This window comes from Neofelis nebulosa, chromosome 10 (assembly GCF_028018385.1).
Source record: "Neofelis nebulosa isolate mNeoNeb1 chromosome 10, mNeoNeb1.pri, whole genome shotgun sequence".
NCBI classification, from domain to species: Eukaryota; Metazoa; Chordata; class Mammalia; order Carnivora; family Felidae; genus Neofelis; species Neofelis nebulosa.
This window is the reverse complement of record NC_080791.1, coordinates 61,209,300-61,281,388: the sequence shown is the minus strand read 5'-3', so window position 1 is coordinate 61,281,388 and position 72,089 is coordinate 61,209,300. Positions and strand designations below refer to the sequence as shown.

Here is a 72,089-nt window from a genome sequence, read left to right as displayed (position 1 = left end):
GAACCGGTTTTTGTGCAGAGAAGTAGGTAGAGGACTCCTTGGCGTATCTGTTTGGTCTTCACACTATAGATGATTGGATTGAGCACAGGTGGAACCAATAAGTAGATGTGAGCCATGAAGATATGTATCAGTGGGGAGGAGTGTTTGGCAAAACGGTGGACAATAGATAGCCCCATCATAGGCACATATAAAATGAGTGCAACACAGATGTGAGACGCACACGTGTTGAGAGCCTTAAGCCGCCCTTCACATGATGCAATTTTTAATATAGAGTGAAGGATGTACACATAAGACACAAAAATACCCAGAGAGTCCATTCCCCACAGCACAACGACAAGAAGCAACCCATATATAACATTAAACTTGGTGTCAGCACAGGCAAGGCGGATCATGTCCTGGTGCAGACAATATGAATGAGAAAGGATGTGAGAGTGGCAGAAAGGAAAGAAGGCCAGCCGAGCCAGAAGTGGAATCATGGCACAGGCACTCCTAAGCAGGGCTGCAATTCCAATTTTCATGATAAGTCTTGGGGTGAGAATGGTAGCATATCGTAGAGGGTGGCAGATAGCCACGTAGCGGTCAAAGGCCATGGCCAAGAGCACAGATGATTCCGTGAAGGAGAAAGTGTGAATGAAGAACATTTGGACCACACAGGTACTGAATTGGATTTCCCTGGAAATGGACCACAACACCCTGAAGAGTGATATCATGGTGGGCATGGACATGCCCATGTCGGTGAGGGAAAGCATGGCCAGAAAGTAGTACATGGGCTGATGGAGCCTGGGGTCTGTCCGAACAATATGCAGGATGGTGCAGTTACCCATAATTCCAACAAGGTACAGGAGACAGAATGGAATGGATATCCAGTGGTGAAATTCCTCATAGCCAGGGATACCTGAGAGATAGAATGTGGAGGACAGGGTATTACTGGAGTTAAAGGTTGCCATAGAGCTCGCTTTTAACCACAATCCACTTTCAGGATCACACTCCAGTGGGGAGGGCAATGATAAGATAAGCATCTGAGTCAGGAAAACAAAGCAAAACAAATAAAACTGCAGCGCTTTCCTGTAAGCACTCTTAAATTCATCCCTACATTTTGCTTTCTTCATTTCATTGCTGAGTAATGTTGGTTAAGTAAAATATATACTGTATAACAACTCTTTCCCTCCTGCCTCTCAGATGCAGACTCGTTGACATTCTCTTAAAATACAGACAATCTTCTAAAGACTACCTACAGCAGCACGCACACAACCTGTTCAGGATGACATCTTTCATTTTATATTTTTCTTCCAGAATTTTCTTGGCAAGAGCTATTGATGTTAATATTAATCTTTTTTTAATGACTCCTGCTATGATTTACACACAACGCCTTTTTCTGCCTAAGCTTCAGAGCTTTTTCAATAATAGTAGAATGGCACGCGAGATGTCTTTACAGAATTCAAGCAAGTATGGGTCAACAGTACTTATTACCATAAGCAGGTCTTACTAACATAACTGCAGTTATATAATTGAGGCCACAGGCCTTGTCTCAGACTAGATTCCCAAGAACTAAACATGGGTTAAACTGACTTAATTAAAATAATTTTTAATTTTAAAAGTTGTAATAATGAACTATGTAATTTTACATATAATGTTCTCATTGTAATAAAATATGTTATTTAAGCAAAGTATAACTGCTTCTGACTCTGATTTTTAATTTTTTTAAAAAAATTTTAATGTTTATTTATTATTGAGAGACAGAGGACCAGCAGGGAAGGGCAGAGGAAGAGGGAGACAGAATCTGAAGCAGGGTCCAGGGTCTGAGCTGTCAGCACAGAGCCCAATGTAGGGCTCGAACTCACGAACCGCGAGATCATGACCTGAGTCAAAGTCGGATGCTCAACCAACTGAGCCACCCAGGTGCCTCAACCTCTGACTCTGATTTTAAATATGCACAACAACCTTCTTTCTATTATGATTCAGATCTGATCAGTCATTTAGAGAGTGGTACCTTGTGAAAGAAAGAAAGAAAGAAAGAAAGAAAGAAAGAAAGAAAGAAAGAAAGAAAGAAAGAAAGAAAAAAAGAAAATAGAAAATAGATAGGATTTGTGGAAAGATAAAGTGGAAACTCATGCTTCAAGGCAAAAACAACACAAATAACTAAAAAACTATAGTGCTCAGAAAAAACTTCTGACCTTGATCCTAAATCTTTCCTACTAAGAACAAATGAGAAAATATATTTCCCCCAGCAGATTCCAGTATTTATGTGCTCAGGAAAAACATCTCTGAAGTAAGAAAGAGGAGCCACCTCTCAAAATCCCCATCAAGTGCCCATCAAGTGCCAAGAATCCCTGCTCACCAAAATGCTGTTTTGAGAATTTACAATCCATGAGACAGATTGCTTCCCCTTGTAAATGAATGAACTGGTATCTTCCTGTCTTGTAAAGTCTACTGTGGCCCTTTGGGAACTTCAAATCCCCTTCAATCTTCTCTAGTTCCATGCAGATAAACCCTGATTGTAGCAGATATTTGGCTGGAATGATAAATAATGATAATTTTCTAGGAAACAGAAGACCCATAATGTAGAAATCAAACAAGCAAGTTCCGGAGAAAAATTCAGTCTTTCTGACTAACTCATATAACAATTAAATAGTGTCCATGTATTGAATGACCTGGTGATTAAGGTCCTGCTCTCTTCCTCAATCTGCCTGGCTTATTACCACCACCAATCCCTGCTTCTCTTGCCTGGGGCTTGTCTGTATAAATGACATTGTCTGGCTCTAATGCTTGCTCGATTTTTCAGTTGAGCAAATGACTTATTTCCTTCTGTACCAAAGTAGCCTCATCTGTAAACTGAAGATAAAATCATTGACAGGATTGACTAAGATTAAAGGAGATATAGTAATCAGAATACTTAGCATAGATTCTTTATATATGGTGACCATAAAATAATGGTAATTTGATGAAGACAATATATGACAACAACAGTATTTCTTTGAAAAGTCACAGGACGTAGGAAGCTATGAGGAGATTCTGAAGTATCCTTCCAGAAAGGAAACACCCCAGAGCGGGCACCTCACAAAAGTGACCTAACCTGGTAACCTGAGGGGTGGGAATGATGCCAGTTTCATCTCCATCTCACCCAGTTGAAAATTCAGTCGAGCCATAACATAAATTACTTCATAACCTTTTTCTCCACCCCCAAAGTCTTTGGGTAATCATGATGGCTTTACTTCTATACTTTTCATTCTAATCAGTGTCAGTTGCGGAGAAAACAAAAAGTCAGAGCCCAGGATGAGATGGGAAGTCTCTCCAAGAACAAGAATGAGGTCTTTGGGACTACAGGGAGCCTGGAATCTGAGCAGCCATGTTACTGCTCTCAAGTTGCCACAACATATAATCACTACATTCCATATATTCACTAGTGTTTGCTCTGCGTGTTTTTCCACAGCTCCTTATATGCTGGCCTTGGTTCAATTTTTGTCCAATTCCTCTTGTTTCTGATCCTATATTTCAAATTCATTCACATGATCTTGTGATGTCTTCTACCATTTCCCAGAGAAGGAGAATGGATTTTGAGGAGTCAGATTATAAACTAAAAACCCAGAAAGAGCTACAATTTGGGGTTTAGACTCTGATTAATATTTTTTTCTTATTTTAAGTGTTTATTTAATTTTTTTAGAGAGAAAGTGCAAGCAGGGGAGCAGGAGAGAGAGAGAGAGAGAGAGAGAGAGACAGAGAGAGAATAGAGAATCCCAAGCAGGCTCTGTGCTGTCAGAACATAGTTTAGAATAGTGCTTGATCTCAGGAACCATGAAAAAAAAAAACCAACCTGAACCGAAATTAAGAGTCGGACACATAACCGACTGAGCCACCCAGGCACCCATAGACCTCTGAGTCATAATTAATGTCATATTAAAAACCACTGATACTTGGGATTGGAAGAGACCTTGAAGGTTATCTGGTACAATCCTAATCCCATTCTGGAATCCCTATTATGTTACACCAGAAAAATAATCCTTCACCCAGTATAAGCATCATATCCCACCCATGGACACAGAGACCACCTACCATAAAAATCTAGGGCATCCTGGGCACGTCCAGCCTGAAAAGTCTGAGTCTGGCTTGAATGCTATAGGAATGAACATGAACAATGAAGGTATTTTAGTGAAAATTATATCCTCTGATGAACTGAGAATGTCTCTCTTCTCCAACAGTGTCCTGGTCCTCCTTCCCACACTCTGGGAGTCCACCGTCCTCTCTTTTGTCTCTCAAGTGCCCCTCTGTAATTTCCTCTTACAGTCTCACTTTTATTTCCCCCAGGACTCACTCATGTACTTGGTAGAACAGTTCCACTTGTCATCAGAGACCATTCTAATTCTCAGAGGAAGAAGGATCAGTTCATAAGTCTCCTCCAGTCCTTCAAGATATGAGGCCCTGCAATAAATGCAAAACAGTATCTGTAACCCTGTCAGTGCCACCATTTTGGTTTGTTTTTCTCCACCACTCCAGCTGCAGCAGGATTGAGAGTTTGGGAATGCAGGGGCAAGAGGGCTATTGAGAGTCTCAAATACTATTGCATCAATGTCTAGAAGAAATGAGGTAGCACAACAGGAATTTTTCAGGAATTGATGACCTCAATATAAGTAATAGTTTTCCTAAAGAAAACATACTCGATTACTAAAGAAATTCACCATCCACTGATAGTCTATGGAAATAAGACATTATTTATACATTAACAGTTGCAAACCCTCACAATTCCATCTTCAAATGTCTTCTCCATGGATTGCCAGACAAATGATATGAAGTTACTGTGTTCACTGGATGGATGTTTCACAATTCTCCTTATACTTAATTTATTTGATATTAATTGAAATCACTTTGATATCATATAAATTTGATACAATCAAGGATCCCAAATTAAAAGATTTTTAATAGTCAATGTATCCATACTCCCTTGCCATATGGTCTATATATTACTCAGGTATACAATGGAAGGAAATAAGAACACAATTTTATTTTCCACTGCCCACATCTTTGACAATACTGGTCATAAGTTCAATTTTGAATGATTCACTATGATGGGGAGAATGTGATGGGCAGATATCCATATTCAAGCACTACCTAAATCACAAGCCTGAGAGTGGATATAAATATAAAAGTCAAAGTGGTTTCTGTGAGAAGGCCATGTTTTGTCTATTTCCCAGATCTTCCCTGCTCTGTGTTTTGATCATAGTGGATTGCCTCAATGGGTCCTTTCACTATCTGGGTTCTCATTTGACTTGGTCAGTGATGGGAGCTGGAAACAGGAATACAGAACATACAATTTAGATATTTACTCCCCTGGGTTCCTATCAACCCTTCATGATGGCTGTATCTCTCTACAGAAAGGACAAGTGTATATCAGGTGTCTTTCTCCACGCGATGCCTTTCCTGAGTTCAGGTAAACTCTTTTTCCTTTGCCACTTCAGGACTAGTGATGGTAGCAAACATCTCATCTGGAATACTATAAAATAAATATATATACAGATAGAGATACAAATAAAAATACAAATTTTCTTCATTTTCCTAAATATTGCCTATATATTTTTAATGACTCCTGACCTCTTTATCAAATTCTTGAAATTATTCAGTGTGAGGGTGGCATCTGTTTCCAAGAAAAACTTAATTAATACAAAGGAGTCATGTCTACCTCACATACATTTCTGTTACTCTCCATCTCTGTGTTGATCACCTTCACTACCACTCTCTGGGAGTTTATTACATGCCAAAGTTTTTATGTGTGTAAATTTTTTCTTCATTGTTTTCTTACAAGAAACATGATGTCCATTTTTTTATTAAAAGGGACAAAATGTTTTGTTTTGTTTTGTTTTTTCAAAATTGAGGGTCAACTTAGAGAAGCCAGCTACTTAAGTGGATAAGAGAAAACTTCAGATAGTTATTGCATGCTTAGTTTTCTTACATACTCCAGTTAGAAAAAGCTGGCACTGAGAAAAGATAAGAAGAGTGAATGAGACTAGGGAAGAAGAAGAAAAGAGGCCTCTTTCACAAAGAAAAGTTGAATCAATTCTTCAAGTGGCAATGTACATAGAGCAGAGTAGATGGGAATCATCTTCCCAGAGTAGATGGGAATTTCCCTGGAGCTTAGACTTTTGTTGTGGGAAATAAGACCACATGGTCAGAATGTAAAAAATAAGGTCTTTGTCATGTATCGACCTTAACTGCATGTATATATTTATTCTCTAGCATTCTGTTTTCTCTAGCATTCATCTGTGCCTTTGCTATAGAATCTGTTTTCCCATCTCATTTCATCTTTAAAGTGCATTTTTCAGATGTTTTGCTTTTAAAATCATTGGAAACTACAGTCTGTTGTTATTTTTTCATTGTTACTTGAAATAATTTTATTCCTTAAATAAAAAAATTTTAAACTATGGTTTGACAAAGTTTTTAATTTTTTCATTAATTGTTTTTATATTTTTTCTTCTTTTCAGGGAATCCTAGCCATAATATTGTATAAAAGGTGTTTATTTATGTTTTTCAGCTTCCCATTATTTAACCAAAGGGAGTTTTGGGGGGAATGATTTAAAATAGTATTTGTACAAACATTAGTTTAGATTTTCTTTGAACTGACATGCTAATTGCCTCAGATACATTCTGTTCTCCAATTGGAGTGTACACCTTTAAGCTTCAGTATTAAAAATGTGTTTCCTCTTATTTCTTAGGGAATTAGATGGGACAGCAAGAGTCTTGGGAAGTTTTTGGCATCTCTCTTACTCTAGTTTATATAAAGTTCTGAAGACATTTTGCTTACTAGGAATGTATGCTTAATGAAGGGATTTTGATATACTTTTTATCCTATTTCATCATAGGTATACAGCCCTTTAAGTGTGAAGTGTAGAGTGGTCTTGTGAAAACTATCTCAATTAATTCATTGCCCAAACTTTTTCTGACATTCATTCCAATAGAAGTAAAGGAAACAAAGAAATGCAAACTTCTTATTTATTCTACACCTAAATTGAAGCATCTATTTGATTATGATTTAGCTCAAAATCTAGAGAATAAGGTCTACTTTGCCTCAATGGAAAGAAAATGTACCTGGTTACCATTGCCCACTCTTTTACATATTACCTCTGTTATCTTTGAATAGTTAACTTCTGTAAGTCTTAGCTTTAATATGAAAAATTGGACTTCTCAAACCTGAATATCAAGTATCTCCATATTTTTTGAGTGAAATTAATTTCCTCTTACTAAATCTCCTTGTACCAGAATTTGGAGATGCTTTCAAGCTAGGAAGTAACGATAGAAACTCTTATATTTTTCTTATAGACACATGTAGAATTTAGTTTTTATTTTCATTTTTAATTAATGCATTTAAATTCAAATTAGTTAGCATACAGTGTAGTATTGGTTTCAGGAGTAGAACCCAGTGATTCATCATTTACATAGAACACCCAGTGCTCATCCCAACAAGTGCCCTTCTTAATGCCCATCACCCATTTAGTCTATCCCCCTCCAATTCCCCTCCAGCAACCCTCAATTTGTTCTCTGTATTTAAGAGTCTCTTATGGTTTGCCTCCCTCTCTGTTTTTATCTTATGTTTCCTTCCCTTCCCTTATGTTCATCTGTTGTGTTTCTTAAATTCCACATACGAGTGAAATCATATATTTGTCTTTCTCTGCCTCACTTATTTCACTTAGCATAATATACTCTAATTCCATCCATGTTGTTGCAAATGGCAGGATTCCATTCATTTTGATTGCCAAGTGGCATTCCATTGCATATATATACCATATGTTTATCCATTCATCAATTGATGGACATTTGGGCTCTTTCCATAATTTGGTTATTGTAGATAGCACCACTATAAACATTGGGGCACGTGTGCCCCTTCAAATCAGCATTTTTGTATCCTTTGGATAAAGACCTAGTGGTGCAATTGCTGGGTCATAGGATAATTCTATTTTTAATTTTTTGAGGAAACTCCATACTGTTTTCCAGAGTGTGCACCAGTATGAATTCCCAGCAACTGTGCAAAAGTGTTCCCCTTTCTCCTCATTCTTGCCAAAATTTGTTGTTTCCTGAGTTGTTAATTTTAGCCATTCTGACAGGTGTGAGGTTGCATTTCATTGTGGTTTTGATTTGTATTTCTCTGATGATGGGTGACGTTGAGCATCTTTTCATGTGTCTGTTAGCCATCTGGATGTCTTCTTTGGAAAAGTGTCTGCTCATGTCTTTTGTCCATTTTTTCACTGGATTTTTGTTTCTTGGGTACTGAGTTTGATAAGTTCTTTGTGGATTTGGGGTACTAACCCTTTATCTAATATGTCATTTGCAAATATCTTCTCCCATTCTGTAAGTTGCCTTTTAGTTTTGTTTATTTGTTTCCTTCCCTCTGAAGAAGATTTTTATCTTGAAGAGGTCCCCATAGTTCATTTTTGCTTTTATTTTCCTTACCTCCAGAGACATGTCTAATAAGAAGTTGCTGTGGCAAAGTCAAAGGAGTTGATGCCTGTTTTCTCCTATAGGATTTATATGGTTTCCTCTCTCACATTTAGGTCTTTCATTCACTTTGAATTTATTTTTGTGAGTGGTGTAAGAAAGTGGTCTGGTTTCATTCTTCTTTTTTTTTTTTTTTTTTTTTAATTATTTTTTTTTTAATTTTTTTTTTTTCAACATTTATTTATTTTTGGGACAGAGAGAGACAGAGCATGAAAGGGGGAGGGGCAGAGAGAGAGGGAGACACAGAATCGGAAACAGGCTCCAGGCTCCGAGCCATCAGCCCAGAGCCTGACGCGGGGCTCGAACTCACGGACTGCGAGATCGTGACCTGGCTGAAGTCGGACGCCCAACCGACTGCGCCACCCAGGCGCCCCTGGTTTCATTCTTCTGCAGAGACATGTAGAATTTATTAACTATCATGTACTTATTATGCACAAAATGTGCTCAAGAAATTCTAAACAAGTTATCTTTAGAATGCAGAAAATGGATGCAAAGGTCAAAATAATAGACAATCTTATCCCATTTAAGTGTGAGCAAGCCCAACCCTTTTGGGTGATAGTACCCTTAGGAAACCTTAGCGAATCTGCTTTGTCTTGATGCTATAAATGATTGAGTTAAGTACTGTTGGAACTAAGAGGTAAATAGTGGCCATGCTTATGTGGAAAAAGGGGGAGGAGTGCTTTGCAAAGCGATGCACTAAGGATAGCCCGATCATGGGCACATATAGAATGAATACAGCACAAATGTGGGAAGCACATGTATTGAGAGCTTTGAGCTTCCCTCCCTAGATGCAATGCCTAGCACAGAATGGAGGATGAATGCATAAGATAACAAGATTCCTAAAGAATCTACACCCCAATAAAATCCAACAACAAACAAGCCATATAAAATGTTGAATGAGATGTCATCAAAGGCCAACTGGATGACATCTTGATGCAAGCAGAAAGAGTGAGAGAGAACATGGGAGTGACAGAAGGAAAGTGTGGGAATACAAACAAGAATAACAGGGAGGACAACAGAACATCTGATTATAATGAAGACCCCTATGTAGACAGTGTGCTGTGGAGTGAGTTTGCTGGAATACCTCAAAGGATCACAAATGGCAACATGGAGGTCAAAAACCATGGCTAGAAGTACAGCTGATTCCATCAGGGAAAAAGTATGAATAAAATACATCTGGGATACACAAGCATTCACCTCAATCTTCCTAGCATCAAACCAGAAGATTTTTTAATACTGTGGGCAGGGTAGAGGTAGACAGGCCCATGTCAGTAAGGGACAGAATGGCCAGGAAGTAGTACATGGGCTTGTGGAGACTCTTGTCTATGTGGATGATGTGAAGGATTGTACAGTTGCCCACTATTCCAATCAAGTAGCACACATGAAAGGGGATGGAAATAAAATGATTAACGTTCTTGGAGCCAGGAATCCCAGTGAGGTGGAATGAAACAAACTGTTCCATACTGGAGGTAGAGCCTGTCATGAGTCTGTCCCAAGTAGCCACTTTCCTACCACAAAAGTGTGGGTTCCTAGAAGGAAGAAAAACACACAGTATGGAGAAGACAACTCATATTTCTACCTTAGTTTTTTTTCTTTTCTCTTATTGTTTTGTAGACACATTACCTATACAGTTTGAAAAATGGTTTTGAAAAATTACCCAAAGTCTTTTAATATATTACTTTTTAGTCTTTTAAATGGTTTATGGTCATTATGTTTTTTTCTGTCAATATTTTATTCTACTAATTCTGGATTTTGAGTCATTCACAGGATATTCTTCCCTCCTCTAAGTTTATAATGTATTGTCCTATCTTTTCTACTACTATTTTGATAAATTGGTTTGTTTTTATTTACTTGTAGATTCATCATTTACTTGCCATTTATTTTTGTGTATGTTATTAAGTATGTATATTTTCCAATACTCTGATCTCTCCATGTCAAGCATTAATTTTCCTCAGACAAGGACACTTTATAGAGAAGGAACATTGGAAGGGGTGCCTGGGTGGCTCAGTCCATTAAGCATCAGACTTTGGCTTAGGTCATGATCTCACAGTTGGTGAGTTCAAACCCTGTGTTGGGCTATGTGTTGATAGGTCAGAGCCTGGAGCCTGCTTCAGATTTTGTGTCTTCCCGTCTCTCAATGCCCCTCCCCTGCTTGTGCATGTTCTCTCTCTCTCAAAAGTAAATAAATAATTTTTTTTTTAAAAAAGAAGGAACATTGTAAAAAGTTTAGGTAATAAATGCATCATAAAAAATCCATTTTCCAATGGAAAAACCTAGAAGACTAATCAAATCATATCATAGGATATAATGGATACTTGAAAAACATTGCACATGTAGTGAGTATGGTTACCAATTTGAAAGGGAAATAAATGAGCCCTCAAACTGGTTTAAATGGGACCCAGAAGCCCACAAACATCCAAGGATAAATAGCACTTACCTCACTTATTCAATATGGGTGTTTGGAGTTTGGTTTCCATTTCACATTCCCCACCCAACGTTCATTTATGTGTACATATACTGCAATCAGACCAGAGTTTTACTTAAGTGAATTCTTATCATTTTTTTTGATTGATGTAATTGATTTGTGAGCTACATCAGCCTTGTTGATCCTGAAGCCTCCCTTTTGGTGTCACTGGAACTCAATTCTTTTTCTAATCCTCCTGTCTGTAGACACAGCATTGGGCCATCTTTAACAGATACAAGAAAAATATCAGCAATAACATTCTCATGATCCTAACTAATGAAGTTAGTACCCCCCACACCCTAAGACTTTGATCCAGTGGCTCATTATAATTGCAAATATCTGGTGCCATTCTCCTAGTTTTCTTATTTTTGCTTCCTTGCTCATTCAGTTTTAGTGTATTTCAGTTACAAAGTGACTTAACTTTATGCCACAATATTTTACAGGTAATTAAACCATGTTTGAAAATGCTTACCACAGTCTTCTTTCAATTTGAATTTTTACATTTTAATTATCATATTTGTACCATAAAATATCTCCAATGACATCAAAAGAGAGGCTTGTTATAGGTAAGTAGACTGAGGCTTTGAGACTTAAATGGTTTGCCTAAAGGCACACAGATGTAGATGGTAATTTCCCAGAACAGTGGTTGCATCACCTGTCTGTTGCTGCAGCCTTGTGACTAGCTTGGTCAACATCCAAGTCCAGCCTACTACAGTGAGCAGTCCCTAATACCAAAGCAATGTTAAAATAAATTCAGTTCCTTCAGATGCTTCACTAGCTCAGTATTTTACTCATCTGTACTTTTGCTGCCATGCCTTCTTTCTATCACAACAAACACACAACATCTTATGTTTGTTACTAAAGCCCTCATCAGTTAACCATCTATGCCTTATTCCTCATAATGCAATAAGAGAAATTTGCCTATAATGGAGATCTTTACATAGTTAAAGAAGAAAAAAAATTATCATTATCTAATTCCTTAAGTTTATTCATGAATTATAATCATATCCCAATATCTAAGAGTATTTTTGACTCTTTAAAATTATTTACAGATTTATTATCATATTTGAACTACTAAATATCTATATGAGATCAACAGAAGCCATGTTATATATGAGTAGCCTGGGTTCAGAAATATTACTGAGCAAACAAAAGAATCATTAGAAGTAGAATCTAAGCCCCTGCTTCTAAACCTTCCGTAACTTCTACTGAAACATGTTAACCCTATTTCAGAAAGTAGCCCGATTCTGTACTGTGATGACCCTTAGTCACACACTAGGAATTAGAGTGATGGATATAATTCATAAATGGCCCTTCCTACTCAGACTGCAGAGCATGTTTTCCCGGCTTCCTTATGTAATTCCCTTGTGCTCTCCTGCAAATGCCCCCAAATTTTACCTGGGCAGGTGTTGTTTTCTCACTTTTCTTTACAATTTTACCAAAAAGATAGGTCTAGAACAAAACTGAGGGAGGCAGGTCGTGAAAGGAAAAGGTTTTGCTGGGCAGAGAAGGGAGTGAAGTGGGAAGAGCTCTAAGAATCTCCAACAAGAGTGAGGATGTATGAAACAGTCCACTGAATATCTCTGCTTGTATGTCTAAAAGGCACAACAAAGGTCACATGGCCAAGAAAGAATTCTTGATAATTGCCTTAATATTTCCATTTTAGTAAATGTAACTCATGCTGCATAGCTGATCAAATATAAAAACTAGGCATTGTCCTTGATTATTCAAATCTTCTCACTTCAACCTAACCCACTAACATGTCCTCTTGTTCCTATGTCCAGAATATTTAACTAATTCACTTCTGCTTTTTATCACTACTATGATTTCTCTTGTAAACTATTTTATTAGCCATTTAACTCATCTAATTCTTTTCTTTTTTGAGCCATTCCCTCAAATGAATTTTTCTTATAGCAGTAAATTCTTAAAGACATCAGCAAGGTAAATCATTCCTGTGTTTAAAATGTGTTAACTGCTGCTTACTGATCTCAGGATGAAAGGAAAGCCATTGCCATTACTCATAAGATCTTTCTTTCCAGTGTGTGGGGAAAGGAAGATGGATTTCTACATGTGATTTTGCCCCTACTCCCTTGCCTCTTTACCTTTTGCTCAAATCCCCCAGAGTACCTCTCAGAGAGTTTTACTATTTCCAGCCTCAAAACATTATGGTTCCCATTGTTCACCACATTACCAACATTCTTTCTTTCTCTGTTTGTATAATAATCCAAGTCTCCTCATAATTCTATTCAAATAGTCTCTTTCCACTTATCTAAAATACTGCAACATATCTCTTCTCATAGTACTGTACCACATTATGTATTTTTTCCCACAAAATTCATTTTTTTCCACCTCAACCAAATCCTTATGTCCAACCACCCACAATCTCTTTTCTTTAACCCACATTCTCTTTCCCTTTTTCCATTGACAAATTGGTCATTGTTTTTCCTCCAAGCTTAGCCCTCCTCCCCCATAACAGACTTACTCAAGTCTATAGCCACTTGCATTTCCCCATTACTTAATTAACTTTCAGTGCCTTGCTTTCTTGCTCATGGAGTGCTCAAATTGGAGATGGTGCTTCCTAAGCGGCATAGGAGTTACCAATTTATATATCTGAGACAAAATAAGCTTATAGTTTTTCCTGGCTATAGATGGTTCCTGGAAGCCTGAGAGAACCACAGCCACTAATGCCACATAAGGAGTAGGGACCCATGGGCATAAGGGATGAATGTAGCTCAGGATGAGACAGTGGGGATTTCCACAGGAACAGAGACCGCCCAAGAAAGACTCAGGTGGATAAATTCAAGGAAACTCTGACTGTATCTCCGATAGCTGGCTGAGCTTAGATACATACACAGAGGAGTGGACAAGTTTCAACTGAAAAGCCTTTAGTAGAACAAAAGGCTCTGTGGATACTAAAATTATACAACTGCTTCTGTTTTACAAGCAACAGAATCTCCACTCTATTTTGGGACTAGATTGCAACTCCTTTGAAATTGAATTTATACATGGGCATCTCTGCTTAATTCAGTCCATCAGAGGAAGGCCAATGGAGTGATGGGTAGGAGAGTAGATGCATCAGTCCCATATTCTGAGCAAATTTTAGAAATAGATGATATCTGAATAATGGTTCATGCAGCTTAAAACAGTATTAAATTCATTATGTCATTTTACATTAACAAAATCCTGTGACATGCTCATCTTTTAAGTTGACTCCTCCAAAACTTAACTAATAGTTTAACTTAACAATATGTAACTATATGACTCCTCAGTTTACAATGTTAATGGAAAGATTAAAAATTTGTAATTTTACTTGAGTTCAAATTCCAGTGCAATGAATTCATACTAGAATAGTTTTTAGGCAAATGAACTGAACATTCTTAGCTAGTTTTCTTAACTGTGTTATGGTATGATTACATATCAATAAAATTCCTTAAGAATTAAATTGGATATGAGAAACAGTATGGAGATTCCTCAAAAAATTAAACATATAATTACAATATGATCTAGTAATTTCACTACTGGGAATTTATACAAATAATACGAAAAACACTAATTCAAGAAGATATACGCACCCTAGATTTATTGAAGCATTATTTAGAATAGCCAAATTATGGAAGAAGCCTAAATGTCCATCTATAGATTAATGGATAAAGAAAATGTGATATATATGCATATATCCACTAATATAATGGAATATTATTCAGCCATAAAAAGGAATGATATCTTGACATTTGCAACAACATGGATGGATCTGGAGGGCATGATGCTAAGTGAAATAACACAGTTAGAAAAGAAAAGTAGCATATGATTTCACTCATATGTGGAATTTAAGAAACAAAACAAATGAACAAAGGGAAAAAAAAAGGATATAGAGAGGCAAACCAAGAAACAGACTCTCAACTATAGAGAACAAATTGGTGGTTACCAGAGAGAAGGTGGATGGGGGTGGGAAAAATAGGTGAAGAGAATAAAGAGTATACTTATCACAATGAGCACTGACTAATGTATAAAATTTTTGAATCATTGTATCATACACCTGAAACAAATATAACATTGTATATTAACTATAGTGGAATTAAATTAAAATATAAAATCAAAACTCAAAAAAAGTATCAAATGGGATAATGTCTACAATACAACGAACATAACCTTCATATATGCTCAATACATATTTGTTTATCTCTTCCATTTATTTATTTATTTATTTATTTATTTATTTATTGTAAAGAGATAGATAAAGTATGTAAGATTTAGCCAGAATACATTATAGGCCATTTATCTTATTCTTCATGGAAATAAGATGTGAAGTTTCTTTCCTCTATTCCCTTTTTTCTCCAACGTGTAGTTAAATAAGTAGCAAAATGTTGACAGAATTTGCTTTTGTTGGAGACTGATCCCTGGTTATGTCTGAAAGATTCAATATTATAATCAGTAAACTATGAATGTACAACAGTATTTGGGGATTGGTGTGGAATCTAATAAACTTATGACAATTCACTGGTTGTCTTAAATTTATACTGACATTATTGGACAGAAAAATAATAACACTCCCTTGCTTTCTTTTTGCTTCTCTTTTTTTTTCATTCATTGAAATTATGGCAAATATAGAAGATATGGCCTCTGCTAAGGAAAAATGTGCACTACAATAAAGGAGAAAGACATACAAAAATATAAAATATAAAATGGCAAGAAATAAAAGACAAGTTCATGTGCCATATGGAATGAGGACAGATGTCGATGGTGGTTCAAAGTTCCTAGAATTACACTCTCACAGGAACTGATATGTGAGCAGAATCTCCAATTCTAACCAAGTTACTGAGGGCATGTATGTGTGAAGAAATACCACTATGAACAAAGACACAGAGTTGTTACCTTCATCAACTAAGTAAATGACCAGTTCTCTATGCAGAGAGATATAGAAAAGGAATCTTAAGAGGATAGAAAAATTTAATGTTTTACAAGACATGGGAGGCCGCATTTTCTTTGTAATTTCTTGGTTTATATTTTTTCTAATGAGTACAATTGTAACTGCATTATTTATTTGCTTCCCTTAAGCTACATAGTGACACAAGTATACTGAGTACATTGGCTCTGTTAAAAAAAAAAAAAAATCAAACCACAGATATACAACTACATTATACCTTTCCCATACTTTTTTTCCATCCATCCTACATTTAAGACTCCTAATTTGGGTATGTATTCTTTTAAATTGTTTTCTGGGTTTATATAATTCTCACTACAAATGTGCATATATTATACAATTGACCTTTGGACAACATGGGTTAGAATGGCATGAGCCCAGTTATACATGGATTTTTTAAACAAATACAGTACAGTATTGTATATGTATTTTCTCTTTCTTATGATTATTTTAACATCTATTTTCTTGGGGTTCCTCGGTGGCTCAGTTTGATAAGTGGCCAACTCTTGATTTCAGCTCACATCATTATCTCACTGTTCATGAGATCAAGCCCCATGTAAGGCTCTGTGCTGACAGTGTGGAGCTTGCTTGGGATTCTCACTCTTTCTTTCTCTGCCCCTCCCCTGCTTGTGCATGCTCTCTCTCAAAATAAATAAACTTTATTAAAAAAACACAAAATCATTTTATTTTCTCTAGCTTACTTTATCGTAAGAATATAGCATATAATAAATATAACATATAGAATATGTGTTAATCAATTTATGTTATCAGTAGAGCTAACAGTAGGTTATTAGCAGTTAAGTTTTTGAAGAATCAAAAATAATAGGCAAATTTTTGACAGCACAGGGCTCAGAGCCCCTGACCCCCATGCTGTTCAAGGATCAACTATATATCCACATATTCATCTGTTTAAATGTTCAAAAGAGAATATCCATCCCTAGGACCTTGAAGTACAAATGATCACAGTAAGCAGAAATTTTGGATATGAAACTTCAACAGAGTAAGTGGAAACACACGTGTCATCACTGTAACTCAATATCGATGCCCAGTTTGTTGTACGTATTCAAATCTTTTCTTCAATGGACCGTGAATTAAGGGTTATTTTTCCTGATCACAAAACTCCATAATCTTCAGGTGTCTATAATAGTGGTGAGGCAGGCAGACTAGGGAAGCGCTGGATATTTGCAAGAGTAACAAAAAAAAAAAAAATAGGGAACTGAGTCTGTCATCTGACAGTTTGTGGTGATTAAGCCAACCTGTGACAGCTCTGTGGTTTCTCAAGACAGCAAGTAGACTTAACCGCAGCACGCATGCGCACAAAAAGCCCGTTATGCACCAAATGACTGAGAATGACGCCTCCACTGGGAATGCCAGAAGACTCCTAGTAGGTCCTGGCCACATACGGAGTATCCGCAAGAGCAAAATTTGCCTCTGCATAGTACTGACCATAGAGCATGCGTAATACTATGTAGAGTTCCTAGATATCCCCTGCTATTCCCAGAACCCCATAGGAATATTTAGTCCCCAAATGATAACCTCCCATACGCATCAGAGCCTAACATCCACTTGGCATCACTTGGATTTTCTGAGTTTTCCCGCACTTCCACTTTGGGAGTGTGTACTTTTGCATTGTAATAAATCTTATGCTTATACTTTATTCTAACTCGTCTTTGAATTCTTTCTCCAGCGAAGTCAAGAATCTGACATTGGTTGGTGGCTGAGGTCTTGGGTCCTGAGAACTCCCCCAATGTATAAGTGGGTAGAACAAAAGACCTAGAGCCTGCTTCATATTCTGTGTCTCCCCCTCTCTCTGCCCCTCCCCTCCCTTGCTCACACTCTGTCAATCTCTCTCTCAAAACTAAACATTAAAAATTAAAAATAAATAAAAATAAAAAGAAGAAAGCATGTGGGTATGGGAGGGGGGATAAGGCTGTTTATTATGGGACCAGTATGACTTTCAAAATATCAACAAAACTAAATGTCACCAAAACCAAAAAGCAACCATAGAATGGGAAAAGATATTTGCAAAAGACATATTGGATAAAGGGTTAGTATCCAAAATCTATAAAGAACTCGCCAAAGTCAACACCTGAAAAAACAAATAATCCACTGAAGAAATGGGCAGTAGACATGAATAGACACTTTTCCAAAGAAGACATCCACATGGCCAACAGACACATGAAATGATGCTCAACGTCACTCAGTATCAGGAAAATACAAATCAAAACTACACTGAGATACCACCTCACACTGGTCAGTATGGCTAAAATGAACAACTCAGGAAACAACAGATGCTAGTCAGGATGTGGAAAAAGGGGAATCCTCTGGCACTGTTGGTAGGAATGCAAACTGGTACAGCCACTCTGGAAAAGAGTGTGGAGGTGCCTCAAAAAATTAAAAATAGAACTACCCTACGACCCAGCAGTAGCACTAGTAGGAATTCATCCAAAGGGCACAAGAGTGTGATTCATAGGGGTACATGTACCCCAATGTTTATAGCAGCACTTTCAACAATAGCCATATTATGGAAAGAACCCAAATCAACTGATGGATGGATAAAGAAGATGTGGTTTGTATATACAATGGAATACTACTTGGCAATGAGAAAGAATGAAATCATGCCATTTACAGCAATGTGGATGGAACTGGAAAGTATTATGCTGAGTGAAATAAGTCAGTCAGAGAAAGACAGATATGGTATGTTTTCACTCATATGGAACTTGAGAAACTTAACAGAAGACAGATCATGGGGGAAGGGAAGGGGAACAAATAGTTACAAAGAGAGAGGGAGGGAGGCAAACCGTAAAAGACTCTTAAGTACAGAGAATAATCTGATGGTTGATGGGGTGGTGGTGGAGAAGGGAAAATGGGTGATGGACATTGAGAAGGGCACTTGTTGGGATAAGCACTGGATGTTGTATGTAAGCAATGAACCATGGGAATCTACCCCAAAAACCAAGAGCATACTTTACACACTGTATGTTAGCCAATTTGACAATAAATTATATCATAAATAAATAAATAAATAAATAAATCCATATTGTTCAGTACTTTGAGTACTGAATAGAGTGTATTAACATGGTAATATATAGCATACTATTAAAAATTGGTTATCTTCTTACCTTTTTTTAATTTGAAGACAAAAATGAGGACGGATTTTTAAGGTCTAGCATTTTTGGCAGCATAAATAAAATACTGTTCAGCATCTGAAAACAATTTTTTTTAAATAAATAAAAATTTTAAAAAAGAACGCATGGTGGGGGGTGGCGGCGAGGCTGTTTATTATGGGACCAGTGGGACCAGTATGACTTTCAAAATGTTGTTCTATGATCTTTTTGTATATAAAAAATAATCTTTATTTATTTTTTAGAGGGACAGAGACAGAGCATGAGCAGGGGAGGAGCAGAGAGAGAGGAAGACAGAATCTGAACTAGGCTCCAGGCTCTGAGCTGTCAGCACAGAGCCGGACTCGGGGCTGGAACTCATGAACCAGGAGGTCATGACCTGAGGCAAAGTCAGATGCTCAACAAACTGAGCCATCCAGGTGCCCCAACGTTGTTCTAAAATCTTAGGAAATGAGACAAGTATAGTCAGCCAATCACAGCATGGGGTGGGGGGAGGGGGAGCCAATCCAGAAGTGTGCAGAGTGGAGGAAAGGTCTTGAGGGGAAGTTTGGATGAATCTGACTGCTTAGAGAGGGAGCTGAATGGAGAGAAAGCCATAAAGTTGTTTGACTAACTGGATATGTAGAAGGAAGTGAAGGAAGCTCACCATACAGGTTGTAACCACATTGTTGCAGGTCTTGCCTGCTGAGGTCCAGAGTGAGTACAAATTGTGTCCTAAGTGGAGAGTCAGGAGCAACGCAAGGAGCTGTCGGTTTCCCAGCACACTGGCAACGGGCTCACCTTGTCCTCACACTGAATGAACTTCATGTTGGTGCCAACGAACCTCCTTCTGTTCATTCCACAGCAAGCAGCACATCATCAAAAATTCTGGCTTTTCAATCTCAAAGCCCCACCCTGTAACTTGGCATGTCCCTAAACTATTAAGACTAAAATCTTAAAAAGAAAAGAAAGAAAGAAAGAAAGAAAGAAAGAAAGAAAGAAAGAAAGAAAGAAAGAAAGAAAGAAAGAAAAAGAAAAGAAGGTGGAGGAAATCTATTCTGTAGCAAAAACCTTCTCTCACATCATGTCTCACTCTATTTATTGTCTTACAACTGCACTATTTCTTACTAAGTACCCCAATCCTAAGACTCATGCACATTCTTCAGCTTTCAGGTGGTATCACGATCTTCCAAATGGAAGATTTTTGGATTCTCATACATTTAACTCTGGATATTGGTGCTCAGATATTTTCCCTCATTTAGCATCCACCCAAAGGTCATATTGAAAATTCCATATAGATACATATACATGAATGTAAATATATGTGGAAATGTATTAGTAAAATTTAGCAAAGCTTCTCTATTGATAAATAAGGAGATATTCACAGAGATCACCTCAGGGCCTTACAATAACAAAACAAAATACTCTTGCACTTGTCTGTCCCTAAAGATACCTTCTATGTATTTGTTCAGGTGTAGCCCTTGCTGAGGCAGAGTAACTCAGAAAGACTATATGGTGCTGTGTCTTATGACAAAAATAACTCCTACCTAAACATTTATATGCATTGTAGTTTCTCCATAGGCTAAAGTTCCCTCATTTTGGCTTATGTAAATCATCAGAAGTTTTAAAATGTATGTTATTATTTATTTGCTTTATAGGAAAATCCATGAAGAGTGATTTAAATTAACATTAAGGCAATTAAAGTAGGGCACCTGGGTGGCTCAGTAGGTTAAGCATCTGACTCCTGGTTTTGGCTCAGGTCATGATCTCATGGCTTTGTGGGTTCAAGCCCCATATTGGGCTCTGTTCTGACAGTGCAGAGCCTGCTTGGGAGTCTTTCCCTCTCCCTTTCTCACTGCCCCTCCCCCACTCATGCTGTCTCTCTCTGAAAATAAATAAACATAAAAATTTTAATAAAAAGAAATTAAAGTAAAAGGAGAAGAATGATGCATTGAGTATCAGTGAAGGCAGTCAGTTCAGATCATTTGTCTGGTAATTCCATAAGAAGATGTTTGAAGATGGAACTGTGAGGATTTTTCTACTGTTAAAGTATAAAGAGTCTCATTTACATAGACTACCAGTGGATGGTGAATTTCTTTAGTAATTGAGTACATTTTCTTTAGGAAAACTATTATTTATATTGAGGTCATCAGTTCCTGAAAAAAACAGTTCTCAACTGAAAGTATTAAATACAGCAATGTCTAGAGATTAGTGAGTCATGACAAATGTGTAATAGACAAATCTGAGTTGAGTGAACCTATGATAAAGTTGTTAGGAGTTATAATTAGACCAATATTGCCAAGATCAAAACTGGAGTTGGAAAAATTAGCTGTACACCACATTTTCAAATGTAGTTCCTATACTAAACAGGGCTGACATTACAATTGGAACTCCCATCCCAGTTAGAGATTTCTGATCATTCGTTAATGCACATGCCAGGCTGCTGTACTGCTCAATCACCAATAGACATGTAGAAAACAATATTGTTGACAAACATAGAGTTTTAAAGGTTGAGTAAAGGCCTCTATTTTTAATCCTATCAAACATAATCTGTTTCATCAGGAAGAGCTCTAGGGCACGGTGAACAAAGTACTACACTGGTCAATCAGATCTGAGCGATTACATTGCTTTTATGGCACATCATGAGGTTTTGAAAATAGATTTTGTATTTTATAGCAGTTTTAGGTTCATAGCAAAATTGAGTGGAAGGAACAGAGATTTCCCATATATCCACTGTTGTATGATTTTGAGGGAGGCAGATCATAACTGAATCTCATTTTTATCCAGTGTATAATAATAGAACTGAAGTAGATCACTTCCAGCTCTTAGGGTATAGACTCTGTCCCTCCTCAGTTTAAGTCCTTAAGAAGTCCCTCTCACTGGCTGCACCATATCCACAAATCGTTACTGCCCCATCATATCTCGGGTACAAACTAGTATCTCATCTCATGTTGTGCTACCTCATTTCTTCTAGACATAGATGCAATAGTATTTGAGACTCTCAATAGCCTACTTGCCCCTGTATTCCCAAAGTCTGAATCCTGCTGTAGCCAGAGAAACACAGACTGAAGTGGTGGCACTGACAGGGTTACAAACACTGCCCTGCATTTATCCTGGGGCCTCCTATCTCAAAGGACTGGAGGAGACTTATGAACTGATCCTTCTTCCTCTGAGAATTAGAATGGTCTCTGATGACAAGTGGAACTATTCTCCCAAGTACATGAGTGAGTCCTGGGGGAAATAAAAGTGGGAGGTAAGAGGAAATTACAGGGGGGCACTTGAGAGACGAAAGAGAGGAAGGTGGACACCCAGAGTATGGGAAGGAGGACCAGGACACTGTTGGAGAAGAGAGACATTCTCAGTTCATCAGAGGATATAATTTTCACTAAAATACCTTCATTGTTCATGTTCATTCCTATAGCATTCAAGCCAGACTCAGGCTTTTCAGGCTGGACATGCCCAGGATGCCCTAGATCTTTATGGTAGGTGGTCTTTGAGTCCATGGGTGGGATGTGATGCTTATAACGGGAGAAGGATTATTTTTTTTTCTGATACGACAGAATAGGGATTCAAGAATTCTAGTAGGATGTACTAGATGACCTTCAAGAAGGTCCCTTCCAATCCCAGTATCAGTGATTTTTAAGGTGACATTAATATGACTCAGAGGTCTAAAACCAAATTACACTTCTTCTGATGTTTGACATCTTAAATTCAATCCTTAAACTCAATCCTCCTCCTCTAGGAAATGGTAGAAAACATCACAGGACCATGTGAATGAATTTGAAATATAGGATCAGAAACAAGAGGAATTGGACAAAAATTGAACCAAGGGCAGCATATAAGGAGCTGTGGAAAAACACGCAGAGCAAACACTAGTGAATATATGGAATGTAGTGATTATATGTTGTGGCAACTTGAGAGCAGTAACATGGCTGCTCAGATTCCAGGCTCCCTGTAGTCCCAAAGACCTCATTCCTGTTCTTGGAGAGACTTCCCATCTCATCCTGGGCTCTGACTTTTTGTTTTCTCCGCAACTGACACTGATTAGAATGAAAAGTATAGAAGTAAAGCCATCATGATTACCCAAAGACTTTGGGGGTGGAGAAAAAGGTTATGAAGTAATTTATGTTATGGCTCGACTGAATTTTCAATTGGGTGAGATGGAGATGAAACTGGCATCATTCCCACCCCTCAGGTTACCAGGTTAGGTCACTTTTGTGAGGTGCCCGCTCTGGGGTGTTTCCTTTCTGGAAGGATACTTCAGAATCTCCTCATAGCTTCCTACGTCCTGTGACTTTTCAAAGAAATACTGTTGTTGTCATATATTGTCTTCATCAAATTACCATTATTTTATGGTCACCATATATAAAGAATCTATGCTAAGTATTCTGATTACTATATCTCCTTTAATCTTAGTCAATCCTGTCAATGATTTTATCTTCAGTTTACAGATGAGGCTACTTTGGTACAGAAGGAAATAAGTCATTTGCTCAACTGAAAAATCGAGCAAGCATTAGAGCCAGACAATGTCATTTATACAGACAAGCCCCAGGCAAGAGAAGCAGGGATTGGTGGTGGTAATAAGCCAGGCAGATTGAGGAAGAGAGCAGGACCTTAATCACCAGGTCATTCAATACATGGACACTATTTAATTGTTATATGAGTTAGTCAGAAAGACTGAATTTTTCTCCGGAACTTGCTTGTTTGATTTCTACATTATGGGTCTTCTGTTTCCTAGAAAATTATCATTATTTATCATTCCAGCCAAATATCTGCTACAATCAGGGTTTATCTGCATGGAACTAGAGAAGATTGAAGGGGATTTGAAGTTCCCAAAGGGCCACAGTAGACTTTACAAGACAGGAAGATACCAGTTCATTCATTTACAAGGGGAAGCAATCTGTCTCATGGATTGTAAATTCTCAAAACAGCATTTTGGTGAGCAGGGATTCTTGGCACTTGATGGGCACTTGATGGGGATTTTGAGAGGTGGCTCCTCTTTCTTACTTCAGAGATGTTTTTCCTGAGCACATAAATACTGGAATCTGCTGGGGGAAATATATTTTCTCATTTGTTCTTAGTAGGAAAGATTTAGGATCAAGGTCAGAAGTTTTTTCTGAGCACTATAGTTTTTTAGTTATTTGTGTTGTTTTTGCCTTGAAGCATGAGTTTCCACTTTATCTTTCCACAAACCCTATCTATTTTCTATTTTCTTTTTTTTTTTTTTTTTTTTTTTTTTGTACAAGGTACCACTCTCTAAATGACTGATCAGATCTGAAGCATACTAGAAAGAAGGTTGTGAATCTTTATAATCAGAGTCAGAGGCAGCTATACTTTGCTTAAATTATATGTTTTATTACAGTAAGAAAATTACATTTAAAAATTACATAGTTCATTATTATAATTTTAAAATTCAAAATTGTTTTAATTAAGTCTATTTTAAGCCATGTTTAGTTCCTGGGATTGCTAATTCCAGACCAGGCATGTGGCCTCAATTATATGTGGTTTAACTGTGGGTATGTTAGTAAGACCTGCTTATGGTAATAAGTGCTGCTGACCCATACTTGCCTGAATTCTGTAAAGAAACTACATATGGTGTTCTAGTATCATTGAAAAAGCTGGGAAGCTTAGGCAGAAAAAGACATTGTGTGTAAATCACAGCAGGAATCATTAAAAAATAGAACTAATGTTAGGATCAGTAGCCCTGGGACGCCTGAGTGGCTCAGTCAGTTAAACATCCAAATCTTGATTTAGGCTGAGGTCATGATCTTAGGGTGCTTGGGATCAAGCCCCATGTTGGGTTCTGAGCTGACAGCAAGGAGCTTGCTTTGGATTCTCTCTCTCCCTGTCTCTCTGTGCTCCTCCCTTCCCTGTCTCTCTCTAAGAAAGAAAGAAAGAAAAAGAGAAAGAAAGAAAGAAAGAAAGAAAGAAAGAAAGAAAGAAAGAAAGAAAGAAAGAAAGAAAGAAAAATAAACACTTTTACAAAAAAATATCGGTAGTGCTTGGCAAGAAAATTCTAGAGGAAAATTATAAAATGAAGAATGTAATCTGGATCAGATTGTGTGTGGACTGGTCTGGGTTGTGTCTTTAGGAGAAGATTGTCCATATTTTGAGAGAATGTCAAGGAGTCTGCATCTGAGAGTCAGGAGGGAATCTCCTTGTGGTTATAAAGAAGATATTTTACTTAACAAACAATACTCAGCAGTGAAATATAGAAAGAAAAAGCACAAATTTGGGGATGAATTCAAGAGTGCGTATAGGAAAGTACTGAAGTTTCATTGTTTTGTTTTGTTTTCTTTTCCTGACTCAGATGCTGATCTTATCATTGCCTTCCTCACTGGAACGATCGTGAAAATGGATTGTGGTTTAACAGCGAGCTCTATGACAACCTTTAACTCCAGTAATACCCTGTCCTCCACATTCTATCTCTCAGGTATCCCTGGCTATGAGGAATTTCACCACTGGATATCCATTCCATTCTGTCTCCTGTACCTTGTTGGAATCATGGGTAACTGCACCATCCTGCATATTGTTCGGACAGACCCCAGGCTCCATCAGCCCATGTACTACTTTCTGGCCATGCTTTCCCTCACCGACATGGGCATGTCCATGCCCACCATGATATCACTCTTCAGGGTGTTGTGGTCCATTTCCAGGGAAATCCAGTTCAGTACCTGTGTGGTCCAAATGTTCTTCATTCACACTTTCTCCTTCACGGAATCATCTGTGCTCTTGGCCATGGCCTTTGACCGCTACGTGGCTATCTGCCACCCTCTACGATATGCTACCATTCTCACCCCAAGACTTATCATGAAAATTGGAATTGCAGCCCTGCTTAGGAGTGCCTGTGCCATGATTCCACTTCTGGCTCGGCTGGCCTTCTTTCCTTTCTGCCACTCTCACATCCTTTCTCATTCATATTGTCTGCACCAGGACATGATCCGCCTTGCCTGTGCTGACACCAAGTTTAATGTTATATATGGGTTGGTTCTAATCAGTGTGCTGTGGGGAATGGACTCTCTGGGTATTTTTGTGTCTTATGTGTACATCCTTCACTCTATATTAAAAATTGCATCACGTGAAGGGCGGCTTAAGGCTCTCAACACGTGTGCGTCTCACATCTGTGCTGTACTCATCCTATATGTGCCTATGATTGGGTTATCTATTGTCCACCGTTTTGCCAAACACTCCTCCCCATTGATCCATATCTTCATGGCTCACATCTACTTATTGGTTCCACCTGTGCTCAATCCAATCATCTATAGTGTGAAGACCAAACAGATCCGTCAAGGAGTCCTCTACCTACTTCTCCACACAAAAATCGGTTCTACTATGATGTAGGTATATCCTTAAAACAATGATGACATCAGTCTAAATGATGTAAATACATACTGATTGTTTGATCTAGGTATGTTGGCATCAGGATTACCAGTGAAATACTGAAAGGCAGAAATGGAGCTAACAGAGTACCCTCAGAATGGCCAAAAGGAGAGAGTTGATGTCCACTGAGATCACACAGATTGACTTAACAAGTGCTTCATAAAGTCCCTTTAAATATGAACATGTTGGTATTGAGTGTTTTAGAAATCATTTCCATCTGCTCCCTCCCATTTCTGATCCCAACCCTTTCAAGGTCATTTATCCATTAAGTTTGCCTTAAATATATTAAACCCATATTTCTTTGCTTCCTGATATTTATATTTCCAGGATATTTAATATTACCTTTATTGTTATATCAATGTGTTTCTATATCTGCATGTCCACTTATTCTCTCTTTTTTAAAGATTGGAAAATTTTTTCTTGATTTAAGAGAATATTAAGGCTCAAAACAGAAATTATCAAGTTTCATGGTACATCAGCATCATCTTTTAAAAGTCTGTACACATGTTCCGCCTTTTCTGAGGAGATTTGTTTCCCTCAGGAATAGAAAATTGCCATCTGCATATTTTTCTTTTACTTAATTTTAAGAAATATTTTTTAGAATAATTACTGAGACTCAGTAATTTTTGAAAGCCTCTAGATATTGTCATATGAAGCCAGTGACTATAATCCATTGGATCAAATGTATCTTAATAATAATTTAGGGCTACACTACTTATTCAAATAAAAATAAATGTATCCCTGATGAATTTGGCTATGAAGAATTTCATTCATGTAACAATATAACTCATTGAGGTGTAGCTACTTATAAATTTGTGGTAGTAGGAGACAGTTACAGATTTAGGTCTCACTTTTATCTGTAACTCTTTTCAGTACACAAAACTATCTTTCCTTATAATTCTAAAATTATCTAGCACATAGCTGTGCATAGGGTGGTACAAAAAAAAACCTTGCAAATGTAACTGAATTTTCTTGGTTCATGGTCTACACTTGTTTAAAGGCAAAAAAAAAATAAATTGAAAAATGAAGGGGGAAATGATACTTTTAAAATGCCTTATAATTCCCAATATTTGTAGAAGTCTTTTTTTAATGTTTATTTTTGAGAGAGAGAAAGAGAGAGAGAGAGAGAGAGAGAAAGAGGATGAGTGGGGGAGGGGCAGAGAGAAAGGGAGACAGAGAATCCAAAGCAGGCTCCAGGCTCTGAGCTGTCAGCACAGAGTCCTATGCAGGGCTTGAACCTGTGAACCATGAGATCCTGACCTGAGTCTAAGTCAGAGGCTTAACCAACTGAGCCACCCAGGTGCCCTGATACTTCCACTTCTGCAAGTTGATTTCACTTATGTCAAGTTCTCCTGCCTCAAGGTTGGCACTGCAATCAGCTGTTTATTCCTTGAACTGTTTAGCACACATTCCCATGTTCTTTATGCAATTTACAGAGGAGAATAAGAGAAAGAGATGATGTTGACTGTTATTGGCTTGCCTAACTTTCAGTTAAAATTCATGGGCAACTCCAATACTGTTCTATCATTTGATCATTCCTGGTACTCTATATAAACTAATACCAAGACAACAGCTTCCAGTGGTCAAGTAATAACTGTTCATGTTTAGGTATATACCACCTGAATTAGAAGAGGAGTAAATAAAACTGTCATTACTAACCATGATTTTGGGTGGAGATTATATATAATAAGATTAAGGAAATATACACATTATTAATTAAAAGGAGTCTACATGTATATGCTTACCTGAGAGAAAAACAAAAATGAATTCATTGAATGTTGATGATCCAGAGAAGTGAGACAACTTATTGCAATGGTAAGAGAATGTCAATAAGCTAAGAACATTCCTTTAGTGAAGATACATAATTATGATGCTACTCAGTGGTTAGAGATGTAAATCAATGCAGTTTGTCTTCATATGTATTCTTATTTTTACATTAATTATATTTGTGCCTTCAGGTACTCCTGAACTCTGAAATTACATACCCTCGTACATAGTTCAAAGGGATATAGTAAGTCATGTATTTTAATTCAACAATATGAAATTATCCTGAAATTCTTCTATTGACACCTATTAACTACCTCACCACCAGACTTGAGAAATTATTATCAGTCAGAAAACACTGGATAATATAATACTAAGCCACATTTTCCACTGAAGAACATTCAAGGTAGAGTTCAATAATATGATCTTCATTTAGAATTTTCCTACAGGTCAAATGCAGGTCTCAGCCTCACCTTTGCCATTGATCTCAGAGTCGTGTCTAAGCACAAATGTCCCAGTTGCTCCAAAAGAAAATAAACTGCTTTTCTCTATTGCCCAGAATATTTATGTAATTTTTCCTTATTTAGACCATGGCCTTGATTTTTTTTGCCTACTTTGTGGTTTATATCTCAAATAATATACGACCATATATTTATTTCTTTATTCTTCTGATACATATTTTGTAGATCACGTGTATGCTGTATTTCTTGTTAGTATGAACACTCAGTGAAAGATACAAGTTTTGTGTCTTAATGAAAGAAATATTCAGATACTCTACACACACACACACACACACACACACACACACAATTGTTTCCCAGGTAAGATAAAGGCATTTAGTTTAAAAAGTAAAGAGTTCTGGAATTATATGAAAGATGAAAATGGTAAATGAGAAACTAAAAATAACAATGGTAGGAAATGTTCATTGGCTTTCCAGAGTGTCTAAATGGAATGTCTACAGCTGGAAATAGGTTGTTTACAGACACAGGTGAGGCAATAGTTAAATTTACAAGGTCCTACTTTACCATACATTTAGAAATACTATGAAATTCCCATTTATGTCCAGATATCTTTGTGGTTTTTTTAATGTTTTTTATTTATTTTTTGAGAGAGAGAGAGACAGAGAGTGAGCAGGGGAGGGACAGAGAGAGAGGGAAACACAGAATCTGAAACAGGCTCCAGGCTCTGAGCTGTCAGCACAGAGCCCAATGCAGGGCTCAATTCACAAACCACAAGATCATGACCTGAGCTGAAGTCTAACGCTTCACTGACTGAGCCACCCAGGTGCCCCTGTCTGGAAATCTTTGTAAACATAATTTTGTAGAAATTAGTTTGTTTGTTTTTCTTCAGTAGGTATAGGAAAGCCATAGAAATCAGCAAACCTTGAGAGAGAGGAATATATAAGGCCCTATAGCCTCTAAGAAGTTGATGTCCTGACTCATGAAATATTTCCGTCTTATTCTTGGCAGGATATGCTGCAAATGCAACCAACTGGAAACACTGTTATTTCTCTCTTTTTTATTCATTATTTTAAAAACTCCTTGGAGGCAAAAAACAATTTAAAGTTGGTGCTGTTCAAATAAAAGTAACTGTCCTCTATCAAATATTCTCAGCAGCACACTCTCCAAAAGCTACTGAGAGTCAATAGCCTACTTTTATATAAGCTTAGTTACATAATTTCACAAATCAGCAGAATACTCATTAGCAAATAAAAAATATGAGACAAAGAGTAATACCTGGCATGCCAAAACACCAGTTCATGTCAGGTTTTCAGTCTGTGCTATAATTTTTAGTTTAGTTTTCTAGATGTTACATGTGTGCCTGCAGATATCAAAGAAGTTGGGCCTGTGCATGGTAAAATAGATTAATACATTTGTAAAGTCATATCTAAAGATCTCTCACAAGTGAAAGCTGACAAAATTAAATATAATTTCAAAGATGGATAGTAAAAAATCATGGAAGAGACATTTGTGGGAGGTGTCATCAGAAGTTAAATTGCAGACTACATGGAGTCAGATGATAGCATGCCTCTACTGGATGCCCTATGCTTTGCATCTTACATCTTCCAACTAATCCACTGACTTCCATGGATATTGGAGCTTCCTGACAATATAGATGATTGAGAAGTCACTCCTTATTTGTACGATTATTTATCATCTATCTATGTCGAGTTACTTGAGGGAAATGAAAAGTCGTAGTATATTGATACTATCTTCAAAAATTCCAGAAGAGTGAGAGAAAAATATGTACATGTGAATTGTGAACATATGAATGTTTCTCAGTGATATATATTTAATTTTCTCAAGTTAGAAATTAATTTCATAAGGATTATTCTAGAAATAATAGGTGGCTCTAAAGTACTTCAGCTATAATTTCAGTAGATTACCTAGAATACGGGTACGTATCTCTCGGGTTTTAACACAGTATACAACAGGGTTGAGAACAGGAGGAATCAATAGGTATATATAACCCATGATAATGTGCACCATAGATGGAACATGTTTCCCAAAGCGATGGATAATGGATACACCCAACATAGGGACATAAACCAGAAGCACAGCACAGATGTGGGAGACACAAGTGTTAAGGGCCTTAAATTGTTCTTCCCGGGAGGCAATTCCTAGCACAGTAATCAGGATCTTCAAATAAGATAGGAGAATGAGTACAGAGTCCACACCAAAGGTGATGAGAATGATGATGAGGCCATAGATGCTATTTATTCGGTGGTCAGAACAAGAGAGGTTGATTATATCTGGGTGCAGGAAGTATGAGTGGGAGAGCACATTAGCCTTACAAAACCTCAGTCGTTTGATGAGAAAGGGTCCTGGGAAGATGACAGCCACAGCCCGTAGCAGAAGCCCCACACCTATCTTGGCAATGGTAGAATCAGTCAAAACAGTAGTGTACCTGAGTGGGTTGGAGATGGCCACATAGCGGTCAAAAGCCATGGTGAGGAGGATGCCTGACTCCATTAAGGAAAACACATGGATAAAGAACATCTGGATGAGGCAGGCATCAAAGTCTATTTCCCGAACATTAAACCAGAAAAACTTGAGCAGGGTGGGCAGGGTGGTAGCACAGATTCCAAGGTCACTAGCAGCCAGCATGGAGAGAAAAAAGCACATGGGTGTATGAAGTGACCGTTCCACTTTAATAACCACTAAGATGGTGATGTTACCCATTAGGGCAATCAGGTAGAGGACACAAAACAAAATGGAAATCACTGGATGTGAGTCTTCCAGACCAGGAAAACCACTCAGAAGAAAAGGTCTGTAGCTACTACCATTGAAGAAGACCATGATGTGTCATTGGGAGCGCAGAAATCAACAATCTTTGTATATAGATTAAGAGAGTCTGGATTAGCACCCCATCGCCATGATCCTTATTTCATGAAGTTTACATTCTGTGCTTGTGCTGTTGACTACACAAGTCCCCTTCACCACCTATTCAAAGCTGTAGTCAAAGAGAAACACGAAGTCACTAGTAAACTTATAGACAAGAGATCATAAGAAGAAACTCATATGAGCTATTTAATTTCCACATATAACACTATCTTAATAAAGACATGAAAAATCATATGAAAACAGTCTCTAAATTTTTCTTCCATTTTTTTTTCATATAACCTGTGGCATGGTTGCTAGGCAAGGACAATCTAAAACTACTTTAAAGATTAAAGTCTAGGGAAATAGGTGGAAAGGGGAGAAACCTCTCTTGATTCTTATGCTTGCTATCTGTCTTCTTGGCCACGAAAGCAATTGATGGTGACAGGGAAATAGGAATGTCATCCATACAGAGTCTTTGCAGTGAGAATAGCCTCATATCCTTCATATCCCTGATTAAATTAGAATCTTTATCAATACATAATCCCAAGGTCCTATTAGGATAAGATGCTGACTCTATTATTTCTGTATCTTTATTCTCTCTCAACTTCACCTTAAAGGTGCGTACGAAAGAATAAGACTGGAGTCCAAGAAGTTCATAATTAATACACAGGACACATAAAAAATGAGCTTTAAAGAGTTCTGACTAACATCTGAAGTTGTACACAAGTGAGCTCCACTGTGCATTGCCTTACCTCACCAGAGGTTCTGTGGGGATAAACATGAGCAGTCACCTCACCTGTGGAGACCTTCAGTTCTCTCATGACTTATGGCTTTTCTAAATGAGCTCAGCTATAGACATGTTTCCTAACATCAAAGGTTCCCAAGGGCGTAGAGGGGGATGGCCTCCCCATGCTGCCAGGGAAAGAAACTATTGGGAATTAGAGATTAGGTTCAGAACTCAGGTTCTAATTTCATTAACTCCTGATTTCCTCATTTTTGCTTAGTTTAAGGAGATAGATGCAGATATGCCCTGGCTTAAGACATTTTGCTGTCACTCTTATAGCTCTCACTCCTTGGAAAAAGAATCTAGAATACATGAAATTAATATTATTTATCAATACATACTAATTATATGTAGCATAGTGGACAATCAGGTGAAATTTAGGAAACAATCTTCTGTTCTCTTCAGTCTACAGTTTCATTGCCATCAAATATATCTTGGAAGCAGTTCTGGAAAAATGAATTCTAATTTGGGGTGAGACAATTAAGGTCAGAGTTCTGCTATGATAATTCCAAAGTAATAGCAATTTCCCTTGAAGCCCCCTCCCTAGATATTTGGAAAGTAATAACATACTTCTAAATAGTTTGTGGGTCAAAGAAATCAAAAGAAACATTACAAAATAGTTTAAAGCGAATGAAAATGAAGACAAAACATGTTCGAATTAGTGAGAAACCACTAACACATAACTTTTTTGTTCACAAAGGAAAAAAAAATGCAGGATTGTTATAAAGAAGCAATATTTGTTTCTATCTCCCTGGATTTACAACTCCCAATCTCTGCTAACAGATTGGTTTGTAATGTTTCAGACTTCTCATGATGCTGAGGTGTATACAAAAGATATGTTTTAGGCAACCACATTATGTTTAATTCATAGAAAGTGTCTTTAATCAATTAAAAGTGTATCATGATGGCTTCACTTCTGTGCTTGATAACATGAGGAAGCAGCCATAGACAAAAGCTTATGTCTTGGAGTGCCTGGGTGGCTCAGTCAGTTAAGCATCTGACTCTGGTTCAGGTCATGATCTCACATGCTTGTGAGTTCGAGTCCCACATCGGGCTCTCTGCTGTCAGCCCAGATCCTGCTTCAGATCCTCTGTCCTTCATGCTCTCCCCTCTATCTCTCTCTGCCCTTCTACTGATCATATGAGCTCTCTCTCTCTCAAAAATTAAAAAAAAACATAAAAGCTTAAGTTTCAAACAACTACTCCAGATTCACCCACATACAAACAAAAGAAGATTGTTATTTTTTTTATTTTTTAAGTTTATTTATTTATTTTGAGAGACAGAGAGAGCATGTGAGCAGGGGAGGGGCAGAGAGAGAGCGAGCAAGAGAGAGAATCCCAAGCAAGCTCTGCACTGTCAAGCACAGAGCCCAACATGGGCTCACCCTCACAAACCCTGATATCATGACTTGTGCCAAAATCAGGAGCGGGACGCATAACCGACTGATCCACCCAGGCACCCCGCAAAAGAAGATTCTTTAATCTCAGTGGAGGCATTGATGTCTTCTGACTGTGAACTTTATTGTAGTCATAGTTTTCTCTTAATTTTAAAGGTCCAATATGCTTCAGAACCAAGACTAAGCATCTTCACTATGAATCTTCTGGCTCATACAAGTGGAATAAGTCTCCCTGTTTATTCATATAACTTTCACTGAATTGTTCACTTGGGAATTTAATCCTTGGTTTGCATAGGTTTCTCCACTATTAGAATGCTAATATCTAAAGCTAGGGATCAGTCCTACTTATCACTGTATCCTTGGGGTATAAAACATCGCCAAGGCTTTTATATAAATGAAAATAAAGGCAGAAGAGAATGAATGGACAAATGAGTATGAAAGACTCAGCACCATCTCACGACTGAGTGGAGCCAGGGGTTTTCATCATGTCATTGTCAAATAATACCAATTTCCACCCCAGTACTTTTCTTCTCCTTGGCCTTCTAGGGATGGAGGCCATTCACACTTGGCTCTCATGGCCCTTCTGCCTATCTACCTGAGTGCTCTGCTGGGTAATTCTTCTCTTTATTGTCAGAACAGATTCCAACCTGCATGACCCCATGTACTTCTTCCTTTGTATGCTCTCTGTGGCTGACTTGTTCATCTCCATCACCACTGTGCCCAAATCCTCAGCATTTTTTGGCTCCATGGTAGGGAGATCTATTTTGAAGAACACTCACACAAGTGTTTCTCATTCATTCACTATGCAACATGGCCTCAGGGTTTATCTTGACCATGGCCTTTGACCGGTATATGGCAATCTGTGATCCTCTGAGACATTTTGCTATCCTGACACATAGAGTCATCAAGAACTTGATTTCCCTCCATGGGGTTTTGCTCTTCAGTCCTCAACCCTTCATGCCTCAGTGGCTTCCTTACTGCAGAACTACTGTCATCTCTCACACTTACTGTGAATTTATGGCTCTGATCAGGCTACCTTGTGAAGACACAAGGATCTGCAGAATCTGCAGGCTGACTGCTGCCTTCCTTGCTGGAGGTTTAGATTTCATATTAATCCTACGTTCCTATGTTATCATCCTTTACACTGTCTTCCATCTTCCATCCAAAGGTGCTAAGCTCAAGACCTTGGAAACATGTGGATCTCATGTGTGTGTGTGATCTTAGTGGTCTATGCTCCAGCCTTTTTCTCCTTCCTCACTCACAGATTTGGTGGCCATATGGCTCCTCATATTCACATCTTTGTGGCTAGCATCTACCTCCTTGCTCCATCCATGGTGAATGATCTATAAGAACCAAGACGATCAGAGATCGATTCCTCCAAGGTTTTACTTCTCACAAATTCTGAAACAACAACCTCATCAACTATTCTTTTGTTAAGATTCATTTACTTACATGGGGGGGAAATATTAACCCTCTTTCTAAAAGCCTGAATCCCTATATCTTCTATTTTTAATATTTAAAGTATTAATTAGCATTGACTAGATTTTGTTCTCAGGAGAACTGCTTGGAAGGTGGCTGATTTAAATGATATATTCTTAATATATTTCCCTGATAATGTAATATATCCACTATTATGTGGTCTTATCTACTATGTTTGCTGCCACAAGACTATCCTGTTGTTCAGTCTTATCTCCTTTATCAGAGGTGTTTTATTGACTCATTATCACTGACTTTCATTGTGATGCTGTACATTTGTAGGTCTTAATTGATGGGATTATTTATATCTCTTGAACACTAAGACTGAAGGCATTTTAAATCTGCAATCCTGGAGATCTGGATGATTTTGACCAAATTTTTTGAACAGATGAAGAAACTCTCATGATGTTCCTTCTAGAGTTCTTCCTGGAATTTTTGGTAACATATTCTCATTTCACTCTGTCTAGCTAAAATTCTTTTAAAGTTTTTAAATGAAATCTCTTCCTAAAAACACTCTTCCAGAAGACCTGATGATATCAAAAACTGTCCTACCATTCTTTTATCTGTTTCCTCAGTGTGGTTCAAATTGACTCAGTTGATTCTTTGAAAATATTTATAGCCCCTTCTCCCATTTGATGATCTTGCATATTCTAATCCCATCTGCTCCTTATCTATTATTTTAAATAGAGAAATATTCTGTTATGGTATTTTCTTATAATTCATTTTTCTAGCTACTCTTGACTGTGATATACCTCTTTTCTTTTTTTGAAGTTCAATACTCATATTTATATGGACTATTTTGTAGGGTAAGCCATTATGGGTATGTGATATAAAGATTATAATTTCTTTATGATCTATTGTATTCCTGATAATGTTCAAAATTAGCCTTTAATAGCATAGGTTAGCAATTTCTTCTGTGGCTAGAATACCTCTCTCAATGTCTATTTATTAAGTATCGTGTCACTTTTAACCTTGAATTTTTTATTTCTTCTTTCTGGACAAGTGTTTAAGTTGGAATCAGATGGGTAAATTGGAAATAACTTCACTGTTTAGGTGTCTATATTTGTTAATTCTGATTTAAAAAATGATGAAAATTTGCCAGTGAACATAGAAAGGAAAAGAAATTAAAGAGGAAAAGAGTCCAGTTAGAAAAAACAGACTGATACCCTCAGAAGCATCTTCATATTCATGTTTATTCTAAGTCTACACTGTTCTACTTAATATAAAAGTGACGACTTTGGCTCATGATCCCATTCTCATAGGTAAAGTATTTTGTTGTTTGAGGATTTTTGTTTTGTTTTTGGTTTTTGGGTTTTGGTGTGAATTTTAGTTAATATTGAAGAAATAATTTCAATTATTTATAGATCAATGGCAATGCTTTTTCTGGAGTAGTCAGGAGCCTAGGCTACCTATCACACAATAGGTCAGCCAGGTATTCAATCAAAGAAGATTCGTTCAATGAATGCACACTAGAATTCTGCTCTAATGTAGGCATGGTAGTAGGTGCTGAAGATGTAGTAAAAAAACAAGTCTGCTATGAAGCAGATGGGTTTCATAAAATGTTGATCTAATGGAGAGAGAGCATTTGGGAAATTACATAAAATAAACTATGTAACTCTTAAGTTGAGTGAAGAATTTTGCATTCTGAAAATGTGTTATAAAAATGGATGAGATGCTCTGAGAGAACAAAGGATGAGACTCCTTTTTTTATTTTTATTTTTTTTTTATTAAAAAAATTTTTTTTAACCTTTATTTATTTTTGAGACAGAGAGAGACAGAGCATGAATGGGGGAGGGTCACAGAGAGAGGGAGACACAGAATCTGAAACAGGCTCCAGCCTCTGAGCTGTCAGCACAGAGCCCAACGCAGGGCTCAAACTCACAGACTGTGAGATCATGACCTGAGCCGAAGTCGGACACTTAACCGACCAAGCCACCCAGGCGCCCCGAGACTACTTTTTTCAATGTTTGTTTATTTTGAGAGAGAGATCACACATGCATGAGTAGGGGAGGGGCACAGAGAGAAGGACAGAGAGAATCCTAAGCAGGCTCTATGCTGTTGGTGTGGGGCCCAATGTGTGGCTGGACCCCATGAGTCATGAGATCATGACCTGAGCAGAAACCAAGAGCCGGTTGCTTACACAACTGAGCCACCCTGAATGGGGGCTACTTTAGATAGTATGATCAGATTATCCATCAGCAGCGATCTATAATATAATGGAAGCATTTTTTTGAAAAGCTGGAGAAAGAAAAATCTATGGAAAGGATAAGAGTAAGTAATAAACAAAACAAAAAAAAAAAACCTGGAGGTAGAGAAAAGCTCAAGTTAACAAAACCTGGAGGTAGAGAAAAGCTCAAGTTATTTAAGGACAGATACAATAACAGTGTGTTGGGAACAACATGGACAAAAGAGAGAGCTGTAACAAATGCATTTGGGGAAGGCTACACAAACCAAACACATTAATCCTTAGAACCACAGAATTGTATGTCTGAGGGCCACTGATGCAATAGAGAAGGACAATGAAATGAGACCATTTTTAACCACTAATTTAAGATAAAGCTGGAAGAAGAGAGGACATCCTTGGAAGAATGCAATCATCACTCACCTAAAATACGTGGAGAGCAGAGAACTTCTAGGAGTAGTGAAGCTCCAGGGAAGGCAAAATTCTCAAACCTTGTAAGTCTTCTATGCTAAATTCCATCTCCTGTTTTGGAAAGAGTGGGGCATGGAGGTGTAAAATGGAGACATCTGAGTTGGAAAATCTGAAAATTTTGAAAATTCAGCTTAAAACACAAAAAGAAAATAAAATGACAACAACAACAATGGGGGGACTAAAAGTCAGATGGAGAAAGTTTGTTTATATGAGAGCAATCCCTTATGACAGAAGACTTAACTTTTTCCCAAGAACCTTGCGAAATGGTGCCAATATGTTGCTAATTTGGCTCTTGGAAGCTTGGAAAAATGATGATCCATACTGACTGAAATAAAGCACTAGAAATGCAATTGTACAAAAATGCTGAGAGAGATGTACATGATAGAGTAGAGAGACTCTGCAATGCCAATAAATGCACTATGCACCCATGTAAGGTATTACAGAATATTTTATGCCAACTATGCACCCATGTAAGGTATTACAGAATATTTAATGCCAACTATGCACCCATGTAAGGTATTATAGAATATTTTATGCCAACTATGCACCCATGTAAGGTATTACAGAATATTTTATGCCAACTATGCACCCATGTAAGGTATTACAGAATATTTAATGCCAACTATGCACCCATGTAAGGTATTACAGAATATTTTATGCCAACTATGCACCCATGTAAGGTATTACAGAATATTTAATGCCAACTATGCACCCATGTAAGGTATTACAGAATATTTTATGCCAACTATGCACCCATGTAAGGTATTACAGAATATTTTATGCCAACTATGCACCCATGTAAGGTATTACAGAATATTTAATGCCAACTATGCACCCATGTAAGGTATTACAGAATATTTTATGCCAACTATGCACCCATGTAAGGTATTACAGAATATTTAATGCCAACTATGCACCCATGTAAGGTATTACAGAATATTTTATGCCAACTATGCACCCATGTAAGGTATTACAGAATATTTTATGCCAACTATGCACCCATGTAAGGTATTACAGAATATTTTATGCCAACTATGCACCCATGTAAGGTATTACAGAATATTTTATGCCAACTATGCACCCATGTAAGGTATTACAGAATATTTTATGCCAACTATGCACCCATGTAAGGTATTACAGAATATTTTATGCCAACTATGCACCCATGTAAGGTATTACAGAATATTTTATATATTAAAATATATACAGTAGAATACAATACATAATAATACATATACATATATAGTATATAAAATATAATACAATATATATAAATATATATAGTATGCAATATATATAGAAAAATATATATAGTATAGTATATATAGTATAACATAACTACATGTTTTGTCTCTGTTTAAGCAAATATTGGAGATAGATAGTGGGTCAGTGAACTATTGAAAACACAAGCAATTAATGGTACCAATTGCAACTGTTATGCCAGAAGTTGGTTTTGGTTGGATTTTTCAGCTACATGACATGTAGATATTGATCTGGCAGATGCGTTATTTTTCAATCCTATCAGAAAGAAAGTTAATAAATAGTGCACACTCACAAGGAAAACAACAACATAATATAAATACAGTCATGCCCAAAATTTTCTTTTTTTTTCTTTTATTTATTTTTGTTGTTGTGATTATTTATTTTTTCAATATATGAAATTTATTGTCAAATTGGTTTCCATACAACACCCAGTGCTCATCCCAAAAGGTGCCCTCCTCGATACCCATCCCAAAATTTTCAACGGAGGATGTCATCTTGGTTCATGTTAAAAGATTAGTTGAGCCATAATTGAAAAGTTTGTTGGCGGCCTTGGTAAGACACATGTGTTCGAAAGAGTGGGAAATAAACCTTCTGAATATTAAGTGGATTATTTCAACAGCGAGTTTTTGAAGAGGCTGTTTGTCTCAGACATGTTCTCAAATTAAGGATAAATGTTTGAAACTGACATTTTCCATTACAAAAATTAAGCACGATTCATGGTATACTTTTTCATGTGCTTGAGACAATATATTTTGCAGGTGGAATTCTTTCTGCAAACCATTTATCAAGTCACACAAAAGACTTTAACCTTCGGGTTAGGTTTAAAGCAAGAAAGAGTTACGAAGCAGGTCTTGGCTGCAGTGTACACAGCCTGAGGGTTTAGGCCATGGACCTGGCAGTCTCTAGGCTGTTATAATATTACCAGTGGAAAGATATCATGTGGAATTTATGGTTAATTCCAACAAGAGAATGACATTGTAGATCTCTGTAATACTTGAGAAAAGCCATGCCACGTGCAGAAAAAAATATACACCATTCAAACTAACAAAAATCAGTAGCAGCGGCAGTTTCTGAAGCCAACCTGAGTTTCCAGGGACAGGGCATCCTCCCCTCAGAAGAATAGAGCACCCGACTCAGGTGCTTCTTCCGGCCCCAGGCCAACAGAATTTACTGAGGTGGGAGGGGCGAGAGCTCTTCCAGTCTGGCCAATCACAGATCCCCAGCCTGGGATTGAGGGGTGGAGTCAGGTGTTCGGGCAAGTGATTGGCTGGGAAATGGTCCTCTCCACCAATGGGAGGGGCGGCGGAAAGAGGGGCGAGGCCTGGCTGCCTTAGTGCTTCCTGGAAGTCTCTGGCTGGAAAGATTCCAGAGGCAGGGAAGGGGCGCCTGGAAACAGTGGAGAGACAGCGGAGGCGGTGCAGTCCCGGATCCTGCAGGCAAGTGAGGGTGGCTTGAGGAATCTCGAAGCCAAGAATCGGGTGCTCTCTGTCCACTCTGAGGCAAGCCCTTCTTGGCCGACCCTGCTATCCCCGGCTGACCGCGTGGCCCTGTCTCCCTGTGTGGGCCGGTGTTGGATGTAGCCCTGGGTCCTCATCCCTGGCCCTCAGCATCTGACCCGGTGAGAAGCCCCAGGAAGGCAGGAAGTTGGAAGGAAGTAAGGCAGAGAGGGACGAAAAAGAAATGGGACTCAGTTTTATAGCAAGGCAGGTTTCCTGTAGCTGTCTTGGAAAGTAGCCCGGGGCTATAGCACAGGTTCACAATTGCTTTGTGCCATGAGTCAAACTGCAGGCCCCGTGAAGCTAGGCATTGGTGAAGTCCAAGTTGTCCTAGTGCAAGAAACACTCATGTTTAGGAGGAAAATAGTTCCTTTTATTCTTGAGCCACTCCTTTTCTGGCTCTGGCCTTGTCTGCGTTGTCACTCTCTTGTCCTTACCTGTTGCACTCACCGCACCTTTTCCTTTCACGTCTGTGCCAGCCTCCTGTCTCTCCAGAAACTCTTTCTGGCCACCATTCTTAGAGGTCTTTCTCCTGCCAGGAGCCTCCTGTTGTTCCCTTTCCCAACCTTACTTCATTGTCTATAATCCCCAGTAAAGGGAGGAGGAGTCCTGGGAGAGTTGACGGTGTTTGGACTCTCCTTTTAGTAGTGTATGAAAGGATTTCCCCCAAAGCAGTCCTTTGATGAGCTATTCCCCCCAGCTATGGCCCCTTTTATTTCCACAGGCCTTGGGCTGTTAGCTTGCTTTCCAAGACCTTCCTTACACTCTCTCAGCAAAGATACAATGTTACAGTATTTATGTTGAGGGTCAATAAGGAAACTTACTATGCTATGTTCATGCAAGGCATTGAACATCTCTAAAACAGGTGATAGAAAATGGGAGCCATGGAGGATAAGCAGTATGAGTTGCTAGTTCGCGTCCCCAAATGAGGTGTTAGTGTGCCAGCACACCCTCAGTCCTGGGCGTGGTGGGGATCTGCTCTGTGAAGCCAGCCTGAGGAGAAGTGGTTGAGCTTTGGGAGCTACATGCCTGAGGCCTGTGAACTCCAACTCTGTTCGTGGTCTTTCCCTGTGGTTCACAGTCTAGCAAGGACCTAGCATGTGCAGCAACATTTACTGCAGGCAACATTCTCCAACCTGCAAGAGACCACCTGCCCTTCCTACTCATCCCATCCAACTGGGATCTTCTTCCTCTAGCTTGCTGTACTTTAGATATCATTAGGATTTACCAGGTTTCAGTGAGTTCTACTACCGAGGCTGATGCATTTTTAGGCATCTTAGATGAGTTGGCAAAGGTTCATGTTTAAATATGTTAGTTACTGGACAGTGTAGAGAATGGGTTAGAAGGGTTTATCAGATGGTCTGGGTTGCTGGGATCCTTGTTCACTTTTTCATGTATTTTTTTTTTAGTAGTAGAGAAACAAGGTTTCTAGCTTATGTTTTCCCTTACCCACTTATTGAAATATATATTTTTTTATGTTTATCTCCTTTGAGAGAGGAGAGATAACTCACATGAGTGAAGGAGGGCCAGAGAGAGAAGAAGAGAGAGAGAATCTCAAACAGGTTCTGTACTTCAGTGCAAAGCTCAGTGCAGGGCTGGAATCCATGAACTGTGAGATCATGACCAAGATTTCAACATTCAGCATGGCTTGACATGAACCATGAGATCATGTCAAGGTTTCAGTATTCAACCAACCGAGTCACCCAGGCACCCGTTAATGAAATAATGTACTGAATATGTTCCTTTGTCTTCCCTCCACAATAAGTCACTGAGAGCCTTAAGAAGGTATTTTGCCTGTAATATCAAGGAGAAAATTCTCTCTTCCCATGTACTTTATTTTGGAAACAGACACAATTTTCTTATTCATCTAAAGAAACTTCTGAGCTGATCTGGAAATGAATATAAATAGTAATTCTTAGGCAAATAAAAACAAACAAAATATTAACATTTTTTTGTTGTTGTTATTTTACTTGACCCTGGTAGGGACAGAGATACAGAACACCAGCCCATGGAACAAAATGTGACTATTTGGCCAGACTGCCTATGATTCCCCAAATTCTGTGAGATCAAGAAAATTATGTGGTCCATCCCAGTTCATTATAAGATGGGAATCATTTACCTTGGATCAGGGACAAGTGGGACCAGAAGACACAAGCACAAGCCAGTGTTCCAGGTCGCCCTATCGACTATCACTCCTAATACCTCCACTTCTCCCTCAAGTCACATCTGTTGTCCCATAATAGTTACTTATGACCAGCTAAAGGAAAAAGAAATAAGTCTAGACTGATTGAGTAAAATAGACTGCCTCTACACTACAGTAGCACTCAGGAGTGTCCTTGGCAGATAAAAGTGAAGGGAAACACACCTGAGATTTGGAAGTTCCAGCAAAGGCAAATGTGCCCAATAGTTACAGCTTCAGGAGGTGTACCCGATCATCCTTTGGTGTTTAAAAAGAAGTGACCTGCGGTAAGAATATATGTAGACTCCCAGAAATTTGTGAAAGACTAATTGGTCAGGAGGTTGGACAGAGAAGTAATGAAACACTGGACAAAAGCGTTCTGTAGAAGAGACATACAGCTGACCCAAAGCAGAGGACACCCGCGTAAAGGTGTTTGTGTTTACAGTTAATATCCACCAGAGAGCTTCAAGCATGGAAGGAGCTTGAAACAACCAGTTAGGCAGAATGGTGTGGCCAGAAGTCTTCCTGTCATCGGTCACCCTCAGTGTTGGAACAAGTGTGAAACGTATGCAGTAGACAAGAGGGTAGAGATGGAAGTTGTGCATGAATCCAACTGTGTGGGTCCCCACTGTCATCGTTGCTGCTGAATGTGCAGCCTTCGAGAAACAGAGCTGATGTGGACACCAACCAGCCACTTAGTGTCAGGTTAATTACAATGGACCTCTTTTGCCCTGAAAGAATCAGCAATTCATCATGATTGGAGTTGATTGTATTCAGTCAGTTACTTTATGGAATTGCCTTCTCTGTTTTTAGGACCTCAGCAAACAAAAGTAACTGAAGGTTTACAAAGCAATTGATCCTCCCAGATAGGATCTCATCCAACTTTGTAGCCTGGAGGTGCAGCTCTGGGCTAGTGGTCATGGCACCTGTTAGTCTTCTTACATATCACATGACCCAGAAGCTGTAGGCCTACAAGCGATGGGACAGCCTTGGAAGGTGCTGCTGAATTGCTAGTTTGGAGGTGATACCAGCGGAGATTGGGTGGCTTCCTCCAGGAGACGGCAAATGCCCTAAATCAGCCGATGGAGGTCTGCAGTGCCCCCAGATCAGGAAGGATTTTTTTTTTTTTTTTTGCTTTGAACGAAACGTTCTTTTCTTGCCTCAAAATATCCTTTTCTTTGCTCCGAATATGCGGTCATATAAGAGGCAGAATCAGACACTTGTGAAGTTACATTTTATTAATTTCAAAAATGGTTTCATTCTTAGCCATATCTTGATATGCTAAATATACTAATGATCTCGAAAGTCATACTTTTAGGTTTAATTATTAAATCTACCTTGTAAAACTTCTAAATAACTATTTCTAAAGTTATTTTTATTGGTTTGGTTTCATCTATTTTTATCAGCATTTGTTCCTTCTGTAACTTTTAACGTCTTGAAATCTGGTATTGTATTTTTATTTCTTCTTTTAAAAAAAGTTTAGGTACTTAAGACCATAATTCTGACGGGGAAAAATATATCTAATTGAAAGCCATATATATTCATATGTAAATTTCAGTTTCATGAAACACATTAATTGATCTTTGCTTTTCCAAATATATGAGGAAGCAGACTCCAAGCTCTGACCTGTCAACACAGAGCCCGATTCAGAGCTCAACCCGTGAACTCGGAGATCATAACCTGAGCCAAATTCAGATACTTAACGGACTGAGCCACCCAGGCACCCCGGGAATTTTATTTTTTAATAGATATGTAGGAAAAAAAAACATACCTGGTTTGGGCACTAATCTAAGAAAAATTTACTCATTAGTTTCAGCATGTTTCTGTGTAAAAATAATGAACTCTATAATGGAGAAACCGGTGTGATATTCATAACTCTTTGCTTAAGAACTAATAGTCCTTTGAGACTTAATTTCCTCTTATCTAAATTGGGAATGATAAACCATATCTATTTGGGGCCATATTTAAGCAAGATAATGAATCTAAAGCACTTAGCTAAATTATAAGTATGTTACTGCTCTAGGCACTTAGCAAAATGCAACTTTGTGTTTTGTAACTTTCCTTTATATCCTGGCAAGTTGTGTTTCTTGGCCCTTGGAGCTAGGTAACCTCAGAGCACAGGCTGTTAAGAAGGCAGGGCAGTGGTGGACTTTGTAAAAGGGCAAGTGATGGTCCCGTTATGGAAAGAGATCTTTGCCAGGATATTTGGAAGAACCTCAGATATCAGAAGTTTGCCTCTAGGAACTATACACAATTTGGTCTTGACCACAAACCATCTCAGAGGCATTTGTTGGTTGAGGTGATCCCAGTTCAGGTAGGATTTTTTTTTCTTTAGGATTAAACATTATTTTCTTGACTCTGAAATTGACCTTTCTTTTCTCTGAATATGCAGTCATGAAAGAGGCAGAGGCATGGCACTTGCGAAGTTACATTTTATTAAGTAAGCTTTCTTATTAAATAATTGCAAATGAAATAAAAAAGATGGACAGGAGAAAGAAAATTAGAATTAAAATGAGTGAAGACCGCTAATATCAGTCTTAACCTGAACAGATTTTATTTCATTCTAACTATAGCTTGTGAAATAAATACCTTTTAATGTATCTCTTTAAGTTTGCACACATTGAAGTGAATCCCCCAACAATGTGCACACAGAGTTCAACCTGTCTTCATCCCTAGGAAGCAAAAGTATTCTTTACATGAGCATAACCATTTAATAGGTTACTGCTGGGAGTGACGATTCAGAAGAAAAATCTGTGCCACACGCTTACGAATTACCTTATTTTTTACACCATAGACAATAGGGTTGAGTGCAGGTGGCACAAGGAGATAGATGGTAGAAAGAAGGATGTGGGTAGAAGGAGCAACATGTCCAAAACGGTGGCTGAAAAAGGAGAAGAAGGCAAGAATATAAAACTCAAGGAAAACAAAAATATGAGCTGTGCATGTGTTAAATGCTTTGAGCCGTGCCTCCTTTTGGTGTAGATGAAAAACAGCCTGGAAGATAAGGATATAGGAAATGAAGATGAAAATCATGTCAAATCCCAGTATTGTAAAACCTACTAGGAGACCACATGTTTTATTGACTCGGATGTCTTCTGCAGCTAGCTTGACCACAGCCATGTGCTCACAGTAGGAGTGAGCAATTACAACGGAATGGAAAAGGTGTAGTCTTTTGATTAAAATTGGTAAAATGCCAACAAGCACCATTGCCCGAATTGCCACAACCAGCACCATAGTGACCAGGATGGATGGTGTGAGGATGGATGTGTGCCTCAGTGGATCACAGATGGCAACATAGCGGTCAAAGGCCATGGCCAGCAGGATGCCAGATTCCATGCCCTGCAAGGCATGAATGAAGAAAAGCTGGGCTAAGCAAGCATCAAAAGCCATGGAGCATGAGCCAAACCAGAAGATGGCCAACATCTTGGGAGCAATGGCTACACAGAGCCCTATGTCAGTGGCTGCCAGCACTGCCAGGAAAACGTACATGGGTTGATGCAGGCTGTGTTCTGTAGGAATGATGATTAGTAAAATAGTATTTCCCAGAAGAGCCACCAGGCATATTGCAAAGAAGGAAAACCCAATCCAAAATTGCATGTCCTGTAGTCCGGGGATCCCAATTAGCATCAGTGTTGTGGGGTCTAGATATGACATATTAATGGATGCCATGGAAGTTCGTGATCTCTCTTTTCACCACTAATTCTCATACCTACAGAAAGAGAGTGGGAGTGCGAAGTGAAAGGACACAGACCCCTCTATCATTCAGACGCATTTAGTATTGAAGAAATAAGTTCAGTCTTTGGAGGACTGATTATTCAGTTTGGCGGAATTATTCAGAGGTTCTATTCTATATGCCAACATAGAGTAGCAAACAATCCTTCAAAACTAGTAGAGTCATAGGTGAACAGGGGAAAGTTCAGGATTTCTGATTTATTTTTTGTGGAAATGGAAACCATGAGTCTGAGAACACTGATCTTTTGTATTTTTCATGACCTCTAGGCTGGGCTGTTTGAAACACCATCAGTAGGCTTTCCTTTTCTATTTGCTTGTAGATGCCAGCTCAGTTTTGCTGCAAGTACAGATTCCATCTGGGCATCTTGTGGACCTAAAAGAACCCCATTTCTGTCCCCATGTGGGTAAGTATGTAGCTTACGAGAGCCTTCACCCTCAACCAATACTATTCTTGGTCCCAGGAAGCAGGTTATATATCCCTGAGTCTGTAGCATTAAGTCTCCAATGGGGATTGGTAGGAGAGCGTATAGCTGTCTTACATTCACTCAGTGTTCACATAAAAATATTGAACAAATCACTGTTTAACAGGAGGTCAAGTGTGGCCCTTAGAGGAGATTTGAAGAAGGTGGTCTGTTTTCAAAGGCAGCCAGGGATGGTTCGTTCTCTGAATGGATTAAGTTCACTTAGGTGTAAAGGAGATTTGCTGAGTGGAGAAGGAAAGGTGGAATATAGAGGATGTGGTTTACAGAGGGGCTTAGGAAATTAGAAGAATACAGAGAAATGCTTTAAACAGAGTAAGAACTAAAAATAAGATGCAATGTAGTCAAAAGCAGAGCCTATCCAGTTTAGAGATACCACACTGCTGGATGAGTGTGATGTTTTCTCCCCGCAAGTTACGTGTCAATGGAGCACTCAGTAAATTTACACCTCCTTCTGGTTTCCACATTGGGGATCCTACTTTCTCCTTAATAACTTTATACTATGATTCTCTATTAAGATTTTTATACACTATACTATGATAATTAACTATTATTTGAAAGCTGAAGCACCTTTGAATATAATGAGCTAATCTTACATCTCCCTGGTTTTATACTTTTTACAGAATTGATCTAAGGTCTCTTTAGTAGGAACCAAATTTTGCATTTAAGAAACTCATTTTTTCCCAATAATGTCATTATTCATTAATTTCATTAATCCTTCATTAATTTATTAATGAAGCCATTCATTAATTTCATTAATCATACTCTTACTTTTAAAGCAGTTCACATTTTATTATAGTATTTTCATGTCAAGACACTTAATGAAATCACTCCCACAAAGAGATTTCCTCTGAACTGGTCACATTCATACGCCCTGGAAAATGGAGCCTTTTACGTACAGCAGTGGAAGTCTCTCTTTCTCTCTGAGGCAATCACTTGAAAATGGTCATACAAATAGCAGTTTAATGGTTGATTAAAGCACATCTGTGGAGATATCAAAGGAATTTTTGGTGCAATAATTCTTACATGAATGAAAAATAATGATAGAAAGACACTGAGATCTCTTTGCTTGTTTGCAACAATACAATGAGCAAACAATAGTCAAAGTGGTCATAAGATATGGATTAAAGCAACAAATATTGTGAAAAATAATTTCCTCTGATGTCCGCATGTTGTATTTGGAAGCATGTGGTGGGAGAAATGGTAAAATGTGTGGAGGGTGTTCCTAATAGTTATGAATGTGAGTTGCCAGAAATGATAGAAGGTAAGAGAAAAATCTCAAAATCTGAATAAATCAGGATCCCCTAAATAATGGTTCACTAACTGGCTGATACTGTAAAGGAAAAAATAAATATTATGCTCAGCTGCATCCACTTGATGATAATGTCTCTATCAAATTATTTACCTAGTAATCAGCAAGCAGTTAAAGTCAAGGGTTTCAAAGTCTGAGAGATGATCTGGCTACTCACCCTGAACCCCCCACCACATACACACATTTACCTTTTATGGAATCTTGCCAGAGTACACATCATCCACAATTTACCCATCTGTAAATTAAGAACAATATCCTTATTTACCCCAGAGCTAAATGAGATCATATGGAGAATACATCAATGATTGGTACAGTTCACATAATATTTATAACAGTTGATGAAAGGACTAACTGTTTTGCCAACACAGAAATAGGATGCACAATTTCAAGGAGACAAGAAAAAACACACAAAAGTGAAAATTACTTGATGATAGAAATGAAAAAAAAAAATCCTACAAGAAGGTGAAAATCCCAGAGCTAAAGCGTTTTCTTCCATCTGCTTATATATAAGATTGACCACAACCAAAATAAGAAGGTGATGTCTTAAACTAGTCTGTAAATTCCCATGCGGTTACAAAATGTCACATAACTTAAAAAAAAATCTTTGTAACAATTAGTCTTTTACAGACTTTGTGAGGTCATAGGCATAAAATGCATCTGAATTACATTAAATACAATTACAGTGAGAAACAATAAAGGCAGAATTTGATGACTCCAAGCTTTCAAAATAACATAAATGCTATCATAAAAGGGATGGGCTCATTGTTAGTTACTGAGTAGAAGAAAAAGAAGAGACTCTAATAGGTGAGCTCCAACAGAGGCAAGAGGTCAGAAAGGAGGTTAGGGTATCTTTTGCCCCATCACAAAAAGGACTAAGATGCTGTGTAAATGGAGCAGATACTGAAACTTTTCATAGTTTACAGTGTTCTGTATTTCTCCTCTTTTTCATATCACCCAAACACCCCACATCTGCCCGCGCAGGTAGATAGGTGGCTGATTGTCTCATCCTTTTTTATTTTCAGTAAACCTGAGAACATTACAGTTAACAGGCATAAAGTAACTGGTATCTAGAATCACAAAAAAACACTTTGCATGTATCATAAATTACTTGAGGGCCATAAATAGAAGAAGATGGGGCTAAGAGATCTGCAAAATTCTTTAAAATTATATTAGATTTACATTAATCCCCCCCAATTCTTTTGTTGATGAAAAATTCTAAACACAGAGAATGGAAATAGCATGACAAGGGACAGAAAAGTGAATGACTAAAGCGGGATTTTAAAACCTTAGTCTATCCTTTCTCTCCTAAGATAAACACCCGCTGCAGCCCCTACTTCACTCCCAGTTCCCAAACTGTAGGGGCAGAACCTTACCTGGATAGAGCTGAGGACTGATTTGTCTTGTGCATAGGCTAGTTGCATCTTTGTTTCCAGCAAAATTTCCAGCAGAAGTAGATATTAAAGGAAAGGATGCGGGGCGCCTGGGTGGCGCAGTCGGTTAAGCGTCCGACTTCAGCCAGGTCACGATCTCGCGGTCCGTGAGTTCGAGCCCCGCGTCAGGCTCTGGGCCGATGGCTCGGAGCCTGGAGCCTGTTTCCGATTCTGTGTCTCCCTCTCTCTCTGCCCCTCCCCCGTTCATGCTCTGTCTCTCTCTGTCCCAAAAATAAAATAAAAAACGTTGAAAAAAAAATTAAAAAAAAAAAAAAAAGGAAAGGATGCTAGGCCTTCCTGAGTGCCTGAGCTGATCCCAGAGCATCATTACCTTTCTGATTCCCCTGGAGTGTCATTATCCTTCTGATCCCAGGAGTGTGTTGGTCTGGCCCAGCAACATATGTCCAGAGAGCACTGTGAATTCTAGAAGGAAGGAGTCTTCCTGGAATGAGAATTTGTAACTCTCTGATCTTGGGTTACTTTCAGAGAAAGTTGAGCATAAGCTAATGTGGAGTGAGATCACTAGAATATGAGAAATGGAGATTTCTTAAGTTAAAGAAATAAAGTGTCATTATGTTTTCCACCCTCTGTTATCTGGCGGGACCTGTAGATGAAGTACTATGGTAGATATTCTTGTGCTGATAAATATTATAGTAATCTTGCTCTACCTGCTTCTCCTTTTTCCCGCTACTGCTACATTACTGATAGACTGTTTGCATTTCACCACCTTCTCCTCTTCTTCCTGATCCTCCTACAATGTTACTCCTGTTGCCTAGTATTTTATAGTAATTTTCGGCTTCCAATAAACCTTAAGTACCTTTTTTTTTCAAGGACCACATTCTTCAAGCCTCTCTGGTCATTGAGATATTTAATAATGTATCATTCTCTCTCTGTTTTTTTGGAAAGGTGATGGCAGTAAATTTAGTAACAACATCCCAAACCCCAGAGGACAAGTTTTATAGGTTTTTGTTAGTAATGGGTTATCCCTCTTAGAGACTGGAGGATATTTCAAAGGTCGGCTACTTTCTGACTCAGAGTTTTAATTCACTCACTTGACATAGAAAATCATTAATTAACTGATGGCAGTGTGAAGGCGGCAAACTGTTTTTCTCTAGTAAGCTTGCGGGTTACTGCATTTTAGATGATAGTGACCAAAATGCAGGATTTCCGCCCAGATATTTTTCTTCTGAGTGAGGATCAACTGTGTGACACTCTGTCTCATGTGATACCATCACTAGTCTGTTTATTTACTTATGTACTTATTTTTTGACACTAAGTTGTGAGTAGTTGTCCAAGTTTAGAACTTTTGGTCCAGCTTCAGTACCCATACAAAATCAATTTGGTCTATGAAGAGAAGAAAATCCTTTCATGTGCTATCAGTTGTCATCTTTCATTGATTTTTTTCCTTTCTTTTTTTCTTCCCAGTTTCCTCAGGAATTTATTCTTAAAGGCTGACATCTTTCTTTCCTGCTCACCTCATTAGCCCACCTTCTTTTCTCTACCCTTTGATTCTTATTTTGTTCTTTATCACTCTCTTGTCTTTCAGTTCTTTCTTGTTTTCTTTCTCTTTTCCTTTTTTTTCCTTTTCTCTCTCTTTTTATGCCTATCTCAATTTTCTCAAAAGGTCTCTATCATTTGTCTGTTCTTTTTGGAGTATTTAATTTTTCCCTCTCCTTTCTTCAATATGCACCTATCACTGTGAAGTTCTCATCAAAAGAATACAATCATCTTTAGCCCAGAAATATTTTAGAGACCTTTCTCATTTTATTTTATAGCCTAGTTCTTGAAATAATATTTTATATCCATTTTTTCCTATTCAGGTCCTATATTAATATAGTTTAATCTTCTTTCTTTCTACTTGACTTTTTCTTGCAAAGGAATACACATCTCTCCCTTATAACCGAGCAGTTCTACAACTTGGTATTTACTGAAAAGAAACAGAGAAGGCCATAATAAGACTTGTAGTATAATTTACAGACTAGCCCTGACAACCCAATATCCACTGAAAAGATAATGAGTCTTGGGGCGCCTGGGTAGCTCAGTCGGTTAAGCGTCCGACTTCGGCTCAGGTCATGATCTCGCGGTCTGTGAGTTCAAGCCCTGCGTCAGGCTCTGTGCTGATGGCTCAGAGCAGGGAGCGTTTCAGATTCTGTGTCTCCCTCTCTCTCTGACCCTCCCCTGTTCATGCTCTGTCTCTCTCTGTCTCAAAAATAAATAAACGTTAAAAAAAAATTTAAAAAAAGATAATGAGTCTTAATTATTCAGTTCAGTGAGATTTAATGTGTGTATACTACTGTGTAACCATCCATCACCCAACGTAAGATACAGAAAATTTTCAATACCTCAGAGAGTTCCCTCATGCTATATTCCAGTCATTGTCCAAGTCCCTCTCCACTCCAAGCAACTTTTATTGGCTTTTATTGCTACAGATTACTTTTACTTAAATTTTATTTGTGTTACAAATTTAAACTAATAGTGTCAAAAATGTAATAAGAGTTTCAAGCAGAAAGGTGGATTTGGCAAAGGAAACATCTTGAAACAGGCTGTGGGTATCTGTACATACTAAATATTATTACACTTCAGAGCATGATATGGAATATTGTAGAAGATAGAGAAGCAAGTTAGTGTGTGTGTATGCACACATATACATTCATATGTAAATATATACATATACACATTTATACACAAACCTGCTGTTTAACTGTATCTGCCACAGTAATCCATATCATGTTTTGAGCAGTGAAATATTTAAATATATGTATGTATTTGAAGAGGAAAATGTTTTACAAAAGATTGAGAGTTGAGGTTAAAAGTGTTTGAAATCAGTTGGAAATCAGTTGAAATGAGTTGGCTCAGTCAGTTAAGTGACTGACTTTGGCTCAGGTCATGATCTTGTGGTCCATGGGTTCAAGCCCTGTGATGGGCTCTGTGCTGATGGCTCAGAGACCAGAGACTGCTTCAGGTTCTGTATGTCTCTCTCTTTCTGCCCCTCCCTCACTTGCACTCTGTTTCTGTCTATCTATCTCAAAAATAAGCAAACATTAAAAAATTTTTTAAAAAGTGTTTGAAATCATTTAAGCAAGAAATAATGTAATATTTGCTTGGATCAATAAGATACAGTAGAATCCTCCTTTTATTGTCTCATGTCTCTGTGGGTCTTTTCCCTTCTTACTGCTTATCTCCTCCAGATAATCCATGCAATGCCCCCCAAACTTCTGAGTTGCCAGATGAATGTGTACATTGTTTGGCCATAACTGTTATCTGTGTCTTCCCTGTTGTTACTTTAAAGAGAGATCTCCTTTACTTCGTGCAGGGAGCTGTGGTGAGGAAGGAGGCACCATGCTCAACCTTGCATGTGGGCACAAATAGGTGTTTTATGCTGTTGCAAGACTTGATCTCTGTTGTCACACATTCAACTCTGATAAGACCTTTTAATGAAACATCCTACCTGGGACAGTGGGCTCTTAGTTGTAGGCCAGAAACTTAAGGCTTCTGTAAATACATCACTGTTCTCTACATAGTTGGAAAATGACTTACTCCAAAATTGGTTGTAAAACCTTTGTTTTCAGGTTGGGAAGCATATATATTGAATTAAATACTGAGTGGATAGTTCCATATCCATATCCATATGCTATATAAACATATGCATGTAAATATATATCTGAATAATTCAACTTCAGTACATGGTGTAATATTAAACAGTTATCTCTGTTTTTAGAAGATGTGAAATGAGTCTTAACTGAAAAAATTAGGCATTGAGGGAAATTAGCAATTATAATATGGGACAATGTGGGATGGAGCCTTCCAGTACAATGCACATAAATGAGTTTAGCACCTCTGATGGAGAGCCAGTTGAAGACTAACATGACAAGAATAAATTCCAGAATCCATGGTTACTTCTGTTACTAGTGAATACTTTGTTTAAGTTTTCTAATTTATTATGGTAACTGTTAGAACTAATAAATTCAGTATAGTTGCACAATACAAAATTAATATACACACATTATATGTGTTTTGATATATAACCAATGATCTATCTGAAAAACTGACAGTCCCATTCAAAATAGCAACAAAAAGAATAAAATACTTAAGAATAAACTTTTTATAAAATGTTTATTTATTTTGAGAGAGAGAGAGAGAGAGAGAGCAGGAGAGGGGCAGAGAGAGAGGGAGAGAGAGAGAATCCCAAGCAGACTCTATGTTGTCAGCATGGAGCCCAGTGTGGGTCTTGATCCCACGAACTATGAGATCATGACCTAGACCGAAACCAAGAGTCAGATGCTTAACTGACTGAGCCACCCAAGTGCCCCTACTTAAGATTAAACTTAAAGAGGTAAAAGACTTATATGCTGAAAATTATATAATGCTGATGGAGGAAATAAAAAGTGACACAGATAATTGGAAAGACATCATGTTCATTGATTGGAAGAATTAATATTGTTAAAATTTCTGTACTATCCGAAGTGATCAAAGATGTGTGATTTCAATGTGATTCCCACCAAAATCTCAGTGGCATTATTACAGAAGTAGAAAAGAAACCCACTAAAATTTATGTGTAACCACAAAAGATCGCTAATAGTGAAAAGCAAAGTGAAGAACAAAGCTGAAGACATCACACTTCCTGGTTTCAAAATATATTACAAAGCTACAATAATCAAAACAGTATGGTACTGAAATAAAAGCAGAAAAATAGATCCATAGAAGAAAGTACACAACCCAGAAATAAGTCCATACATGTATAATCAAATAGTCTTATACAAGGGTGCTAAAACGATGGGAAAACAATAATGTCTCTAATAAATGGTGTTGGGAAAACTGGATATCCACATGCAGAAGAATGAAATAGACCCTTATCTCACATCATTCACAAAATGACCTCGAAGTGGATTAAAGTAAGACCTGAAAACAGTAAAAGTCCTAGAAGAAAACAGGAAAATCCTTCTTGCCATTGGTCTGAGCAGTGGTTTTTTTAGATAAGACATCATAGTACAGGCAACAAAAACAAAAGTAGACAAATGGAATTATATCAAACTAAAAAGCTTCTACACAGCAAAAGGAACCTCAGTAGAGTGAAAAGACAGTCTATGGAATAGGAAATTTTTTGCAAGCTGTGTAGTTCATTAGGGGTTAATATCCAAAATATATGAGGAATCCATACTACTCAATAACAAAACAAACAAACAACAACAACAAAAACATTACAAAATGGGAAAAGGACCTGAAAAGACATTTCTCAAAAGAAAACATGCAAATGTCCAACATGTATATGAAAAGGTGCTCAACTTCACACAGCATCAGGAAAATGAAAATAAAAACCACTATGAGATATTACTTCACACCTTTAGGGTGTCTGGTATCAAAAAGACAAGAGATAAGGGTTGGAGAGGCTGTGGAGAAAAATCAACCTTTGTACACTATTGGTGGGAATGTGAATTAGTACATCCATGATGGAAAACAATATGGAGTCCTCAAAAATGAAAAACACAAAACAAAATTACAATATGATCCAGTAATCCCACTTTTGGTTATACATCCAAAGGAAATGAAGTCACTATCACTTGTTTCAGGTTGGAATTAAAATGGGTTAATCAAAGGAATAAAGAATATGTTATTGTCCTTTTCAGTGCCCTTTAGGATTTCATATCCTGTTAAATGGTTGATAAATTAAATGGTATCTCATATTATCGAAGGATGGATACATCTGGAGCTAAAATCTGAGGGTATGCACAGGCAAATTACTAGGACTGATAATGTAGATTATCAGTCATTACTAAGTATACAAATTATTCTCCCTTCTGGCAATGATTCTGTAGGGACCTGTTTGTGTCAAATGTTATTTTTGCTTATCCTCTGAGAATATCATGTTGAGGCTCCTCCATATAGAAGCTGTATCTTTGGGTTGTTTGTTGGCTCTGAGTCAGTTTCTTGTTTGAGCTAATTAGTTTTGTTATCCAAGTAGAGAAGGTAGAGAAAAGGAGCTAGCTGGAGTGATCTAAGTAAAATATTTTAGGACACCGAGACTCCTCCAAACGCCACCCTTTATTTTCTGAGTGTTATAGATTCAATGGAGGAGAAATAAATCTTTAAGCAGAGGAAATAAACATTTTTCATTCTCAATGGATGAAGGGATGAAAGAGCCAGATTTTAGGAGGCAAAGATCTTTTTTAAGGATATCATAGGAGTGAGGATTATCTCTCCTTTTGAAATTATTTTTATCTTGCACGACTTACTTGAAGGAATACAATATGGGTAACAAAAATATGGATACCTTGTGATATCTGGACTCATGTACAGGTTGGTATTTTTAAGAGGATGGCATCATAATGATCCTATCCTGTATGCTTCTGGGAAAAATATTTTTGGAACCAATGTGTATATCCTTCTGTGCAGTTTTCTTCTTTTCCAGTGTTCTGTATTGTACTTATGTGTTCTATCTGTATTATTGAACACTTAGTAAGTCAAATCCAGTGGTCTAAACATTTGATTCTAAAATTCCCTGTAGGTTATACAGTGTGCGTATGTATGTATGTATGTATGTATGTATTTTTTACCCATAGAATCTTATCTACTTTGTACCTTTGTACTCTTTGAGTCCAGACTACATAAGATTTAAATTCATTATGTCATGATTATCCTTCCTAATGGAAGAACATATTCTCAAGACCAGATATCATATATTGTTTAGATTCCAGTCTAAATGACACTTTCTATGAGTCACAAAACTTAATTTGGTCTACCGCTATCATTTCTAAAGAATTCATGCCCCACTCATGATAATCCATTGCCTTATAAATTACTTATTTACAGTGTATTTATCACACGAATCAATTCAAAAAGCCATGTCTGTACTGTTCAAGAGGAAAACCGAGGGTTAGCAAATGTAGAAGCCTAGAAAACAATCCTTCAGTTAGTGATATTTGGAGAGTTTAAGTGTGTTTTCATGATTCTGGCAAGCATATGAAGGGATAACTATGTATGGTTTTAATGAGTACATATAATATTTATGAGGACTTGTTTGAGACCTAGGACAACCAGATTCCTCTTCAAGAGCTGAAGGCATTACTACTCAGTGTCAGTGCTACAGTAGGACATAGGGGAGAACAGAAAACTAGTACCAAAGGTTTCTCTACAAGCAAATAATTTGTATCAAGTTAAGAGTCTTTCTCTTCTGTAACCTTCCCAACCCCTGCCTCCTCACTCATCCCTTTATCTGGGGATATCCCCATGGCTTCTTTGCCATAGAGGATCATTTCTTCCCTGGAGCTGTGAGAAGTATAAAAGAATATGCTTTATTCAGTAATTGATGTGTTGGACCTCATTAGGCCAATTTACCAATCCAGTAAATGACTGCTCTGCGTGTATCATAATATGGTTTTCTGGATGAATAAATGAGACCACACAAGAAGGGTCCATCTCTACAGTGAACTGATACAAGTCTGAAACATTGAGTATGGGAAGGTAGTGAATGACATTAAGGTTAAGAAATATGTTGTTCGTGTGTGTGTGTGTGTGTGTGTGTGTGTGTGTGTGTGTATGATCCTTATCAATATATTTTTCTTCAGAAGAATATATGTCTCTAAAGGGTACATGATAGGAAAAAACAATAGGAAAAAAATGACATTGTAATATACTATGCTTCTTGTTGGCCACATACGGATTGTGGTAAATGACATCTGGAAGGCATGGAATATGTTATTCTCATTAAAGAAACAATCCCAAAGATGGGCATATCATGCTATCATTAAGAAATATTCCAAGCGATGTCACACTCTTACCACATGCAGTCCTACAAATTTCTAGTTGTCCAAATTTAATATGTAACTCTGAAAGCTTGATTGTCTGGATTATGACTTTCTTCCTCTTAAATCAGGAGAGAAGACATCATTTATTTCTATAGCATAAATCACTTAAGAGTGTGGTTTGTGCAGTCTCCTGCCTAAAACAAGAATCCCTACAATAACTCCCCGAAAGTTTCACAAAATTTGTGCTTGCTTACTTGTAGTCATGGAAAGTCCACTCACTGGAGAGAAATACTGACTGAAAAATTCGAGTGGAAAATTTCAAACTCTTGAACCCTCCAATATAGTTTCTGATTACTACTGTTAGGGAAGCTCAAAATGGCTTTGGAGGGCACTTCTGCATCCTGAGGAGTAATATACTGCATTATTCACCTTGGGGAATCTGAAGAATACTCTTTCTTAGACTCCAACTTATCAGTAGGCATAGATACACTGTTTAAATATTAACTGCACTTACCATATTTGACACTGGATTTGACACTTGTAAAAGAATAAATATGTTACAGATGTAATTTTCAGACAGGTACTAATAAGAAGGAGTAGAAAGGAAAGATAAAATACTGTGTAGTAAATGATATGGAGAACTACAGTGAGCAATAGATGAAAATATACCAAGACAGGTTATCTACAACATATAATTGATGCAAAATTAGATCTTTTGCAGAAATTTCTGAAAGAATAAAATGAAGCAGAGAATTTTAGAATATCTTCAAAATAATTGTTTATGCAATTGATCTTTTTCTAAAATGGGCAGAGGAAAAGTGAAGATGCAGAGAAGCTATTAATGTAGAGAAACTGTCCCTCACCTCCTACCATTTTCTCCTTTGACTTATAAGTGTGTTGGGACACACTGATATCTTTGTCCATTTCTGTTTGTTGCTGTTTTTCTTGCTTTAACATCTCAGGCTCTGAAGGTTTGAGCTCTGTCATTCAGACGATCAACTTATATATGACATTCGTTTTTTAATTTTTTTAAACATTTTTTATTTATGTTTGAGAGCCAGAGAGAGAGGATGGGTGGGGGAAGGACAGAGAGAGAGGGAGACTCAGAATCTGAAGCAGGCTCCAGGCTCTCAGCTGTCAACGCAGAGCCCGACACGGGGCTCGAACCCATGAACCGTGAGATCATGACCTGAGCTAAAGTTAGATGTGTATCCAACTGAACCACCCAGGTGCCCCTATATATGGCATTCTTGTCACCCACACATGCTAGTCATTGTTTATCATATTATGATGTTTTCCTTGTAGAGTGTAACCTCCATGAGAATAAATCTGATCTGTGAATTACTTTATTCCTAGTGCCTGGAACATGGTTTGTCACACAGTCACTGCTTACTGAACAGTTGTTGAATTAAGTACAATTGAATAGACAGGGAATCTTTTTACGGAGTTAAGGTGACTTATTTGCCCTTGTGATAATATGAAATGATACATGAATTATCTTTCTGTATTTTCAAACACAGTATTTTATGTGATGTTACAAATATGGTTACTTTGGTCCTAGTGAATTGAAATACACCTGGTTATGAATTTGAACTGTTTTTAACATAAGGGTCTTCTTGAACTGAATCTTCATGTTTTCAGCATCTGGTAATGATCATCTATCATAGCAGCTTCATCTTCAGAAGTAGTGACAGAAAGCAAAGGGAAAAGCGTCATGCCTCCTCTCAACACCTCTCGTCCCTCTCCTATCACCTTCTTGCTGATGGGCATCCCAGGACTAGAGCACCTGCATGTCTGGATTGGGATTCCCTTCTGCTCCATGTACGTGGTGGCTGTGGTGGGGAATGTGACCATCCTGGCCGTGGTGAAGGCAGAGCGGAGTCTCCATGAGCCTATGTTCTTCTTTTTGTGCATGCTCTCCGTCACTGACCTGGTCCTCTCCACGTCTACACTGCCCCGCATGCTCTGTCTTTTCTGGCTTGGAGCCCATGACATTGCATTTGATGCTTGCCTGACCCAAATGTTCTTCATCCATAGCTTTACCACCATGGAATCTGGCTTTTTTCTGGCCATGGCCATTGACCGTTACGTGGCCATTTGTCATCCACTGCACCACACTACCATTCTCACCCATGCGCGCATCACCATAATGGGTATTATTGTGGTGATTCGGGGCGTAGCCTTCTTTTCTCCACATCCCATCCTGCTCAGGCAGCTGCCCTACTGCAGAACACGAACCATTGCCCACACCTACTGTGAGTTCATGGCTGTGGTGAAGCTGGCATGTGTGGACACAGGAGCCACCACACGTTATAGCCTCAGTGTGGCTTCTATCATTGGCTCATGTGATGCAATTCTCACTGCTGTATCCTATGCCTTCATCCTCCGCTCTGTATTCCGTCTGCCATCCCGAGAAGCTAGCTTTAAGGCTCTGGGCACATGTGGGTCACATGTCTGTGTTATTCTTGTCTTCTATTCCACAGCTGGTTTTTCCATTTTCACTCACCGTTTTGGGAAAAATGTGCCTGCACATGTCCATATTTTTATTGCAAATATGTACCTTTTGGTGCCCCCTTTTCTCAACCCCATTGTGTATGGAGTAAGGACCAAGAAAATACAGGAGCATGTTCTTAGAGCACTAAAGGTCAAAGTTGTCTGATTTTAGTTTGATCAATAGAAGAGATGGCTCAAGATATATAGAAATACCTAGAAATCATCTATATATAGAAATATATAGAGATGATGTAGGGAAAATAATTAACTGTTCTTATTCCCACAGGCTGAATTGCATTTACCACCTGAAAGTTGTTATTTATCATATGTCTAGAATTTCTAAGAATATTAACTCAGCAAATTATTTTACCTTTTTTATATAATAAATATTGGTGATGAATTTGTTCATCTCATTCTGAATATGTACCTTTCAGAGGGAGTTATAGAATGACTATAGGTAGAAGGAGAAACAAACCTATGAAGATACTTAGGAAAAAAAAAAGGAAGAGGTCTCTGAGATCTATATGCTGAATTTCATAGAGTAGTAAGCGAAATAATATTGAGGCATATATATAGCTGTGATTTTTAAAAACAGGTAATAAATGTTGTATCTCTAGTCAAATTATATCAAATTAATGTCTCAAAGTACATGAATAGACTAATAATGCACAAAGACTTAAAAATGTAAGTAAGAAGAAATGATCACCCAGTCAAGGAAAACAAAAATATAAAAATAAAAATTAAATTCAGAAACATGTATTTGTGTGAAAATACCAACATTGGTATTAGGGCTTCTATGGTTTCTAGAGCAATTTTGATAGAGGCACGGGGTCCTTCATATTCTGGATTCTACTGACTGCTAAAGTATAGTTCCATATATTTCAAATTTGATTGGTAGTAGTTACAATAAACCACAGGCTACCATGTACATTCAGTTTTCCCTATTGATTAGTTGACTTTGAACTTAATATCAAGACACAGAATGTGAAATCTGTTATTAACAAATTTAAATATTTCCCCTTTTTATTACCCCAATATCTAAGACTATCTTTTCTTGTTCATTTTCCTCAGCTTTCACTAGATTCCCCACTATATGTTTCTCATCTTTTAAAAATATTATTTAAAAACTAGCAGCCATCTGAAAAGGGGAGTGATATTTGTGCTGTGAAACTTTTTCTCACTCCTTGTGTCTTTATCCTACGAACTTAACATCCATAGCTAGGCACAAAGACTAACATCTCTGCATTCACTAACACTCCATATGTAATTTAACTATAAGTAGAGTGTAAATTTTTCTGTTTTGGAAAACTGCATACATTTGGCATTATTCCTTTGACATCATGGATGCAGGACTAGGAGCAGTTTGAGGGCTACCGTAATACATTTAATTTGGACATGGCAGGTTTGAGATTCACGTGGAATATTGAATTGTATATGTCCTAAGGGAGAAGGTCTTAGCTAAGGTAAATATTCACATATTTTGAACATATAAGTGTGGTGGTCTGGCCAATTACGAGTAAATTCACTCAAGCAGCAGTTGCAGGATGAAGAAAACAGACAATATGAAAACATGCTGAAATTTTCGCTTCCATGCCCATTCACCTACATTTGCCTAAGACATTCTTAATGTACAGCTGTTGTTCCAGGTTAATTATCAAGGGTGCCCTTTTCCAGTATTTTTCTTCTCAGATAATGTGTGTTCACTCTGTCATTAAGACACCAATGGCTTGTTACATTTTTAACAAATTTTAGACTGCTGCATTTGTAATGTATGAATTCATTTTTTGAGTGTAAAAATACAGTGAAATTGGCCGATCTTAAGTGGACAGTTAGATAAGTTTTAACAAATGTATGGCCCTTGTAACCCACCCCACAATCATAGTAGAAGACATTTTCATCACCCCCAAAAGTGCCCCTTCTCTTCTATCTTGAAAGTGTACTGTTGGGAAAATGTATTGTTTATATAATAGAAGTACTTGTCCTACCTCTGTCACTAGGAAATCAATGACTCAAGTTACAATTTTAAAGTTTTAGACTATTGCATTTAGTATGTTTATAGGCTGGAAAGTCTTGTAGTGGGGGTTCTGAATACACTTTTTCCAATGATTATTGTCCATGTCCATAATTTCTGTATGTGCTTGTTATACATGTGGATGAAACTATTATTTTCATGAATCTGATGCTGAGAGATTCTCCCCATGTGATTCCCAAGCCCAAATCTTGGTTGTATCAGGTATTTTCTATGGCCAGGACACTAGACTAAGAGGATCAGAGGTCCCTGGAAGGGACCTGTCGTTAGAAGTCATGTGCCAGTTGCCATGTATTCCATGAGATAGTATCTATTCTACTGCCATCCTGTATCCCTTCCCCCCACAGGATAACAGGTGGGCAGGCAGCTGGCTATTCTTTCAGCTCTCTGACACCTGAGTGTACTCCAGGAAGAAGACATAACCAGGTGCATGGGCAGGAGCACAAGTTCCTGGCACTGTTATTTTATTTGCGTGTAGTAGTCACTCAGTGCTTCCAATAGAAAGGCAGGGAAGATGATTTTTGTAGATGAGAGATCCTGTAAGGATGGTAGTCTCAGGAACTGCCCTGGAGGTTGGCCTAAGATATATATCAGCAGTGTACCTTACAGGAGAGCTGTTGTGATCCTTGGCGTGGGCTGCTGCTGCCTTTTTTTTTTTTTTTAATATTTATTTTTGAGAAAGAGAGAAACAGAGTGTGAGCAGAGGAGGGGTGGAGAGAGTGGAGACACAGAATGTGAAGCAGCTGGAGGCTCCCAGCTGTCAGCTATCAGCACAGAGCCCTACATGGGGCTCGAACTCACAAACTGTGAGATCATCACCTGAGCCGAAGTCAGACACTTAACTGACTGAACTACCCAGACGCCCCTGGCCTGGGCTTCTTAAGATGGCAGCAAACTGATTGAGCCTGTTATACCAAAAGTTCTGCTTCCACTTCCCTTAAAGTTGATCATAATTTCACAGAATTTTTAAAAATGTTTATTAACTTATTTTGAGAGAGAGAGAGAGAGAGAGAGAGAGAGCATGAACAAGCAGGGGAGAGGGGCAGAGAGAGAGTGAGCGAGAGGGAGAGAGATTGAGATCCCTAAGCAGGCTTCGCGCTCAGCAAAAAGACTGACAAGGGGCTCGATCTCACAAACTGTGAAATCCTGACCTGAGCCGAAATCAAGAGTCCCAGGCTTAACTGACTGTACCAACCAGATACCCTCAATTTCACAGGATTGATTTGACCCATTATACCAAAAGTCCTATATCTACTTCCCTCAAAGTTGCTCATAATTTCACAGATCACATTCCAAGTAAATTTAGGAGATACTTTTAATCTTAGATTCCTAAGTTTTACATTTATAATATATGTGTCAACCAATTGCTTTCCAGATAACACAGTGGTTAAGTTTCCTATTCAGGAAACATTTCTAATAATTAATGTGTTTTTGAATCAAAATTTGCCACCATGGGTATGAGATTTCACCATATCTGATTTCATCATGGAATCAACAGGAGAAAAGGATAACAGAAAAAGAGGCATTTGTGAACAGCATGCGGTGAATTCAGAGAAGGGAGGAGAAAGAAATTCCATGGTGACTTTCCATTATAAAGAAACTGGGGACATGTTTGAGGCTTTACTTATTGCACAGTCTTTGGCGTTAATTTTTAAGAGAACTGATTTGTATAATTCATGTACAGGTTTTTTATGTCCGTTTGTGCCACAGAACTTAAGAAATGTTTTGCCTCCAGAATAGGGTATCCTTTGGATATTCTTAGTTTGGAGACAAATTATAAAATGAATGAAAAAAAAAAGAGAAAGAAAATTATGGTGATGAACTAAAAATCTACAAACAGATTTTCCTTTCAGTTAGAATAGTCTTTTCAAAGTAACTAACAGTAGGGTCTTAATATTAAAGGAAGATGTTGCATGTGGTATTATATTGACCTTATATGATATAGATTATTTTAATATTTTCACAATGACAATGACTATATTTTTGTGATTTTATAATTGAAATATTTTTATATTAAAAAATTAAACAACAGAGGTGCCTGGGTGGCTCAGTAAGTTAAGCATCTGACTCTTGACTTCGGCTCAGGTCGTGATCTCACGGTTCTTGAGATTGAGCCCTGTGTTGGGCTCTGCGCTGATAGTGCGGAGCCTGCTTAGGATTCTCTCTCTCCCTCTCTCTCTGCCTCTCTCTCTGTCTCTCTCATTCTCAAATTTAAAAACAAATTTAAAAAAAAAAAGCAACCAAAGGAAAAATGAAGAAAATCAAAATACTGTTCTCACACACACACACACACACAAAACCCCCCAAAACCCAAAAAACAACTCACAATGGGTATTTTGTGAGTCTTTATTTAGACTTTAAAGACGTTTCTCTATATTGCAGTGTCATCCTAACCTCTGAGAAAAGACTCTAAATTATCCTTGTCTTATTTGAAGAATTTTTGTCTCCGCTATAGTATGTAAACTAGTCTGAAGCCTTTCCTCTGGAAAATGATTTAATGTGCTCATCAAACAAAATCAAGGAAATTCTAACTTTAGTAATACAAAAACCTAGGAGAAATTATTTTTTTGTGTGTGAATTACTTCTGAAGTCTGCAGATTCAAAATTGGCCATCAGTATGTTTTAATTTCCATGGAGACTAGTAACAAATATTAGAAAACATAATTACTAGATTAATAGAGGATAACAAGAATGATAAAAATAATAAATCTAGAAAATGCAAAAAGGAACAGAAAATTTACCTGACAACTTAAAATACAAAATAAAAATAGCAAAGCAAGACCAATTATCTAAACAATTAATGTCAATGCAAAAGACTATAGTTAAAAATCAGTTTAAAAATAATCATATACTGTATAAAAGTAGTACAAAGAGCATACAGAGATGTTGAAGTAAAAGAATGGGGAAACCTAATACTATACAGATTTTTTAAAGAAAGGAAAATATTTTTTTTCAGATCATAATTAACATTTAACTCAGTACAGATCTTCATTGATATTTGCTCAAATTTATTCAAAACAATTTTGGAAGTGTAAGTTCCAAACTGTTTCATTGGTCACAAATCTCAAGTAGGCCCCATACATGAAACCTGCCATTTAAAAAATTTCACTTTTAATGTTTAACAATGTATATTTATTACTTAGACCATGTTTTAAATAATGTACCCTTTTTTGTTTTATATACTTAAAATGCACAACTTGGTTATTTTGTGTATGTGTATATTGTGAAGTAATTGCTACAAACTTATTAACATATCCATCACTTCACATAGTTTCCTCTCTTTTGTATGTGGTGAGAATACTTGGGATCTATCCTTTTAGCACATTTCAAGTTTACAGTACAGCTATCCATAGTCCTTACACTATACATTAGACTCAGAATGTATCTACTTTCCATAACTGAAATTTTGTACCCCTTGGCTGACATCTCTCCATTTTCCTTTCCCCTCAGCCCCTAGTAACCGCTGTTCTCTGCTTCCATTTTATTTTTTAACTTTATTGAGGAATTATTGATAAATATAGTTGTATATATTTAAAGTGTGTAACATGGTGATTTGGTATACACACATCCAACACATCACATAACTAATGTGTGTGTGTGTGTGTGTGTGTGTGTGGTCATCCTGAGTGGGTCTTAATATCTACTCTCAATAATTTTCAAGTCTACAGTACCATGTTACTAGCTACAGTCACCTGCAGTACATCAGATCCTCCGAACTTATTTTTCTTAGCTGAAAATTTGTACCCTTTGACCTACAGCGCCCCATCCCCCCACTCTACTTCTGGAAGTCACCATCCTGTTCTCTGTTTCTATGAAGTCAGCTTTTTCTTTACTTAGATTCCACTTGTAAGTGAGATCATACAGTATTTGTCTTTCTGAAACCTTCCCTTTTGTTCTCATGAAAAGCATCCTGATACTGTAAATGGATTTCCTTATTTTCAGTGCAAATGAGTAAAAATGTTAATGTTGCAACATTCCTGTTCTAAACAGGAACTTACAATTGTTATTTGCATCAATCATTCAGAAGAGAGATGTGGCAACCTTTTTAGATTGCAATCAAATTTCTGAGAGAAGCATTGTTTTTCTCACAGATGACATTGTCATTACTATTTGATATACCAGCTGATATCAGTCAACATGGCTCACCAATAAGCTGATGAGTACATTTCACAGTTATTCCAGAATCATACAATACAGTATTTCACAGTATTTAACACATGAAATTGCTGTCTGAATCTCTGAAGACTTTCGTACAAAAAACAATTGCTTGTATATTTTCATTAGTAACAGAATTAGTATTTGGGTTGATCACATTACTAGATATGACAGTGGCTATTTGATAATGAAAGAAATTCAAGTAACCAAAATTCAGGAAGTTTTAAAACCTATATGCAACTAATAATTACTACAAAACATTAAAACATTCAAAAAACATTAAAACATTAATACGGTTGTGGGAATAAACAAATGAGAAAAAGCAGATACTGTTTTTTCAGAGTGTGCTGTAGCAAGAGTACTGGTCATCACTCTTTGCCTTTTGCAGAGATTCAAAGACTGTCAGAAGAGTGGGAAGTTTGAAGGTAATAACATGCAAGGCCCGAGGTATGTTCTGAGTGACGGTTGTCAATATGTGGAAACGGGTAGTGGGCTCACTAAAGGTGAGCTTCTTGATTGATTTAGTTAACACATTTGTAGTGGGTCCTGTGTTGGAAGTGGAGACCAAAAAAATAAATAAATAAATAAATAAATAAATAAGCAGTTGGCAGTTGTTGACCAAGTCCTGACTATTTTGGATTAATTGCTGTAGAGGTTGTGGATGAGCTTTCTGGACTTCCCACATGGGTCAGAGTTCATTGTCACAGAAGTCCTAGCCAATTTCCAGTTGTTCACTCTCATAGGGGAAGAATTATAAGAAGAAATAAGCAAATTTAATGATAATTTTGAGATTTTTAAATGATCTCTTTCATTAAATTATGAAACAATAAGAAAGATACAGATAAAGATTTAAACAACATGATTAACAACTAGACTTAATGGATATATATAGATCATTATATATCATAACAAAGACTATATATATTATCTTTCCAAGTGCACAAGATATTTACAGAAATTAACTATATACTGTGTCATGCATTCAACAAATGTCAACCAATTGAAATCCTGCATGTATGCATGTATGCATGTACGTATGTATATATTGGTGGGAGAGGGAGGATTGTGTGTGACTGCCTTTTTCCCCTTTGTAAACAGAGAAAAGTTTTTCCCACATCCCTTGATCCCTTGCCTATGGGCTGTGCAGTAGTTTTTGTAGGACAATTGACCTGAATCTTACCACCTCTTTCTAGATTAAATACTAGTGTAAACAGAGGACAGAAGGTTGTTGCACTTATTATTTACTATGAGGTTATATGATAAGAAATCTATCTTGTTTAGGTCTCTGCTGCAGAACACCCTGTATGTATATTCAGGGTAAAATTGATGAAGGTGATCATATTCACCAGGATAAGATCACAAGAAAGGAAAGGGAGTTTAGGCCACATGTAAGAATCTGATCCTGGATTTTACACTGGGTAAATCAGAAAGTGATGGTTTGAAGAAGATGAATATTATCAATGGATTGTTGAACATGCAGTACTGGAGGGAACAAGCTGGGAAGTTATAAGGTTACAAGTGATGAACGGATGACTTGAGTTTGAGATTATGAATATGAGATTATGAAAGATTCAGGTTTATTGGTAATAAAACCTAGACTATGGAATGTGGGGTACTATTTGCAACAGGATAGAGAATAAGACCTTTAGAGGAGAAGAGATCAAGAAATTGAAAAACCAGGTTATTGGGGCGCCTGGGTGGCTCAGTCGGTTAAGCGTCCGACTTTAACTCAGGTCACGATCTCACGGTCCTTGGGTTCGAGCCCCGCGTCAGGCTCTGGGTTGATGGCTCAGAGCCTGGAGCCTGCTTCCGATTCTGTGTCTCCCTCTCTCTCTGGCCCTCCCCCGTTCATGCTCTGTCTCTCTCTGTCTCAAAAATAAATAAACGTTAAAAAAAAAATTAAAAAAAAAAAAAAGAAAGAAAAACCAGGTTATTAGCAACTACAATCCCCAAGGAAGATGCGAAGTTCAATAATTCAGATATGGGGCACACATTATCAGGCATAAAATGCTGAAAATAATGGCACCTTCTTTATAAGGTTGTGAGTGTGTTTGTGTGTGTGAGTGTGTACGTGCCTATAAAGAGAGATTATCACACTTATGAAGAATTCAGCAAAATTCCTGGTATATCATAAAAGCACTTGATAAATGTTTTAATTGTGATGATTACAATCACAATGATGATGTTGTCATTGTTTTCCGGAAAGGGTGTTAACCTAGAATTTTCCTAAGGCATTTTAAATTATTCATTTTCTCCTTCCATTCATTCATTCATTCATTCATGGATTGACTCACTCATTCAACAACATTTTAATATATCAATGGTACACAACAAGACATAATTTCCTTTCCCTAAGTCCAAAGGCATCACTGTATGAGGTCAGTGTCCCCAGGGTTATATGACTGGCATCACTGCTACTAAACCCCTAGACTGTCATAATATTGGTTTAATAAATATTTACTAATGTGATAAATGAGAGAGAAGAATACAGGTGGAATAGAAATGTAACAAACATAACTTGATTAAAAAAAAGTCCAATGTTACTCTATCTGTAACCTTAAAATTAGCAGGAAATGAGAAGACATGATGTGAGAAATGGAGAGAATGTTAGAGGCAGAAGCAAAAACATGAAACAGAATCTTAAAGTAGACATTTTAAAAATGTCTAGGTTGGCTGAGACTCAAGAAAACTCAAAGATGAGCCCTTTAGCAGAAGGTAATGCCAAAGAGCTAGTAGGGACCAGATTATAAAGGCATTTGCTAGTTCTATTGGATGTTATCAGTTGTAATCTAGGCCCCTTACTGCTTTGCATAAGAAAGAATATAAACCTTAATTCAAGCATACTTCATTTTCAAACCTTAGTGATAGAGTAGTTAAGTAAATGAAACCTGGAGCCAGAGATATCTGGATTCAGATCCTGATATTACTCCTTATTAGCTGTAAATTTTTACAGAAAGTATTTAATCTGTCAGTCTCTCTGTTTCCTCATATAGTTAGTGATCATATTCTATTTCCAGAAGTTTTGGAAGTTCAGTGGGAGAAGGGATTTTAAGCACTAAGCCTAGGGTCTAGAAAATGATGATCTCTCAGTGCATAAACATAATCCTTTCCCTTGATTCTATGGTTTTATAATATTTTTTCCTGATAAATTCTGCAAATATATTCCATGTCAAAGCACTCAGCAGACCTTTGGGAAATAATGATGTTTCTATTTCTTATCTTAAGGGATAGTAAATAATGGTTGTTATACCTATAAGTAATTTAGTTCTTGTAGTTGGGGAAAAGGCCCTGTGTCCCAGAGGACCGCTGATTTCCCTGCCATCTACACTCTTTAATCCAGTGGAATTTAGAGGTGGATGTAATGATAGCTCATGTTCACTGAGCACACTTCTTAGCATCTACTCCCTATAGAAACTGACTCTCTGGATGACTCCCAGCTTTTGATTTGGGTGAGTTAAGATAGAGATACAAGACAGAGAAGGAGAGGAGAGGGCTACATTCAAACATCTGTATTTATAGAATTATGAGATCGTCAAAAAGGTAATTTATTCATCTCTTCAAATGCACTTAGTAAAGCTCAGAATAAAGATCATAGACATGTAATATACTTAGAAGGTAGAATGGACCTTTTTTCTCCATAACTGATAAAAATATAGGTTAATTAGCTCTGAAGTATAGGGAGCACAAGGTCATATATACCCCAAATTAGAATTAATATAGCATTAAAGCTGCTTGACCAGATAGGCTTTGAGGTCTGAGACAGCTGTGAGCAAAGAACAGTTTCTTTCCACTCAACATTAGATGTGATGAGTCATTGCAAATCTTATGGGAGGAAAAATATTTGGAATAAGGTGAAAAATCTGTGTCTGTTTATTGAGGTGATCAATTGGGCAAGATCAAGCCATAGCCAACCTTTTCTCCCTATACCCTTTATTTTTAAAACACTCCAGACTCCTACATTCTCTTAGTCACATTAACTATCATAATATTTGATGTAGTTCATCTTCAAACTAGTTAATCTGCACAGATAAGAGACAGTACAAAGTATAGAAAAATACTTCATTGTAAACCTTTGTGGGACATAAACATTTCTCCTAAATGGATTTTCTAAAAGAAGGCAGTCGATATTTCTGTGTGCCGCCTCCACACCCACATGTTGATTTCCAGGCTGAAGTGTAGAAAGACTAATAATTCTAAGAAAAAATGCAAGGTATGTTTTCGTAGGTGTAACAAAGTGCTTTGCTTGTGCTTTAAAATATAAGATTATTAATATATCCATGCATATTTGAATGCACTTTTGAGCATTAAAGTGGTGTGCTTTTGAAGGAGGCTTTATGTTGTATTCAAAAAGTTGAAGAGTCTTTGTGTGCTTGGATCTCTGGATGTAGTGTAACATAATTTATGACAATACAAAAGAAAACCTCAGATGTACAAAAAATCTGCTTGTTTGGGCCCCTAGGCATATGTGAGTACAGGTATCTAGATCTTCTCTGAATGAATTTATTGTTTATTTTTTGAGAGAGGGAGATTGAGAGCATGAGCAGGGAGTGGTAGAGAGAGAGAGAGAGAGAGACAGAGGATCTGAAGCAGGCCCAGTGCTGACGCAGAGAGCCCAGTGTGGGGCTCAAACTCATGAACCATGAGATCACAACCTGAGCTGAAGTTGGACGCTCAACCGACTGAGCCACCCAGGTACTCCTCAATTTGTTAATTAAAACATGTTGGGAGCCAACAGAGAAATGTGAATAGCTTTGTGTTTCTCTGAAAGTGGAGATGTGAGTAATCAGGATCTTGAAGCCCTCAGATAAATCAGTAATTATATTGAAATCCTCTTTCAATTAGTTGCTTTATCTCTCTGTCCCTGGGGTCCTGTCTCAGAATCATGGAAGAGCAAAGCAGTAATAAAGATCAAAGGCAGAAACTCTTTTATTTCACTATGGGCAGAGGTGGCAGGGATAGTTCTCTTATCTTACCTCTGATATCTAGGTATCTTGTGGAAATCTTGATAAATATCAGACATGGCATTGCATTTGTGAAAGTGTTGGGAAACACGATAGATTTGTCAGTGAGAATAGGGATGTGGTGTTACACAGGCTGTACAGCTACTTGTGTTACTGTGTTAATAGGCATCATCCAATGCCAGTCTCAGGGCTGGGTCATGGTAATATCTAGCTATGCTATTATTTCTATACTGAGGAGAATTTAATCCTATGAAAGTGATAATAATAATATATTTATGAATCTAATATTCCACAACTTGATAAGATCTGTCAAAAATAAGTGTAAAAGACTTGTAAAGATGCAATAAGAGCAAAAAGAAATAATCTGCCAATTTCTGTCCAAGGTAATTCAGCAAAAAGTCAGAGAGGAGATTACTTTTGAGCTAGACACTGTAAGAAGAGCAGTAGTTTGCAAAGGGAAATGAATAAAAAGGAGGGGGAGGAAAGTTGCAATTAGAAAAGTATGTGAACAAAAGCACAATTTTACAAAGAAGCATGACATACTGGGGAGTACTTAGAAGGTTGGTGTTACCCCATGGAGGGTATAGAAAGAGTACCTGGTGAAAAGGCCAGAAAGAATGGTTTATTTTGTTATCTAAAATGCAGATCTTATTATGGATACTTAGAAACTTTACTGGAGCTCATTACCTATAGAATGATTACCAAATTCCATTAGAATGATTAGTTTCTTAAATTCTTGCTCTTTGTAAGATAGTGTTCTAATTTGTTAATGTATTAATTAACTTAATCCTCCTAGCAAGTTTTTGTTTCACCCACTTTCCAGAAGACAATACTGGGGAAAAAGATATAGTCAGTATGTATAAGACAACCTAAATCTTATTATGGAGATAAATGCATTTGATAAAAAGACATAAGAAGAGTCTATGATGAGAATGAAAATAATCAGATGGAAGGGAAACAATGATAACATCACTAGTGATACTTGACCAATTTCAAGGTTTATTGAACTTTATTTCTTCTGAGCCAAATATTGTAATAATTGAAAGTATTATATAAATGATCATTTTATAAGGCC

The 72,089-nt window shown here is 37.5% G+C and overlaps 5 protein-coding genes and 2 pseudogenes across 5 annotated transcripts in view; 3 read left to right on the top strand and 4 right to left on the bottom strand.

The window, feature by feature from the left end:
• LOC131486584 (olfactory receptor 51L1-like) overlaps window positions 1–947 on the bottom strand; it is a 960-nt gene extending 13 nt beyond the window's left edge. The window contains exon 1 of the mRNA XM_058686492.1: window positions 1–947. This exon is cut by the window's left edge and continues 13 nt beyond it. Within this exon, the coding sequence (XP_058542475.1) occupies window positions 1–947 (947 nt within the window).
• Window positions 948–9,001: 8,054 nt separating this feature from the next.
• LOC131486583 (olfactory receptor 51G1-like) lies at window positions 9,002–9,940 on the bottom strand (annotated as a pseudogene).
• Window positions 9,941–22,422: 12,482 nt separating this feature from the next.
• On the top strand, window positions 22,423–26,308 carry LOC131488623 (olfactory receptor 51L1-like). The gene is made up of 2 exons (XM_058690482.1): window positions 22,423–22,433; window positions 25,345–26,308. Exons 1-2 carry the CDS (start codon window positions 22,423–22,425, stop codon window positions 26,306–26,308), a joined length of 975 nt encoding a protein of 324 aa, XP_058546465.1.
• A 4,169-nt stretch (window positions 26,309–30,477) lies between these two features.
• LOC131488622 (olfactory receptor 51G2-like) lies at window positions 30,478–31,410 on the bottom strand. The gene has a single exon (XM_058690481.1). It carries the CDS (start codon window positions 31,408–31,410, stop codon window positions 30,478–30,480), a length of 933 nt encoding a protein of 310 aa, XP_058546464.1.
• Window positions 31,411–34,099: 2,689 nt separating this feature from the next.
• Window positions 34,100–35,019, top strand: LOC131486582 (olfactory receptor 52D1-like; annotated as a pseudogene).
• A 10,380-nt stretch (window positions 35,020–45,399) lies between these two features.
• Window positions 45,400–46,350, bottom strand: LOC131488620 (olfactory receptor 52A1-like). The gene has a single exon (XM_058690480.1). The coding sequence runs from the start codon at window positions 46,348–46,350 to the stop codon at window positions 45,400–45,402; it is 951 nt and encodes a 316-aa protein (XP_058546463.1).
• Window positions 46,351–59,090: 12,740 nt separating this feature from the next.
• On the top strand, window positions 59,091–60,035 carry LOC131488619 (olfactory receptor 52M1-like). The gene has a single exon (XM_058690479.1). The coding sequence runs from the start codon at window positions 59,091–59,093 to the stop codon at window positions 60,033–60,035; it is 945 nt and encodes a 314-aa protein (XP_058546462.1).
• The last annotated feature ends 12,054 nt before the right edge of the window (window positions 60,036–72,089 follow it).

What these genes read in the sequence shown, in the direction of transcription:
- LOC131488622 (XM_058690481.1), bottom strand. Translation starts at nt 31,410, where the DNA reads ATGGTCTTCTTCAATGGTAGTAGCTACAGACCTTTTCTTCTGAGTGGT.
- LOC131488620 (XM_058690480.1), bottom strand. Translation starts at nt 46,350, where the DNA reads ATGGCATCCATTAATATGTCATATCTAGACCCCACAACACTGATGCTA.
- LOC131488619 (XM_058690479.1), top strand. Translation starts at nt 59,091, where the DNA reads ATGCCTCCTCTCAACACCTCTCGTCCCTCTCCTATCACCTTCTTGCTG.